General features: G+C 44.5%; 1 protein-coding gene across 2 annotated transcripts; it reads left to right on the forward strand.

Annotated features, from left to right (window-relative positions):
- Window positions 1–30,481: 30,481 nt before the first annotated feature.
- Window positions 30,482–52,919, forward strand: Fads1 (fatty acid desaturase 1). Of its 2 annotated transcripts, none has more exons than XM_046445576.2 (12): window positions 30,482–30,826; window positions 32,877–32,987; window positions 33,697–33,894; window positions 34,556–34,657; window positions 34,765–34,893; window positions 47,115–47,175; window positions 48,646–48,722; window positions 49,560–49,657; window positions 49,843–49,939; window positions 50,184–50,263; window positions 50,380–50,505; window positions 50,822–52,919. In XM_046445576.2, exons 1-12 carry the CDS (start codon window positions 30,620–30,622, stop codon window positions 50,871–50,873), a joined length of 1,338 nt encoding a protein of 445 aa, XP_046301532.1. In that variant the 5' UTR covers window positions 30,482–30,619; the 3' UTR covers window positions 50,874–52,919. The 2 variants fall into 2 exon arrangements, with proteins under 2 accessions (XP_046301532.1, XP_046301531.1); XM_046445575.2 differs by lacking the exon at window positions 30,482–30,826 and adding an exon at window positions 32,632–32,781.
- The last annotated feature ends 1,205 nt before the right edge of the window (window positions 52,920–54,124 follow it).

A 54,124-nucleotide genomic window follows, 5' to 3' on the forward strand; every position in this document is an offset into this window, starting at 1 on the left:
AGGGCTATAGTAGCCCCATTCCTTAGGAGTGTTTTTCTGGGGTCTCAATTGAATGTTCAGAGTAGTTAATGGGGTCCTTGATTCTAACTAATGGTAACTCCTATATCTCCCAGCACTACCAGACCCAGCGGCAATTATCTGCCAGGCTTGTGGAGTCTTGCCCTGCACATGGTTAAGTCTTCAGTATTTGGCTAAAGACTCCAGGAGATCCCGGTGCAGATTTCTGGAGCTCCATCTCTGCACACATTCCTTTCTAGGACACTGACCCACGATGCCTTGGCAGCTGCAAATGTTGATCTATGCTATGTTCTGCTTGGATTCCATCTCATTTTTTTTTAATTTTTTATTGTTGGTTGTTCAAAAACATTACATAGTTCTTGATATATCATATTTCACACTTTGATTCAAGTGGGTTATGAGCTCCCATTTTTACCCCATATACAGATTGCAGAATCACATCAGTTACACATCCATTGATTTACATATTGCCATACTAGTGTCTGTTGTGTTCTGCTGCCTTTCCTATCCTCTACTATCCCCCCTCCCCTCCCCTCCCCTCCCCTCTTCTCTCTCTGCCCCCTCTACTAACATTCATTTGTCCCCCTTGTATTATTTTTCCCTTTCCCCTCACTTCCTCTTGTATGTACTTTTGTATAACTCTGAGGGTCTCCTTCCATTTCCATGCAATTTCCCTTCTCTCTCCCTTTCCCTCCCACCTCTCATCCCTGTTTAATGTTAATCTTCTTCTCATGCTCTTCGACCCTACTCTGTTCTTAGTTACTCTCCTTATATCAAAGAAGACATTTGGCATTTGTTTTTTAGGGATTGGCTAGCTTCACTTAGCATAATCTGCTCTAATGCCATCCATTTCCCTGTAAATTCTATGATTTTGTCATTTTTTAATGCAGAGTAATACTCCATTGTGTATAAATGCCACATTTTTTTTATCCATTCATCTATTGAAGGGCATCTAGGTTGGTTCCACAGTCTTGCTATTGTGAACTGTGCTGCTATGAACATCGATGTAGCAGTGTCCCTGTAGCATGCTCTTTTTAGGTCTTTAGGGAATAGACCGAGAAGGGGAATAGCTGGGTCAAATGGTGGCTCCATTCCCATCTTTCCAAGAAATCTCCATACTGCTTTCCAAATTGGCTGCACCAATTTGCAGTCCCACCAGCAATGTACAAGTGTACCCTTTTCCCCACATCCTCGCCAGCACTTGTTGTTGTTTGACTTCATAATGGCTGCCAATCTAACTGGAGTGAGATGGTATCTTAGGGTGGTTTTGATTTGCATTTCTCTGACAGCTAGAGATGTTGAGCATTTTTTCATGTACTTGTTGATTGATTGTATGTTGTCCTCTGAGAAGTGTCTGTTCAGGTCCTTGGCCCATTTGTTGATTGGGTTGTTTGTTCTCTTATTGTCTAATTTTTTGAGTTCTTTGTATACTCTGGATATTAGGGCTCTATCTGAAGTGTGAGGAGTAAAGATTTGTTCCCAGGATGTACGCTCTCTATTTACCTCTCTTATTGTTTCTTTTGCTGAGAAAAAACTTTTTAGTTTGAGTAAGTCCCATTTGTTGATTCTAGTTATTAACTTTTGTGCTATGGGTGTCCTATTGAGGAATTTGGAGCCCGACCCCACAGTATGTAGATCGTAGCCAACTTTTTCTTCTATCAGACGGCGTGTCTCTGATTTGATATCAAGCTCCTTGATCCATTTTGAATTAACTTTTGTGCATGGTGAGAGAAAGGGATTCAGTTTCATTTTGTTGCATATGGATTTCCAGTTTTCCCAGCACCATTTGTTGAAGATGCTATCCTTCCTCCATTGCATGCTTTTAGCCCCTTTATCAAATATAAGATAGTTGTAGTTTTGTGGATTGGTTTCTGTGTCCTCTATTCTGTACCAGGATTCCATCTCATTAAACCATCAGAAAGTACACTCAAGCAAAAAGTCAGGGAGATAACGGGGTTCACTTTGCATATTTCCTTTCTGTTGGGGTTCACAACCTTGCACTGACTATTACACAGTGTTCAAAAACAGTTGCTTCATACATTTTGTCCAGTGTGTAATTGTTTATGGTGAGAGTGTCAGGAAATGGTTGAATTTCAAAAACCATGTTTATGTAATAACTTGTCTCCTAATTTGATGGACATCTAGATTGTTCTAAATGATGATATAGCACAATGGTTGTGTGCAGCTCTGGCTTGTATTCCCAGTTCTGCCACTTATTGGCTGTGGTTTTTGGAGGAAGTTACTGGCTATTCTCTCCACTTGCAGATGGGCATATAATAACAACCATATCCTAGAGTTGCTCTATGAAGTACATGAGATACTGTATGTAAAATGCTTAGAACTGTTCCTGGGACTCAAAAAATGTTAGTTATTATTATTCAATATTCTTAATTAGCATAAACAATAAAATAATGAGCATTCTGGAACATTTATTTGCATTTTGTATAAGTAATAGCTCTGGAATTCCTGGATCAATAGATATACGCCTTTCATAATTTGATAGCTATTGCCAAATGTTATTTTTTTGGCCCCAATAGATTTTAGCATACATATTTCACTGAAAATTCAAGGTTTTAATTCTTCATTGCAATTTTCAAACAGTTATTTTATGTTCACAGACAAGGTAAATTATTCAGTGGTTTTCCTAGATAGACACATTACACTGTGTGTGTGTGTGTGTGTGTAACTTCGATTTCCTTATAAAATAGTGCTAACATTGCCAAATTTCAGAGGGATTTTGTGAAGACTAAGTAAAACAACATAAAAATGACAGCTGACATGTATTGAGTGTGTAGTGTAAGCCAGGTATGGAGCGAGGCCATCTGCATGTCTCATCTTACTTAATTCTTACAAGGATCTTTCAACACAGACTGCTGTTATCCCTGCTTACAGAAAAGAACACTGAGGCACAGGGCACTCAGGCCCCTTGCCCAGTAAGCCATACCTGCCTGATTCTGTCACTTACTCTGCCTCTCAGTCAACTTGCCTGCTTCTCCGTTCACAGAGGGGAGAGCTCCAGCAGTCCCTGGCACTCCCGGACACTCCATAAATATTTATTTCTTCCTTATTATCCACTTTTCAAGAGCGCATTAACTTAGTCCCTGGAGAAATGTTTTTCTGCCTTCCATAAATTAATGGTGGTAGCCAAGTGCTTTGGAGAGTAGCTTTGTTTGCGTTCTGGGTCCGTGTGTGTGTGTGTGTGTGTGTGTGTGTGTGTGTGTAACTTCTACTAGTTCTCTGTCACCCGTGGCCTCTTCTACCACCCCTAGGTTTGGCACAAGGATGTGAAGTGTTTCTTTTGTCAGCACAGTTTGAGAGAAAAGCTGTGGGTGGATTAAAGGTGCTGGCCCCAGGTGAGTTCCTCTCACAGGTTCGGCAGAGATGAGTCAGAGAGAAGGGCGTCTGTAGGCAGGACAACCAGAACATCTTCTGAAAGCTCACGGAAATGCATCTTGCTCTTGAGTCTGGGAGCCATGTTATACAACATGTTCCTAGAGTCCAGTATTAGTAAGTATCCTTCTGTTATAAAATCTAAAAAGTAATGTTGGAATTCCTAACAGGTTTCAGAGATTTAGTCTGTGGTCAGGGTCTGAGGTGACTCCGTAGCTCTGGGTTCGAGGTGAGGCAGAACATCATGGCAGAAGGTGTGGCAGAGGAGAGCTCAGCTCATGGTAGCCAGGAAGCAGAGAGATAGAGGGAGGGACAGAGGGAGGGAAGGACAGAGAAAGGTACAGGGAGGGAGGGAGGGAAGGAAGGAGGGAGGGAAGGAGGGAGGGAGGCGACACACTACACTTCAATGGTGTACAGTGGATTTTCCAGTAATTTCTTTGGCAGATAAACTGGCAGAAAGAAATAACCAAGAGACACATTTTCAAACAGTAGACTTCTGCCCAGGATCTTCAATCCTGAATCTTTCCAGTATATCCCAGGAAGAAAAGACTATGTGCTTCCTTACGAAGTGGGGAAGTAGGAGTCTGATAGACAGTTTAAAACCTTCCCAAACAGATGATATTAGACTTCTTGGTAAAAAAAAAAAAAAAAAAAAGATAGAACTCATGCCATTAATTGGACAAGTACAATATTCAACCATATTTGTACCATGAAACTTGTGAAGCAGTTGAAGGGAAAAAATAGCATTTGTAACACTCATTTCCAGATATGAAATATTTTTACTACAAAAACATCTGTCTCTGTATAACAAAGTTGTAAATCATCTGGGGAAAAATTATTTCCTGTAACTCTACCTTGTATGGATGCTAATGCATCAATCATTTTTCTTCTACAAATGCTAGTTTGGTTCCAATATTAATAAATATAAACCTGTTTCAAAAAAAAAACAACTTCCATTTCCCCTTTCACCGTCCTCTCTGGAGCCCAGCTTACTTGTATTTCCAGCCACAGCTGACTTCAGAGTGTGTGGATAAGCTCGGGAAAACAGGAAAAGAGAACACGCTGCTTTGGGTTGTTTAAAAATTTTAGTTATAGAATACTTGTCTCTGTTCTTTTGACTCTAATAAGTATTTTAAAACTCATCAAATTTAAACATGCGCCTTATCTTTAGCTAATGGGTAAATGACTTGGCAAGGCAATGTTAGAGTCTGTAAACAAGTCAAAATAACACCTAGCATTTTGCCAGGGGAATGTTAGAGTTTATAAACAAGTCTGGATGGTGCCTGGCAAAATGCCAGAGGGAGTGGTTTGAGAAGTAACAAAAGTGAGCCATTAAGTGTGGAGATTCCTGATTGGTTGACTGATGTATCTAGTTTATGCTAATTAGATAAGCTGTGTGGAATGTATAAATACTGCTCCTGTCCTGCAATAAACGGCTTCCACTCCTGCTGTATCAACGTACACAAGTTGTTCGTCACCCCCCAGTTATTTTGCCCAGCCAGTCGGGCTGCGGCAAGGCAACAGCTGGAGAAGTGAGATATGAATCGTGCCTGACAGTAATATGTGGTTACCCTTATTTACCTAACAGGTATGAAAGACTCAGCCTGGGTGGCTAATCCCCAACGAGAGGCAGTGGTGGGCACATGTAAGCATGCTCGGCAGAAGCCAGGTGACTTTTGCACTTCCAAGGCAATTGATACGATCAAATTAGCCAGAGGCGTTTGAATCTATGATTAAGAGAATTGGAAAGAACCTTAGAGCTCCTCCGAGTGCTCGGCACTAGGTCAACACCTTTGAACACAAGTGTCCTAAGCTGGGGATAGATGGCCACGTGCTCTCTAAATGCATGCTCTAATCTGCCCTGCCATGATCTGTTTTTCCAGATGTTGCCATGTCTATAGCAAACCCCCAATTTTGCCGACACAAGAGGTGGAAATGTGACATTTTAAAAAATTATGGGACAGAGTTTGAGCATCCTTTTATGTATACTGGCCCCCTTGTTTGGGGGTCTTTCTTTTAAAACTCAATGCACACTGTCATTGGACTCACTGGTGGGAAGAGGACTCATTCAGCAAGAAAGAGGCCAGAAGGGAGCAGCTCCTCCTCTGTAGAATAGGGGAGGGCCGCAGTCTGGGGTCCTCGGCCACTTAGATACCCTCCAATGGGCAGAATCTGTTGGTGACCTTTTATAAAAGTTCTGATCTCTTTGGTTCTCAGAAAAGACAGGGTTTCACTTTTCCAGGGTCCCAGATTTTGCCTTTCTGGATTGGGACTATAGTTTTCGTGCAGTAAATAAGTTCATAATAAGTAAATAAGTAAATAAGGCCTTTAGCATATCGCCTGGGCCATCGGATCTGAAGTAAAACCAAGAGAGCCCTGGAGCAAAGACACCAATTGGAGTTTAAAAAGAACTGCGATTCAGAGAACCCAACCTGGTCAGAAAAACCAGACTGTTCCCAAGAACACAAAGACCGTACGGGGTGTTTAGAGGGAAGGGGAAGTGAAAAAGAAGAATTTCCAAGCAGTTAGCGCCTGTTGTTTGCCAAAGAAGGTGGCTGGTGCCGAGGCCATCAGAACGCTCGGTTACACAGGTTCAGGGGCCGGGGCTACCTTTAGGTGAGAAGTTCATGGTGTTTATGGCTTTTGGAGACCTAGTCTCGTTCAAAAGTTCACTCTTTTTCATTCTGGGTAGAGACGTGCACGAAGCCCTCCCAAGAATTACTCCGGACAGCACGGCAGGCGTCCCCGACTGTATGACTCCATTTTCCTCATGATGTTTCTCTTTCCCACTTTTTGATTTAGATCTTACCTTAGGGAGCATCACGGATCAGCACTTTGGTGGAAACCGCTGGGAGCTGAGGTTTTGGGGATCTCAGGAGTCGTGTCCCATGTAGAAAGTTATATCCCAAATGGAACCATGACCAAGAGCCGGAGTAAAGGAGCTAAAGGGCCCATTTGAGCCACAGAGGGAGTCGGTCTGGTCTAGTCAAACGTCATAAGAGGTGGCGGTGTAAAGTGTCACAGAAGGGGCCCACCGGAGTAGTTCCCTAGGCCACCATAATTAATGTGTGATCGGTAGCTCTGCAGCCACGGGAAAAACCAAGAAGGACCTGGGTGGAACAAATAAAGCAACAATCGATACTCTGATTACTAGGATAATTTGAAATCCGGACCTGGGTAGACTTTCAGGGAAGCTAGCTGAATAAATCAGAAAACATAAAGTCAAACCAACCAGGAAAACTGGTAGAAGGAATTCCTCTTAGAGATTTAGCTAACGGCAATATTTTAGAAGTCTCTGATTCTACCTGAGTAGGGGTATTTACACAGACACAAGAGGCTTGGCAGTACACATACTCCTCCTTGGGCTGGTAACAAATAATCAAGTTCCGAGTAATTACTGAGGACAGCACAGGGAATAGAAATCTAAAGACCTTTGTGGGCCCTAGTGGCTCTGGCAGGAGATCAGGCAATTCTGTTAACACCTAGAGAGAGATTATTATACATCATTCCAAACAGGGGCAGTTCCTGGCCATGATCTTAACATTCTGCCAAACCTTGCCCACCCGCTGCAGCTGACCCCTCTGGGTAACTCACATCCTTGAGTGTGCCCATCACTCTCTCCCCATAGTCGGAGGGATTTTCACAAGAATGGTTTTCTGTGGTGTAAAGGACATTTTGGGCCCTTGAAGGTGATTTAGTTTGGGGCTGGTAACCATTTACAAGGTTGTAAAAGGGGTAGATAGGTCCCTAGGAAGCATCATCTAGTAAGTCTCCAACCATCCACACCATCAAATGAATACCCATGGTTTCCCTTCCGGATAACATATAAAAACACAAACAGGGGAGCACAAGGGATCTCTGCCGGTGTGACTACTTATGGAGTCACTGGTGGGAACAGAGGGGACTACAGAGTCAAGCCAGGATTCAGAATTTGACACCATTCACCCAAAGGAGTGGCTGTAGGGTGGAGGGTTTGATTAAAACCCAGTGGTCTTGCATCCAGACTGTGTGCGGAGGTAAGTACTGAATCAGGAGCAGAGTGGCAGGCTTGAGGTGACCAGTAGCACAAGGCAGAGGGACTTCCTGTGGAATAGGATCAAGTTTGGTATGGGGTGAACCCAAAAAAGGGAGGAGCCACCTTTAAAAAGTGGTTTTATAGCCAGGTGCAGTGGAGCATGCCTATAATCCCAACAGCTAGGGAGGCTGAGGCAGGTGGATTGCAAGTTTGGGGCCAGCCTCAGCAACTTAGTGAGACTCTGTCTCAAAATAAAAAAAAATAAAAAAGACTGAGGATGCAGCTCAGTGGTAGAGTGCCCCGGGTTCAATCCACAGTACTGAGAAGAAAAAAAATGTAAAAATGTTTTACTCTAAAGGTGAGAGAAGTAGGGGCTGCCTGGTTTGTGATGAAAGTTTTCATATTGGCAAAAATCATAGCCTGGGATAATAATTGGGCTTAATGATCACCCAGATCCTTTTTTTTAGGTTGTTCATAACATTTCCAGCAATGAGACCGGTTCCCCACTTTGGCCAAGGGACTGAAAGACTTAGACCAAAGTGTTTTGATGCCAGGAAGCGTCCACATTGCAGAGACAATTAGTAAGAGGAAATACCTCTTGCAGCATTACCAAAACACCAGTTAATCATTCGAACAGACTTTAACAGGGCAAGAAGCATGAAGTAGTGGCATAAGTGTAAAACAACACGTGAAAATGTTTAGAGTGACTAGTGTTTTAGGGGTCTGCTGGTCTCCTGTGGGAAGCAGACTGGAACGCTGGGGCGTAGACCAGAGGGAAAACAGCCGAAAGAGGATTGGTTGCAGCTCAGGCAAGAATGACAGTGATTTCAAGATCTCTCATTGTACCCACACCTAGTCCCGTGTCTTGGGAAACACTGGCCACATAAACGGTCACCTGCTTTGACCCGGGCACCCCAAGTTGGTTTCTTTTTCTGGGAGTTGATTTGTCTTGGTCAGCTTAACCTTTAGGTCTCTAGATTTGGTTCTGACAGCCTTTCAGGAATGAAGGTCTTTTCAAAACGATAAACATGAATCCACAAGTCAATGCCGTGTAGTGTGGCACAGCACACTAGTGACACCTGGTAGGGTCCTTCCTATCTTGACTGCAAAGCCTCCTTAACGAAGGTGTATTTTCTAACAGGCAGAATCTCCAGATTGTAAGTCCCTTGCGGGTGGCTCTTCATCTCCCAGGGATGTGCTGTGCAAAGATTTTCCTGCTAAGCCTGTGTTTTTTAAGCCTGAGCTCATTCCTTATGGTAAGTTAGTCTGTTACCTTTAATTAAAGCTGGCTCATAAAACCTTTAATTGAGTCTCACTGGCTAGCCACTAACCATTTCCCAGGGAGACAGTTTATACTTTCTAAAGGTGGGGGGGATCTAACGTTGAACACCACAATGGCGGGTCCATGTGTCAAGCCGTTGGAAAGATTCCACCATTTTTGCAAACTGTATCTTAATTATCCCATTGATTCATTCCACCAGGACAGAGGGCTGAGTGTGGTAGGTGTCATTAAAATGGGGAAGAAAGGGCCAAACTTTATATATGGATTGGATAATTTGTTCTGTGAAATGAGTTCCTTGGTTGCTCTGTGGTGCAGAGGATTTGACTCTCCAGCTGGGGATGGTTCATTGCAATAATGTTATGATTTAGATAAGAGGTGTCCCCTAAAGGCTCATGGGTGAGACGTTGCAAGAGAGTTCAGAGATGAAGTCATTAGGTTAGGAGAGCTGTGACCTAATCAGGAGATTAATCTACTGATCGGGATTACCCGGGTTGTAACTACAGGCAGGTAGGATGCAGCTGCAGGAGGTGGATCACTGGGAGTGTGCCTTTGTGGCTTGTGCTTTTGTCACCGGTGACTGGAGCTCTCTCTGCTCCCAGATTGCCTGTGCTGAGCTGCCTTCCTCCTCACCTCAAGCCCAGAGCCACGGCCTCGGCCACCTATGGACTGAGACCTCTGAAACTGTGACAAACTCTTCCTCCTTTAAACTTTTCTTGTCAGGGTTTTTGGTCACAGTGACAAAAAACTGACTTAAACAAAGCAATATCCTACTTGGCACTGAGGCAATGGCTGTTGTCACAAGAAAACACTTCAACCCAGTGAGAAAATGTGCAAACAGTTACCAAACCTTTAGCCTTGGGATGACGGTAACTGGCTGAAATCCGAGTGCTATAACTCCAAATGTCTAGAAGGCACGGGAACGTGGCCCAGCGAGATACTGATTGATTTTCTAGGTCATGTTTTAGGCAAACCTGACATCTCTGATAAATCTGCGAATCAATCCCAATAATACACTTAAGAGGTGGGGCCTAGTGGGAGGTCTTCAGGTCATTAGAGACATGTTCTTGGCCAGGACATTGGGACCTCAGCCACCTCTTCTTCTCTCTCTTCTTCTCAGCCAGGAGGTGAACGGGCTTCCCCCACCAAGCACTCCTCACACAGGCTCAAAAGCCATGGGGCCAACCAACCATCGACTCAACTGTGATCCCAAATAAACCTTTTCTCGGGGCTGGGGCTGGGGCTCAGCGGTAGAGCATTCGCCTAGCATGTGAGAGGCCCTGGGTTCCATTCTCAGCACCACATAAAAATAAATAAATAAAGGTATGGCATCCAACTACAACTAAAAAATAAATATAAAAAAAAAATACAAGGATGATTTCCAAAATAAGCCTTTTCTCTTTTTAAGTTGATTATCTCAGGTGTTTTGTAACAGTAACAGAAAAAGGTATCTTATTTGGTCCACAAGTTGGTTTTAGGATCAAGGAAATATCCTTGTGATTGCCATTTTGACATCTCCTATTTAGTAGCCAACTGTTTGGCTTCAGATTTTTTTTTTTAATATTTATTTTTTAGTTGTAGTTGGATACAATATCTTTATCTTTTAATTTTTTTTTTAGTTGTAGATGAACACAATACCTTTATTTTATTTCTTTATTTTTATGTGGTGCTGAGGATTGAACTCAGGACCTCGAACGTGCTAGGCGAGCTCTGTACCGCTGAGCCCCAGCTTCAGATATTTCATCTTTCAGAGTTTTAGTGTAGATTATAGAGAAGGAAATGATATTGAGAGGGAAGGGATATAAGGAATCAAAAAAGAGTGGCTAATAATTAAATATTAGCCACAGCATCAGCCTTTATTTTTTTTTTCCTTATATGGTGCCACTGGGGACTGAACCTGGGTGCTCTATCACTGAACTACATCCCCAGCCCTTTTCTACTTTTTATTTTGTGATGGGGTCTTGCCAGGTTGCTGAGGCTGGCCTCAGACTTGCCATCTTCCTGCCTCAGCCTCCCAAAGTTCTGGGATCACAGGTGTGCGCCACTGTACTCAGCTCACAGCACCAGTGTTACGTTTGCCCTTCCTTTCTTTGGTAACCACTACTGAGTATCCAAAAATTTGGATGAGGGCTAATGATTCAGGTTTTCATATGGAATCTAACAATTCTGTGACATAAGTGATATTTATTTATTTTTTTGTTTTCTCACCTGAAGGAGCCAAAAATCCTGTTTTCGGAGCATGGCAAAAAAAAAAAGAATCATGTGCTAAAAAAAAATGTTCTTCTTCAAAAGCATAGCTGCTATGGGTATAAACGTTAGTTGTTTCCCCCTTTGATATGTCACAAGCTCTTATTAGAGCAAACGGTTCCGCCAGCTGGGCAGATGTGGCTAAAAGTATAGGGCCATGTTCCATGACCTCTATCAATGAGAAGATGACATATCCGCCATGTGTCTCTTCTGTCCTCCTTCAACTAAGTAAGACCTATCAGTCGCCAGGCATCATGGTGCATCCCTGTAATCCCAGCTACTTCGGAGGCTGAGGCAGGAGGACTGCAAGTTCAAGTCCAGCCTGGGCAACTTAATGGGACCACATCTCAAAATTTAAAATTAAATAGATAGACATAGACTGACAGACAGACATAGATGCCTCAGTACAAAGTGCCCTTCAGTTTGATCTCCAGTACCACAAAACAAGACTGGTAAACCTGACAGTTTCTGCATGTTTTTAAAGACTCTTTTTGTAGTTGTAGACAGACAGCATGCCTCTATTTTGTTAGTTTTATTTATTTATTTAGTGGCGCTAAGGATCGAACCCACACACTAGGCTACAGCCCCCAACCCAGGTTCTGCGTTTTCAAGGCATGAGTCTGCTGTCAGTCAAGGTTAAACAGTCATGGGAACTTGATCACTAGGGACAGGAAGCAGAGTGGCAGGAGTTGGAGAATTACAACAAGCAGCAGTCACATTAGAAGGTGATAGTAAGAGTCTTATTTGTGGACAGATGCCGAGTGTGGCCGGAGTTGAGAAGAGGTTCAGGGGGAGAGGTCCAGGTTCCAGGGGACCCTATAATTCTGTGACTGCTTGTAGTGGATTAGCAGCAGCTGCAACTGCGCTTACATCAGGAGGTGAGCCTTTAGCTACAGGCCTAACTGTGGGCTCTAAAAACCCTATCTGTCTCAAAACCCAGTAGGTCTATGGTAATCTCCGTGGGTTGCGCTTAGTACACCGAGGGCATTTCCATCTTGTTCATGGGAAAAACAAAGAAGAAGTTAAAGATAAGATCACAGAAACTGGTCTTGATTTGTTTAAAGGAAGTTTCCATTCCCTCTGCACATAGTCAGGGGTCAGGTCAGTCACCCCGAAGGAATGCACACAGAGCTGGTGCTACGGCAGTGACACTGGGAGTCCACTGTTGGCAATATCCTGCCAACCATAAAAATCCTCATAAACTGTCTTTTGTTTGCTGATGCCAGGAAAGAAAGGATCCCTTTTATTCTCTGAAGATCAAGCGAGAGACCATGTTCTGAAATCCAATGGTCTAAATATTTAACTTAGGGAAGCGAGAAATGAAATTTCTCCCTAGAGACCTCGTGGTTTAGTAGCTGATACCTTGGACAGTTGTAAATACCTCATGTGAGGATAAAGAACACAGAGGCCATCAACATATTGTGTAAGTGGAGTGGTAGGGGACGTCCTCGTCTCCAGTCTGCCTTTAGCTTCTGAGACAGATAAGTAGGGCTCTGTCTACACTAATGCATCATTGCGCAGGTGTACAGTTATTCTACCCCAGTGAAGGGGTATCACCTAGTTGGCAGGATCGACAAGCATACTTTAAGAAAGCACTACAAAGGTCAAAGGCTGTCAAGATCTTACCATCAGTTGGTATGACAGATATTAAAGTGTGAGTGTCAGGCATGACCACATGTCTAGAAATTACAATTTTATTAAGTCCCTTTAAATCCTTGACACATTGCTGCCCTTGAATATTGGGTTTGCCCACTGGTGGGATAGGAATATTATTGGGCTGGAACATAGGATGATCAGTCCTCGCTTAAGATAATCTTCAGTTGTGGGTTTAGTTCCTAGCAGAGTCAAAGCTTTTTGTTTTTATGTATCTATATTTTAGTTGGGGGAGTTGGATGAATGTCTCCAATATTAATGGAAATTTTCTGATCAGCAGACTAGAATGGATTCCAAGATTGTGTTGACATCATCTGTGTTTGAGGTCGGTTGTATTAAAAAAAAAAATATGGGGATTGAAATTTCAAATGGTACAGTGTCTAGAATTATCTAGGGTTAACTGTATTTCCGGATCTTGGAAGAAAGAGATTACGTGCCTTATGGGGTTCCAGGAAATCTCAACCTAATAAATGGGTAGAAGATACACTAAAAGAAACTGGTGATGGTACGGCACATATCTAGCATAAATAAATAAAAATCCCCAGTATAAAAAGAAGCTGGTGAGGGCCTTGATTGAACCCTAGCTAGGAGGCAACAGGGAGAGACTTATTGACGGTCATTGGCTGATTTGAAATCCTAACCATTTGTGGTTTATCATTACTCCAAAGAACAATAACCATAAGATTGGTCAGGTTAAAAACTGCTAGAGTTGCACCAGTATTGATGAATACCTTTGTGATCTCCTTTTTAATAAACATCTCGGCATCTCCCAGGGTATTAGGAAGAAGAGAGACAAAAGTTTCCCTGGGCTCCTTGGAGCACCTCTTTTGTTTAAGCTGAAAGAAATTTCCTTCAGGAAAATGTGCTTTGTCCTGTTGACGCAGCTTTTGGAGGCTACATTACGTCTCTCGAGCCACTGGCTTTCTTGTGGTGGTCGCAGGCTCCTCTGGGGGATTGAGTTTGGTGAAGCTTGAGTTGGAGTCTGTCAGATGCTGCATCTGATCCTTCACAGCCTGAGCAGCCTGAAGTGAAAGTCCAGCACTTGTGTGGCCTTCTTTTCAGCAGTGTCGATGAGCATTTCAGAGTTGTTCAAGTCAGGTGACCGGCTCCGGAGTATCCATGGCAGCCCCGTTAAGCTGACTTGGCTTCACTGAGGTGCAAAGTCTTACTCTGCCCCGCCCCCCCCCCCCCCAGCACAGGATGAACTGAGAAAGGAGGAGGCCTCAGAGTTTATCTTTTCCAGGCTACAGTATGGTTTCCAGACTCTTCGGGTCTATCACAGCCCTGGAAGACTGGTTCATCTGGTTTCTCGGTGCATTGCTAGATTTTCTTTCTTTCTTTTTTCTTTTTTTCTTTTTTTTTTTTTGCCCCAGTCAATAGCTTTGGGGAAGACCTCAGGGATCTATTTATGTAGCTCCTTTTATTAACTTGGTGGCTCCTGGCAAGGTAGTGGCCCTTCTCTTTGAAAAATCATATAAGGTGTGCCAGTCGGCTTTCCCACCCCTGTCTTGGCACGTCCCCCACCAACGAGCGTGCAGGATGGGACATCCAGGCGGGAGAGGTTTTAGTAACTCAGGTAAATTCCCTAGCACTGGCAACAGGATCCTCAGGGGGATCTGGGAAGTCGTTAGCCACTGCTCTGAGCTGTTTTTTCTCCAGGAAGAAGAGGATAGACAGGGAATCTCAGGCCCTCCTTCAATGGCTTAACTTGAAAAGGGGCTTGAATGACGGGAGTACTTTGAATCAACTTTAAAAGGGAAATTCAGACAAGGCTGGTTGAATAAGTAGGGGACAGGGTGGGGAGAGGTAGAGGGATCAGTGGGTTAGTGAGATGGTGGAACAGGGAGTGCAGACGGTTAAAGGAGCCTGCAAAGTGGATGCATTTTCCTTTACAGAGACCTCAGATGTACTTTCTAGATTAGACAGTCTTTGTGATAGCTTTGCATTATTTTCTTTTCGAAAAGCAACTTTGGATTCTTAGAGATGCCTCCAAATACCAAGTGAAATAGGAGTACTGTGTGATTTTTGATCCTTGTCCTTCCATTGGTGGAGAAAAACTAATTTGGTGATGTCAAACCAACTCCAGAGGGGCCACTGCAATTCAAGGCTACTTTGGACAGTCAGTCCATTCAGTCAAGAATTGATGGGACAGGGCTGGGGTTGTGGCTCAGCAGTGGAGTGCTTGCCTACCATGAGTTAGGCCCTGGGTTCAACCCTCAGCACTACATTAAAAATATATAAATAAAATAAAGGTATTGTATTCATCTAGAACTGAAAAAAAAAAAAAAAAAGGAATTGACAGGACAAGGGACTTAAAGTTTAGTATATGTAACCAGAAGGACTTCTGTGAACCTGTGAGTACTTACCAGAACAGAAGGAAAAACATAATTTGGGACAGATCCAGCATGGGGGTAGAGTGGGGGGAGGCCTCCCAAACCAAGGTGGGAGGTTCAGGAGTCCAGAGGACCAGAGGACTCATTCAAGATCTGGGGTCCTCAGGGAGAAAGTGAGACAAAGGCCCTAGCAGGTACTGTGTTCAAGTCCATGGTGGCCCCAGAGAGCCATGGAGGGTCACTTTGTTTCCCACTTCTGACACCATTTAATGTCAACCAGTCTGAAATAACACCCAGAGAGTAGTAGCAAAGAAGGCATTTATTGGGGGTTTTAAAAGAATGGCAATTCAGTTGGAAAAATCGGCCTATGTTCCAAAGCTCAGATTGTGCAGTTTTTAAAGAGAAAGTGAAGGGAAAAAAAGAAAAATTCCAGCCAGTGTGCACAAGTTCTCTGCCAAGGCAGGTGACAAGCACACACAGGCTCTCTGAACATGAGGCTCCTATGTGCCGGTTGCCACGGCTCTCTCTAGGTAAAAAGTTCATTTGTGGTCTTCACAGCTATTGTTTCAGGATGATCATGGCTTTTGCAGACTTAGCCAAGTCCAAAAGTCCACTCTTCTTTCTGGGTAGAAATGTGCAGGAATCCCCTTCCAGAAGGCACCCCACTCCATCTTAGGCACTGCTGGCTGAGGGACTCCACTTCCTGTGGGAGGTCTCACACTGGCTCCTGATGAGCACTCCACTACCAGTACCCTTGTCAACGTCAGCTGAAGGGACCCTGGCCTCTCAGCTTGGTTTCAAATAATAGAAAAGAAATCCTAACTGGTGTAAGGGGGGGAAAGAAATGCACTGGCTCAGGCAGCCAGGGAGGTCAGAAGTAAAGAACTGCAGGAGTGGAGCAGGCCTGGAGGTGACAACTCAGCACTGCCTACTTGACTCTACCCTTCTGTCCCTGGGATCTAATTCTCTTTTATGCAGAGCCGCCTCCTTCATGTGACAGAAGACAGGACTGACTGTGCCTGCTAAGTGCCTCTAGCAGGAAGGATGCTCCTTCAACCTGGCTTCATGGAACAAGGACAAGCTCAGGGCTCCAGATTGTACTTCTGACCCTTGGGCCAACCACTGTTGGGGGGATTAGTGGCTTTCTATTTGGCCAAGTCACAAACCCAGCATTAGACATGGCTTTGGAGAACAGGGTCTGTTCTTTCTTGTGGAAAGTCCCAAGTCAAAAAGCAATCACAGACAAGCCGCATAGTGACCGTTTAGTCCAAATGAGCTACTCTTACCCAGTCCTTTATAGTTTTTGAGATAGGGTCTTGCTAAGTTGCTGAGGCTGGCCTTGAACTTGTGATCCTCCTGCCTCAGCCTCCTGAGTTGCTGAGTTCCATCTCCAACTCTACAAAAAAAAAAGAAAAAGAAAAAAAAAACCAACAAAAACAAAGACCAATTCAGTTAACTTTACTAGTGCCTACTGTGTGCTGGGCATGGGTCTCCATGAGTCACCTAATTTCATGGAAACCCAGACACTGTGGCAATGGCTGTAGTCTCTAAAGGCCTTTAAAACAGGAATCACAGAGAAGAGGAGCAGGAAGGGCTGAACCCAACCAGTACCCTTCCTCTTATGCTTGTTGACTTTGTAAGGGACCCAGTCCACTGCACAACTACTATGTGGTTGATTCTTTGTCAAAACCTGAACACCCATCTCCTCCCGTGTTTTAGTTAGCATTTTAATCGCCATGACCAAGACACCAGATAAGAACAACTTAGCAGAGGAAAAGTCTTATTTGGGGCTCATGGTTCCAGAGGTCTCAGTCCATTCATGGCCAACTCCACTGCTCTGGCCCGGGGTGAGGCTGCGCTTCCCGGGGGGAAAGGCCCAGGGGAGGATGGCTGCCCAGTTCCTGGCTGGGGAAGGAAGCAGAGGGAGGGTGGGGGAGGGGCTGCAGGAAGATCAACCCTTGGGGCATACCCCAGAGACCCACCTCCTCCAGCCACACCCCACCGCCTACAGTGACCACCCAGTCATTCAGACCAGGATGGACTGCTTAGGTTACAGGTCTCATAATCTAATCATATTACCTCTGACTATTCCCGCATCAACAGCAGTTTTGGGGACACACCTCATATCCAAACCATAGCATTAGCTGATCCCAATGGCCGTTAGCAGCCATGCTACTTAAATATGGCCTGATTAGAATCAACCTTAGGGTCTTAATCCCATCTTACTCTGCTCACTGGGTAGCAAATTTAGCTAGAACAATTAGTATTCACAAGAGCCAACCTGGAATTAAGCACATGATTCAGACCCTGAATAAGGCTAGTTAATTTAGGATCAGCAGAGCCCAGGAGGTTTTAAAGGGTTTTTCTATTGGCCCCCACTCAGGCCTGGAAATGTTTTTTTTTTTTTTTTAAGTTTGCAATGATCATCCATGTAAGAGGGCAGGGACATGAGAGGGAATGGGACATTTACCTAAGGGCCTGCGTGCCTTCTGATCTGTATTTTTTTCTGGTTGAAACCATCAGTCAACAAATTTATGTGAGATTCCACACAGAACTCCAGACGAGGATACTTTGCTTTTACAGCTTTGCTTTGCGAAAGGATGGGTTCCAAGAAATGTGTCATCAGGCAATTCCATGGAATGTTCTGTGGTGTGGATACCTTTTGAGCGTACTTACGCAAACCTGGAGGATGCAGCCCACTGGACACCTAGCCTATAGCATATATGTATGGCAGGGCCTACTGCTCCCAGGGATGATGGACAGGCATGGAATTTAACCAAGCACAAGAGTAAATGATATCATCAAGACCCTCAGGTAAACACTGCTGCTGACACACCCCAGTGGCTGCTTTACAGGAAATGTTTTTTTTTTTTTATAAGTAGGAGTATATTCTAAAACAATGGTAAAAGGTAGAGCATAGTAAACACATCATACCAGTAACAAACTCATTTATTACCATCATCAGTGATTAGGTGCTGCACACGCCTGTATGTGGTATATTTTTATAGGACTGGCGGCACAGGTTTGTGTACACCAGCATCACTACAAACGCACCGGTAATGGTTGCACTACCACGTTACAACCTCGCCAGGTGATAGGAATTTTTCAGCTGATGACATCACTGTCATATAATCTTATGGGACCACTGTGGTCGGTTAGCAACCAAAACATTGCTATGCAGCACGTGACTGTATATTTGGTAGGGCTAAACACAATCCAGTCCTTGCCCCGGAAGATTACAACCTAGTTGTTGGGGAGGCAACCAAAATACATGACATTGACCTGGAACTCAGGAAAAGCAAAGAAACACAATGCAAATTCACAGCACACAAACTGCTTATATGCTGAAAGGCAGAAAGATGAAATTGTTTGCAACTGTCCTACTGATTTCTCAGTGGCTTGCCTGTCTGTCTTCCCCAGTGGCATGGCAAGGCCATGTCACAACATTTCCACTAATGTTGAATAAAACTCTTAGTGAATGGGGCTGGGTAGGTGGGGTTAATCAAGAAATCATTCCACAAGTAGTATCCTCCCCCACTACAAAAATAATACAATGCTTACTATAAAAATTTCAGAAAATATTAAAGAAAATATAAATGCTCTTGTTCCACCCATCCAGAAAAGTCACCATTATCATTTGCTTCTAGTTTTTTCTATTGAATTGTTATCTCTGAAGCCAAAATTTCATCATATCATTTTAATTTTTATTTCATTATTATTATTATCTTTTTAAGTTTCACACTGAGACAATGTCTCACTGAGTTGCCAGGCTGCCCTCAAACTGTGATCCTCCTGTCTTAGCCTCTCATGTTGCTGGGATTATAGGTATGTGCCACCAGGCCCAGCTCATGACATTATTTCAAATTTCTGTTTAATCCCCCATTGATGATCATTTAAGATGTTTCCAGTTTTTTTCTAACAGAAATACTACTACAGGAATACATTTTGTATATAAACACTTTCCGAAAAGAATCTCCATAAGCTATATCCCCAAATGTGGAATCACTGGGAATATTTTTAAGGTTCTAAATAAAGTTGCCAAATTATTTTTAACAAAAAAAGTGTCAATCACCAGTGTCTATTGATTGCACTTTCTAAATACGAGAAATGGCCTAAGCAAAGACTTCTCTTAACACCCATGGCTTCATTACATAGTTGCCATCAGTGAATCCTTTGGGTTCCGTTTTACACTGGGAATTATGTTCTACCCATCAATATAGTTCACATCCTCGTCATCTTAACTCATTCATCAATTCTGATTGTGATGACATCGTTTCAGTGAGCCTGGGATTTTCTTATGGTCAGAACTTGTTTTTAATTTTTGCCATTAAACTTGTTCTTTTTGCATCTTTGCACAGTCTGTCCGCTCCATCTTCCCAAGGGTGAGATCACTCGGTTGTCCTTCAGAGGAGCATCTGCTTTGCTAAGTTGCTGGGCAAGGTCTTTAAAACAGGAACCTTGGCTGGACGAGGGGCAACCTCGCAGACCTCATTCCCGAGCCGGGTGTAGTGGCCTGGCATCTAAACTGGAAGCTGGGACACCTGGTCCCCATGGGAACCTGGGGAGTCCCCTCCTCATTCTGAAACCTCGTTTTCGTATCTATAAAATGAGGGATTTGGGTTCACTGATTAAGGTACTTCTCTACTAGAAATCCAGTCTGATTTCTCCCAGTTGTTTGGCACCACCCTCTCCTGGGTACTCCCAGGGGCTCAGGCTCTGGCTCCGTGCTGGGGAGACTCAGGCTTCCTTTCCCTGGGTTGCAGGGTCCCATTAAGGTGTCCCAAACTAGTGAAATAGGAGAGAGTAGAGTTGAGGCTTCAGACTCCAGACCAGGTTCAAATTTGGGCTCTGTCATTAACAAGGTGTATTACAAAACCCTTGAACTCTCCCAGGCTTTTCTCCACCTGCAAGTGAGGTTACTAAACTGTTGCTAAATAGTTCCTGCCCCATTGCATTGTTAGGACAATTAAAAGAGTTAATTGTTTGTAAAACTGAAAGAACAGGGCTTGGCACACAATATGTGATTTATAAAGTGTTTGTTGAACAAATTAAGTAAAATTGGGGCTTGGGGTGTAGCTCAGTGGTAGAGTGCTTGCCTGTCATTTGCAAGGCACTGGGTTCAATCCCCAGCACTGAAGAAAAAAAAAAAATGAACATCTAAGCTCCGGACTCTTGAGGATTGCAACAGTTTGTCAACAGCACCCCCACCTTTGGGAGGTGTTATTCCTCTTCCTAAAACCCAGAGATCTGAGTCCCAAGTGTCTGCTTAAAAGTCTCCCAGGGTTGCCAGGCACCTCCAGGGTAGAGGAGGAAGACCTCAGTTTTGAAGCCCCGGGCTTTTCACATAGGCCATATAAAGGTCAGGAGATGCTGGGGTCATTATTTCAGGATCCACATTTATTTAAGAAATGAAACAAAACAAAAATAAAGACCAACAAAAAAGGCAAATAGGGTTCCACAAATTGTGAGGCCTTTTTAATGATCTATGGACCCCACCAGAGCATTCACAACCGTCCCAACCACCAAGCCCAGCAAACCATGATCAAGCGTTGGGCAAGAACACCAGACTGCAAACATCTCAGACCATCACTCCAGGCGCACGACACGGGGAACACCCTGGCAAGGCTGGGGGAGTTTTGATTGTTCAAGGGTCAGCTCTGGGGATTCTGGAGAAAATGTTCATAGCCTAAAGCAGATGACCATCCCCTTTCACCGGAAACACTGTCCTCATACTGGGGCCTCAAAATGGCCCCAGTATGACCTCAGCCACAGGGGACAGCCTTCCCCAATTCCCATTCTCAACAGCACCCCTACCTTTGGGGGTCTTCTCACTCCTCTTCCTAAAACCCGGAGATCTGAGTCCCAAGTGTCTACTTAACAGTCTCCTAGGGTTCCCAGACACCTCCAGGCTAGAGGCTACCTATTAAATTAAATTTGACCTAAATTGCTTCCATACATAGCAAATTGTAATAAAACTTAATAAGTAAACGAACTGCAACCTAGTTTGAGAGTACAGTCTTGTAACAAGGAACGAGTTAGATTAATCACAGCAGCTGAACTTTTGGGCATCACAGGCTTCAAACTGCTCAGACATGTCCAGATAGGGAACTGCTGGGCTGTAGCTGATCACGCTATTTCTGTACGTCACTTCCTTATTCTATCTATGAGTACCACCTGCCTACCTTTCTGGGTGGAGCTCTCTTGAGCTTACTGCTCTGGGGTGCTGTCTGATTCATGAATCGTTTCTTGGGTTTTTTGTTTTGTTTTGTTTTGCTTTGCTTCGCTTTAACAAACTGGCATCATAAGTGGAATCCAAAGTAGACCTTCAATGAACTCCCAGAGTACCAAGTGACCGAGTGAAGGGTCCCACCAAGGCCCATTGATCTTTTGAAGCAACTGGAGTCACCAGTGAGTTCTGTCAGGTATTGAAGCTCCACATATTTGTGTTTTAAACTCTATGATTTAAAAAAAAAAAATATATATATATATATATATATATATATATATATTTAGTTATAGGTAGATGCAATATCTTTATTTTTATGTAGTGCTGAGGATCAAACCCAGTGCCTCATGCATGCTAGGTAAGCGCTCTACCTCTGAGCCACAATCCCAGCTCCTGAACTTATGATTTTATTGGAGCAATTTTTACTAGACTGGGTCCAAGATCAGTTTGGATCTGATAATTATCAGATTGGATGCAGTAAGAGGTCTCAGATTAGTGCCTTTGTTTTGTTTGGGGTTTGTTTGTTTTGCTTTGCTAAGGATTTGAACCCAGCGCTGCTCTACCACCAAGCTACACCCCCAGATCTGTCTATTTATTTACTTATTTATTTGTTTGTTTATAGGCAGGGTCTCACTAAGTTACCAAGACTGGTCTCAAACTTGTGATTCTCCTTCCTCAGGAGAGTCTCTGGGATTCCTAGTGTGTGCCTCTGTACCCAGCTAGATCACTGCCTTTTGAAAATAGGTTCCCCCAAATCTAAGAAGTCTGGGACTCTAGGAGTCTGAGTCTCCACTTTCTAGGATACCAGCCAACTTTATGTAAGAAAATTATGGGCCCAGAATGTGTGTGTGTGTGTGTGTGTGTGTGTGTGTATTCAGAAAAATGGGTTAGGCTTACTAAGGACAACCTAGAATCAGAGTGGCCACAATGAGGAAGTTTTAACCTAGATAAAATTGTTCACTTGTGGAATACATTAGAAAAAAAGAACCAAAAGCCACAAAAGCAATGGAACTCATTCTTTAATTGGTGCTCAAAGGCAAAGAAAAGATTAATCTTGGTTCTTTGCAGAAAGCAAATAAAGTAATCTTAAAAGTCTTTTTTACAAATATGAGTCAGGAGATTCAGTCTTCTGGGCAGGAAATCTTGTTTCACTGGCTCAAAAAACAATTTGGATCCAGTGAGCCTGTAATCCTTGGTGAGTGATAAAGCTGTTGGTTTTATGGGTCAGCATTCTACAGAGTTACAGACGCACAACTTTTCTTACCTAAGTTTACTGGCCAGATGAACTCATGTTATCTCTATGTTACAAAATGTATCAATAAGAAAAGTAACTTAAGTTGATGGCTAGCTATTTAATGTCTTGTCTTCATAAGCAATTGAATCATAAATATTAAAAATAAAGAAGTTAAATAGTTATAAGATAAAATTCCCAAGTAAGAGGTTTTAACATTTATGATCAAGAATGGAAAGGGATGGCTGAGGAGAATCTACAACAATCTACAAACAAACAACAATTTAATTCTCAGGCTTGGCTAAAGCAAAAACAAAACAAAAAACCCAAAAAGAGTAGAAATAAATTTTGCCTCTTTACTACAGAGAAACTAAGGATATTTGGAACTGTTAGTGAATATGTTCTGTGCCACAGTGACATTTTTGTACTATGACAAAGCATAAGCTTCTAGAAATTGACTGATAGAGTTGCCAATTTACAGATTGCTGGTGTGATAGTTCACAATTACTGGCTGCCTGGGGGTCATTGGAAAATGAAGGTCCCTAAAGGGTTAAAAATTTTAGGATTGTCATATATAAATAAAAATAAAAATTTTTTTAGGATCACTAGAGAAAACTCTATGCATAAGTTTATGAGGAAGGCAAGATGTGCCTTTTTCTCTTCTTATATTTTTAAAGTCTACAGCACCCAGTATTCCCAGGAAGCCTCCCATCCAAACAAGTATTCACCAGGACCAACCATGCTTAGCCACCAAGAGCAGGCATGTTCAGGGTGGAAGACGCACATTTGGTAAGGAAAAGCTATAAGGTAAAGTTCTGTTCTACTAAGGGAAAAAAGAGTCATTTTTTTCCTTAATTAGAATAAGAAAAGGAAAATTATAGGACCAAAACAACACAAAAGGAATGCATGAGAATGTTGCACTATGAAAGATGAATCTTGTGAAAGGAATTTGTGTGTTGTGCTCAAGCTGGCTAAGATTAGAAGGGAATTATTTTTAAGATTTTCTAAAAATTGAGCATTAATACCAAAAGTACAAAACTAGAATTTGATTATCTGTCAAAGCAAAGATGTTTTACAGTATTAATTTGCACTTCATAGGAAATTGTGATTTTTTTCCCCTTCACCTTTCAAGTAATTGGCCTAGGAAATGAAGATTCTATATTTTACCAAGATAATTTTCTGTACTTAGTGTTGTCTTTATTAAGTTTTTGATCACATAAGAAGATTAAGGCCTGGGGATGTAGCACGCTTGCCTAGTATGCATAAGGCCCTGGGTTCAATGTCCAGAATCACCAAAAAAAAAAAAAAGAAAAAGAAAAAGAAAGAAAAAACTGACTCCAGTTTTTAAAAGTTAAGGTTTTTCTACATCTATAACTTTCTGAATTTATTTGGTTTTAATTATCACTTTGGTTAAATGACTATTGTTCATAAGGATCTATGACCATTTCTTGATCAAATGTTTTAAACTTTTGTTATTTTTGAAAAACTTCCCAAAATCAAATGCTAAATTAAGTCTTTTTCTTGAGATCAAATTTAGTTTGAGCTCAGTGCAGTGTTGCGTGCCTGTAATTCCAGCAACTTGGGAGGCCGAGGCATGAGGATTGCAGGTTCAAGGACAACCTAGCAGCTTAGTGAGGCAAGTTTTCAGGAACTTAGTGAAGCTCTGTCTCAAAATTTAAAAATTCAATTACATCATTGGATGGGTAAGAATTCCCAGAACTCTAATGACTAGCTCATAAAACTGCTGAAGCCCCCAAATCAAGAAACAGTTCTACTAATGCCCATGCCTTTATGTGTTCCCAGAGTCGACCTGAAACCCCAAAGGAAAAGAGGAAAGCTCTCCTTTAGTTCTAGATTTTGTTGCTACTTGCTTTCCTAACTCATAGAAATAGTACCCTGATCTTTCCAAGCAATAACCTAACCACTACCACAAATAGAAAACCTGTTTCAGTGACATCTGCAAAAGGCATATTATGCTTCCGACATTGTGCACTCAAGACCGGGAAATGACCTGTGCGAGTGTGAGTGATTGCTTGCATGGTGTCTCCAGATTAAATCCAGTAAGTGCCTTTTCCACTCCCTGCGGTGATGCACCTTACAGCACAGCATAAAGGGATCATGAAAAAGTAAATTTCCCACTAGACCTTGTTCAGGAGCTATGCTGACTTCCAGGTGAACACATTTAAATACCTCTGCTCAAATGCCATCTGATGGCTCTCCTTCTCAGCCCCCAATGTCCTACACCAGGTTCATGGAAAACTCTGTTTTGCCTCCTTATTGGTTCTGATCTCGCTATTTAGACAGGTTCAAGCCTGGCTTTTGAGCTATCTCCCTGTAAGTCCACATAATACCTCCTAATCAGAGGCCAAAGCAGTCAATAAACAAAATTACCAAAATATCCTTGAAAGAGATGAAGATAAATTAGTTTCCACTGAGAAAAAGTTTCCAATGGGGCTCAAGAAGGATTGCTCTTGATGATGGTGGGACATTGGTCATATAGAATTTAAAACTAATCAATAAAAGTGGGGAGAAGAATCTTGGATTTTGTATATTTTTCCCCCACTAATTGTGGGGGAAATCCAAATCAAAACCATAATGGGATATCACCTCACTGCAGTTCAAATGGTGATTATCAAAAAAATAAACGATAACAGGTACTGGCAAGGAAGTAGAGAAAAGAAGCTCTCACACACCACTGTAGATGGAAATGTAAATTAGTACAGCAGTTATGGAAATAGTATGAAGGTCCCTCAAAACATTAAAAATAGAAATATATATATATATATATATATATATCCATATATTTCACAAGAGATATATAGATATACATATATATATATAACCATATAGATGGCATACACTGTTTTACATATTTATATATATACATATATATATATATACATATATATATATATATATATATATATATATATATCATGTGTAAAGTATGATGTATAACTTGAGTTTTACAGATATTAGAAATTAAGATTGGAATAAAAGAACTTGTGTTTGCCCAGCTGTGACTATCGGGTGACCCACAAGCATTTGATGAATGGCCACCACTGAAAGTGGTAGAAATACACACACATTTGGTCTATGCTAATGGCTCAGCTCATTCACAACAATTGATGTAGTAGCAGTATTCCATTTATTAAAGAAGGAATCCAATAAGTAAACAGATCATTGGCAAAATGATTGGAAATATACAAAATTTCAAACAAATCAAGCCATTTGGCAATACAGATAATATTCGGCACCCATACCAAAGACTTATGAACAAAGCTGACTCTGCAAATCTGTGGGCTGGCTTATGCCATGGTGCAACCATTTGGGGTAAAACCCAACTAGGGCACTGTAAGGAGGGCACATCCCAGATCCATGCAGATCAAGGGTCAAAGGTTGGAGAACTGGGAAGGTAAATGCTAGGATCTCATCTAATGAGGAATTTGTTGGCAAAAGAAATATACAAATATACAAAATAGCAGGAGGAAGGAAAGTGAACTTCAGGTCCCACGCCTACAATGATTCCTCTGTAATGTGGACTATATAGTTGTAATATGTTAAGAAATCATTAGCATGGGCAAGACATTAACTAGAAAACATTAACTGAACAAAAAAATTATGGTCAGGGTAAAAAGGAAACACCCTAACACAATGCTCACCTCTGGGGATCCGTATGAATGGCATAGCTCTGTGGTCACACAAATGGACACATAACAGTTATAAAACAAATGGCAAAGACCTGTAGTCTGGAAAGAATTACAAAAAGCCTCACAAACACTTAGCGTTAGGGTGGCGCACGTATCAGCACATCAGAAGGATGATTCAGACACAACTAAATACAGCAACCAAGCAGATGCACTGACGCAGAGCATAAAGTCAGAGGACAAAACACCCAACTTAAAATTAACTAAGGATGCAGACAGAACTACACACAAACACTCCACCTCTAACACTTTGAAAAGGAGATGATGACCCATGGGAAATACCCAAGGTGCCAAGCATCAAAATAAAAAGCAGGAAGATGGACAATTAAGAAGGACCCATGTGCAAAAACTGCACAAGAGATATTAACTACACATGCATTGAAAGGACATATGGGTGCTCATGGACTGTACACATGGATGACAGGAACCAGACAGTGACCTGGCCTGAGATACAAAGGGCAAGACAAGGATGTGAAGATTGCAAAACCCTCACTGACAAAATTTAAATTCAGAATCCTAACAGACACATATAAGTAAACCATCTAACTTGATTAAGCAAATAGATTTTCAGGGCAAATACAACACCAGTATCCACAAACACGGGTGGACATTTATTCAGAATCAGGTTTAGTTTTAGCAGCAGCAAAACCATCAGCAGCTTTTATAACCAGAGTTTAATGCTATGGAATGTAGCCTAGGGACCCCCTAGGAGAATAGTGATCAGGAAACCCATTTCATAACAAGGACAGTATGGTGCCCAAGCAGTGAATGGATAGACAATGTACTACTAAAAAGAAAAAAACAATTATTTCCAGAATTCTCAGCTTTCCAACTGAAATTGCTTCAAGCATGTTTCAATCTAAATCAGAGAGAACACAGAGTTAAGGGAAGTCCACATTCTTATTTAAATATACCCATTGAAAATATGGGGAAAAAAAAGGGAATTAGAAAGACCTAATGTGCTACTTTATAGGGTGCATATTGAAATCAAGGACAGAAATATCTTCCCACAGGAAATTGTGGCAGTGGGAGACATGACTACCTATTGGACAACAGGACACAGGGGACATTACACTACAGAAAATCAACAGTCTCTGCCCCTATAACTAGATATATGAATGAACCAATCTGACTGGCCATTCAGACATATGCAATTGTCTTGACCACCGCAGCAGTAACAGCAGCACACTGGCAAAACCCAAACTGAATCCAATAGAAGGACAAACACCTGGAATGTGGAGTATGATCATGACATTTCCCATGTCCAGGCACTAACAGGCAAGTTTAGACAACATGCAATTGAGCTGTCCGCCCTGCCGCCTCTCATGCACATTCATTGTTATTATTCATTACTATTATTATTCATCTTTTTAAAAATCTTTATTTTATTTATTTATTTTTCTGTGGTGCTGAGAATCAAACCCAGTGCCTCATACTTGCTAGGCAAGCACTCTACTGCTGAGCCACAACCCCAGCCTTATTCATCTTTTTTTTTTTAATATGTATTTTTTAGTTGTGGATGAACTTTTATTTTATTTATTTATTTATATGCAGGCAAGCACTCTACCACTGTGCCACAACCCAGCCCCTTATTATTCCTCTTTTAATCATCTGTGCCACCATAACTACTACATCCTACTACTTATTTTGTCCACAAAGACAGTGTTATTGCCCAGATTCTGTTAGCACACCAGCACCTATGCTCTAACTCCACAGATACATACACACCCATGTACAGCACTGATACACTTCACCAGATGCAATTCACTAAAGCGACTGTTTGCATAATAGAAACACTAATAGATACCCAGTGCTGAACAAGCAAGCAACTGCCCAAGTCAAACAAAGATTATCTCAGGGGAAAGTTATATGCCCCACACTTTAATCCATGGTGATGATGGATTGGTTATGGCAAATAGATTATGAAGCACACAGTTTCTTTAAATCTACTGGACTATATACATGACCTGTCAAATATGATTTAAAACATCCAGAGATTTCCCATTAGACATAATTCAGCTTTCAGGTGGAACTCCTCATTGATAGTTTATGCACAGACATTCCATGATTGTAAACATCAAATTTCCGCTACAGGAGACCTGTTATACATATCAGGATAGAGTATTAACAGGGAATGGTGCAAAAATGGTCATCTGAGTTTCATTATATTTGAGTAGATTACCCCTACCATAGATTATTACCCCATTAATATAGCAACTGTACCTATATATGTTAGAAATTAGGAAATTTTGTGTGGATAATATGTCATAAATCAAACATTAAAGTACTATATTACAATCATACCTCAGGATCAAATGCTCATGTTATAAACTCAGAATGTATAAAGGTGACAACTGTAACTAATGTTACAATGAATACAAAACCTTACCTAGTTTCCCATACCCAATAAATGTTATATGGAGACTTTCCTGAATCATGGCATGGTAGAATACAAGAAATTCCATGATGACACATGGACAATGTCATCAAAACAAACCAGGAGGAACTCAGAAAAGCATCTGATGCCTTCCACAATTGGCCAATGTAAAAAATTCAACTGAACTCACACACACACACACACACACACACAAAATGTAGCTGCAGTACTAAATATTAACTCAATTACACTTCAAAAGATATTGAAGACATACATACCAAATGCATGTTCTTCCAAATAATCAGCAAATCCTTCAAAGCCCACATACCACGTACATGTTCATGGTCCAATTGGAACCCTCTGACCTGCATCAAGACTGGTTGGTATAACCTGACCAGCATAATATGGTCTCATCTAAAGAAACATTGTTCTTATTATTGGCAATAATATTTGGATTCTACTTGCTCAAAACCTGTGTCATCAGTCTCTGAGAACGATTTGATTCCTCTTATTCCAGAGATTTCAGGTTCATGCCCTCCGGATTCAGGGGGTAGATCGTGGAGTACAGACTGTGCCCTTTTCAGAGTTACTCCATGGTATATAGGACAGCAGTAACCTAAGTTACTCCGTCTTGACTTTTACTACAGTTTGAGTACAAGTGCCAAGATAGAATGACTCTATGCCTTGTTTGAATAAGTAAACAACCACCATGTCCTCAGCACAACTATAAAGCACAAACTGATAAGTAACATACGGGCCAACTTAGACAAACCTCTGATTTCGGGTCTACCAGACTTCAGCAGAGTGCAGTTTCCCCTTTCTGTGTTGACTCCCTATGAGCCCTTCCAAGCTGAAACCTTCCAAGCTGACACTCTAAAACTAAAACCACAACCCTCCAGACCCTCTGCCTTGACAACTCTGCAGAACGGGTTCATTAAAATCCTTACTTGACTGCCTACAGTAATTCTTTAACTGCCTTCAGTGTTAAAGAACACTCTCTCTGTGCTCTTGGTACAGCATCCTGAAACCCTGCAGTGGTGTGACTTGAGGGTTATAGATATTATAGATATTAGAAATTAACTCAAATATAACTCAAATATAATAGATATTAGAAATTAGGTTGGAATAAAAGAACTCGTGTTTGCCCAGCTTATGTCTATCAGATAACCCACAAGTATTTGGTGAACTGCCACCACTGAAAGTGATGTGGCCTGTGAATTTATTGTTATGTAATAAATTTTGACATTGTGGAAAGACACAAATGTGTTCGGTCTGTTAATGACATAGATCACTCAAGAGAGTTAATTAGCTAGATTCAACCATCCCACCATATATATATATATATATATATATATATATATATATATATATATATAAAATTCTTAAAACATCATGCTGTACATTATCAATTCACACGATTTCATCTGTCAACTTAAAAAAAAAGTGTGGGGGTGGGGTTGGGGAAATCGTCAAATTAAATTTGACCCAAAGCTGCCTCCAAAAGCATTTATGTATGTCACTTCCTTTTTCTGTCTATAATCGTTGCCTGCCCACCTCACTGGAAACTCTGTAATCGTTTGTTTGCCCAAATAAACTGCCAAATTAAATTTGTCTAAACTTGTTTTCCTTCTGCACAATCACACTCAGCCGGAGCTTCTGCAGGCCAAGCCTGGCCCGATCCTATTTGCCTTTGGGCTTCGGCCTCAGCGAGCTGAGACCCACCCAAGCACTCCCCGGAAACCGTTATTCTGTCCACGGTGTTCCCTAAGAGCCATCCCTGCAACTCCCCGCCAGAAACTCAGGAAGCAGAATTTAGCCGCGACCACTTTAAGGTACCCGCGAGGGGGCGCGTGTTCGCAGCGCCGGGAGCAGACAAGTCCCTCCAGGGGCGCCGCCCCTGCGGGCCAGCAGGAGGGCGGTGCTCGCGCCCCACGCCACGCGGCTCAGCCAATGGGAGCGCGCTTCGCCGGGCTCTGTGGTCCGCACCGCGGGTGCTGAAAACCCAGCACGCGGATTGTGGGCCCTGGGCGCGCGCCAGCGGACCGCTCCCCGAGCTCGCGAGGCCGGCGTGCACTGCCCAGAGTCCCAGAGCGCGCGCCCGACAGCCCCTGCCCAGCTGGCGCGCGGCATCGCCACGCCAACAATGGCCCCCGACCCGGTGGCAGCTGGGACTTCAGCTCAGGGATCCATCCCGCGCTACTTCACCTGGGAGGAGGTGGCGCAGCGCTCCGGGCGCGAGAAGGAGCGATGGCTGGTGATCGACCGGAAGGTGTACAATATCAGCGAGTTCACCCGCCGGCACCCGGGGGGCTCCCGGGTCATTAGCCACTACGCTGGGCAGGATGCCACGGTGAGCGCCGCCAGGCAGGGGCACGGGAGGGGGCGGGCCAGGGCCGTACGTAGAAGGAGCGGGAGACAGGAAGTTTGGCGCCTTGGTGGACCACCTACTAATTGGGAGGAAAGCCAGGAGGCGCCGGATGATCGAGTGTCCTGTGGACACGGGGGCAAGAGTAGGAGAGGGGCCGTAAAATGAGTCTGGGGGGTTGGGGCTGGAGGCCAGCAATGTGCACACACAAACAAAGGGCTGGCTGTTCCCCACGTGTATTCCATCCGCAGCCCCCGTCTGCCGTCTCCAGGCGTGGACAGTACCTAGAGCCGGGATAGGAGGAAGGAGGCAGCGAGAATACAAGGCCCGGGGACAGCGGTGCTGCCGAGGGCCCAGAGAGGAGGGGTCAGTGCAGGGAGGGAGTTACGTCCTGTCTCCAGGGCTAGGAGCTGGAGGCGCAGCCGCGTCGTACTTAGAGTGCCTGTCGGAAAGTATTGGGCTGCACTTCCAAGCACGAGAGGAATCCCTAAAGGATAGGGTTGAATCCCGAAGCCCGCTGCCTTGGGATCCCCTACGCTTTGCGGAAACGCGGGGAAGGGACTCACCGGCTAGAAGCGCGGGGAGGAAAGGGAGTGTTGTGCTGAGGTGGGGGCGCCAGCTTGGGCATACACTATGGAAGATTTCCAGAACTGTCTTTGAATACTGCCGGGGAGGTCACTTAGCCAAATATCAGGGGGTCTCTAGCTATTTGGCACATACGACTGCTGTCCTCCCTTGCCTTGCTTCAGGGTGGGTTTGCTCTGCAAAACCCAGATCCCATTGGTTGATTGGTTTGGTTTTTGTATTTTTGCGGTCCTAAGGATTGAACCCCCAGGGCCTTGCGTGTACGCTAGGCAAGTGCTTTACCTTTGAGCAACATCCCCAGCTCTTTGAGACAGGTGTGCACTATCATGCATGCCTAGCTCTACTGATTCTCTTTCTGGATTACAAAGAGCCTTTCATAGCCTCCCTGGGCTGGAGCAGGGGATGAGGAGTGATCACCGCTTGTGACGGGTTCATCATTGTTAACCCCTCCCTTCCCATTGGATCCGTTTCTAATCCCACACAGTGTGGTGTGACACCCTAAACCTATCACCCATCTTCATTCCCATCTTTGCCCTGATGTCCCAAAGCATGCCTCAGGTCACTAGAGTTCCAGCTAAGTCGCCTGGAGCTGCAGGGTGAAGACCTGCCCTCCCTCTGACAAGCTGCCTTAGGTGTGAGGCTAGAGCCTGTGCGGTTTGCGTTGCCTGTAGCGACCACTCACAAGCCTAGGTGGTTGTAGACAGTATGAGCCTAGGCCGTGCTTGCGGAGATGGAGCAAGTCCGACAACAGGCTGTGTGTGATTTGGGGCCTGGGACACCACAGCTGGGTTGGTGATTGGTCTGGATGTGTGGTGCCACCGGATTGTTGGCTCCGCCCCACCTCACTAGCCCCTTCTCGGCAAAGGGCCACCCCCCACCCCATCTGCTAATGTGAATCCTGTCTTAGAGGACTCCACTTAAATTAGGCATCTTGGGGAGGGGTTGGTAAGAGTTAAAGGAAGTTGGGAACCCTGCCCCTAACCATGGTGCACAGAAGGGGAGAAATGTGACAAGTTCCACAGTTCACACCGGGGACTCGGGCACTTTTTTCAGGAAGAAGCTGGCTCAGAAAGAGGGACCTTGTTCAAATTTCAAAGGAAGAGAAGTCTCAGCCCCACCCATCCCTTCTGCCTGTTTCTCACCTATGTCTAAATTCCTGGGCAAAAGCTGTTCCCAGGCACCAGGGCCAGCCCAGCCAGGTCTTTCTGGGTGACCCCTGAGCAGTGTTTCTCATTCCTTGGTGTGGTGCTCTTCTCATGGTAACCCACATGCTGAAGATGAGCTGTGGGCAGTTGGAAAGGCCTGAGCACACTCAGGACAGAGGCTGGAGGGAGGTGGTCCCTGCTTCAACTTGGGTAAGTCTTCCTGCCTGCAGAAGCTGGCTTTGGTGTGAGCTGTTCAGGGACTGGGGCTGACTGCTCACCTTGCTGTCTTCTCCCCACACATGCAGGATCCCTTTGTGGCATTCCACATCAACAAGGGCCTTGTGAGCAAGTATATGAACTCTCTCCTGATTGGAGAACTGGCTCCGGAGCAGCCCAGCTTTGAGCCCACCAAGAATGTGAGACCCGTTTGCTGTTTGGAGATTTGGTTGATGGGGAGGGAATGGAAACCTAGAGATAATAGGTGACAGTTTTCCAGTTTTCAGGAGGTTTGAGATTCCTGCCTCTCTTGTACAGTCACAGGGTCATGGGCCCAAAGGAACAGGACTTTGGAAACTGTGATTCTCCCAAGGGTGCCACCACCAATACTGCAATACTGCAGGCATCATCCTTGTGAGCAGCAGGAGATATATATATATATATATATATATATATATATATAACTTTTTTAATATATATATTTTTAATATGGATACAATATCTTTATTTATTTTTTTGTGGTGCTGAGGATCGAACCCAGGGCCTCACGTGTGCATGGCGGGCACACAACCCCAGCCCAGGAGACCTATATTTTGAACACTTACTCTGTGCCCAGCATAGACCCATAAAATCCTCATACATTTACATGTGAAAAAACTGATGCTCAGAAAGATTTGGCACCAAGGATCACACAGTAAATGGCAAACAGGGACCTACGTCAAGTCCTGTTTAACTCATAGGCATAGTCCCATTCTTAGCAGGTCCTCCTGTCACCATTCCCCATCATTGTGGTGTCTCTGCCTACGATTATGGACTTCCCACAGCTACTTCAGTGGGAGGTCCTTGGGCCCTTGTCTCCAGCAGTGTGGGTTGCAGCTGGGAAGAATTAACAGCCCCACTCTTCCACAGAAAGAGTTGACGAATGAGTTCCGGGAGCTGCGGGCTACCGTGGAGCGGATGGGACTCATGAAGTCCAGCCACCTTTTCTTCCTGCTATACCTGCTGCACATCCTCTTGCTGGATGTTGCTGCCTGGCTCATCCTTTGGGTCTTTGGGACGTCTTTTGTGACCTTCCTCCTCTCTGCAGTGCTACTCTGTATAGTTCAGGTAAGAGCCTTTGACTTGTCGAGTGCACAGCCATTCTTGGCCTCCCTGGGGAAAGCTTTATACACTTCAGAAGACCAAGAATCCTGCCTGCAGATCTGAAGATACCCAGGGTAGTAGATGCACAAAGAGAACATTCCATTTTCTGTGACTTTTATCTGCTCATTGGCCACATGCACATTATCATTTCTCTTAATGTCTCTAATCCTTCTTCCCATGGAATTTGTTCTCTGAAACTTCAAGTTCAGGTTCTATCACAGCCCAGTGTGCCAGGAACCAAGATCCTGGTTTCTCAACAAAGCTTGACTCCCTCCCCTCTACCAACATAGCCCAACATGCTAATAATGGTGGGTGCCCAGTTGTTGGCTGTCAGCACCCATGTGGCAAGCCTGCTTATCTCTGAGTCCTTTCTGTTTCCTGGATTGAGTCCATCCTAAGTCATGGAACTTCAGAGATGGGGAAACTGAAGAGCACAGAAGGCATTGTGATCTGCATCAACTCCCATGTGAATCAGTGGCAGAGCCAGAGTGAGACCCAGGTTTCCTAACTTCTTTCTTGATGTGCTCAGTTGGGAGCACTGTGGCCAGCACAGGCCTGGGTGAGTGAAGGAAGAGGGATAGGCTGGAACAGGCTGGCGGCTCTTGGCACTAACCTTCTCTCCTAGGCTCAGGCTGGCTGGCTACAGCATGACTTTGGTCATCTGTCAGTCTTTGGCACCTCTACATGGAATCACCTGCTACATCATTTTGTGATTGGCCACTTGAAGGTCAGTGGGACAGAGGGGGCTCTCTGAGACTCCAGTCTCTAAGGGGGTGTCTGAGTGGGGGAGAGGTGATACTAGGTTTTCATATTCACATCCCCGATTCTCTGTAGGGGGCCCCTGCCAGCTGGTGGAACCACATGCACTTCCAGCACCATGCCAAGCCCAATTGCTTCCGCAAAGACCCGGACATCAACATGCATCCCTTCTTCTTTGCCTTGGGGAAGGTCCTTTCTGTGGAGGTGAGCAGAGGTCTTAGTGAATGGTCTTGGGGAATGGAAAGCAGCCAGTACAGAGGGATTTGGGGGAAATACAGTGTTGTTGGTGTAGGCAAGACATCCATTGGGGACTGGGCTAGCTGGGGCCCTTGCATTTTAGAATTTCTGGGAAGCAGCAGGTAGTCAGCCAGGACTGGGCTGCCCAGGACAGAATCATCCACTCCTCCTACTGAGTTCAGTCAGCAAAGAGTTACTGTGTGAAAGTACCACAAGCTTCAGAGATCCAGAGGATGACCAGAAGATGACTGCAAGCCTCTGTTCATCCTTGAAGGTGATACATGGCACCTCCTAGGGGTATTTTGTGACACCCCTGCCCTAGAGTCAGGGTCATCACCCTGCACATACTGATTGTCTCTCTTACACTGGATATCCTGCACTGTCCCAGTTTTCCCCAGTCCAGGGATGGACTATCTACTCCTTTAATGCCTAGTACCTGAAACATCCATTCATTCAGTACATTTGGCTGCCAGTATCCTTGAACTCTGCATCTGAAGGTGCAAGCAACCACAGAAAAAATATTCAGAAAAGAAAATTGAATGGCTAGGAATGTAGCTCGGAGGTAGAGTGCTTGCTTAGCACGCACAAGGTCCTGGGTTCCATCTCCAGCACTACAGAAGAAAAAAAGAAACAGAAAAGAGAAAATGGTGTCCGTGACTTGAACATGTACACTTTTAAAAAAAAATCATTTCCTAAACAGAACAGTAAAACAGGTGTTTTTGTAGTATTTACATAGTATTAGGTATTATAAGTAATTTAGAGAATTTAGTTTCCCATGAGAGACTTGTTGGTGCATGCCTATAATCCCAGCAACTCAGAAGCTGAGGCAGGAGGATCAAAAGTTTGTGTCCAGCCTTGGCAATTTAGCAAGATCTCTCAAAAGAAAAAGGACTGGTGATGTAGTTCAATGGTAAAAAGCCCCTGGGTTCAATCCCCAGTACTTGGGGTAGGGGGTTATTTTTTTATTTTTATTTTTTTTTTTACTGAGAAGGGGCTGGGGGTGTAACTCACTGGTAGAGCATGCACAAAGCCCTGGGTTAAAAATAAATACCAAAGCCCATTTTGCCAGGCTCACAGGACTATAGTTATTTGCAAATGCCACTTTATATAAAGCACTTGAGCAACTGCAAATTTTGGTATCTGTGGGGGATCTTGGGGCCAACTCACTGTTGAAACCAAGGGGCAACTAATTGCCACCTTCTTGGTTCCAGCCTGACTTCCAGGGTGGGCCTGAGTCGTTATCTGAGGTGGGAGCAAGAATCCCAAGCTGTTGAAGGAAGAATGCCTGGGGCTGGAATTTTGGTGAACTCTCAGTGAGCATAAGCAGTAGAAGGTTCTGAATGGCCAGCAGAATTTTTGAAAAGTTAATTTAAAATCCTTTGTCCCCAGGTTCCATGCTACAGTCAGAGTTCTGCCAGGTCCCCTTCACGCACTTAATGACATTTCAGCTTGCCAGGGATTAAACTGTCACTGAATGTGTTTCAGTTCCAGGCAAGAGTTCAAGGTAGCTGGCTCTCCTTTCCCCTCTGGTCGTGAGAAGAACTCTGGGAGGACTTTGGTAGCACTGGCCATCCTATTGTGAGGCGCTCTTAACTGGAGGCCCATGTCCCTGCTGTCCCTAAGGTTCTTATTTTCCATGTCCATGGTTCCTTGGGCCTCCAGCACTGTGTTAGGATCAGCACTGTGCTGGTGACGAGCTTGCCCTGGCTCTGGTGGCTGCTTCGAGAGCAGTGTGGGTGCTAGGGTTTGGATCTTAAATGTCCCCAAAGGCTCCCTTGTTGAAGATTTGGTACCCAGCTCATGGCAGTACTGGGAACTAATGGAGACGCTAGGAAGTGGGGCCTAGTTGGAGAAAGGTCATTGAGGCCTGCCCTTGAAGGGTGTATTAAGACCCCAGCCCCTTCCCCTGTCTTGCTTCCTGGTTGTTGGTGGTGTATCATACCCTGCCTCCGTGATCTGCCTCACCAGAGACTGAAACTTCAGAAACCATGAGCCAAAAAAATCCTCTCTCTTTTAAGTTGTTGACCTTGGGATCTTGGTACAGTGACAGGAAGCTAACTTGGTGGTAGAGTTTTAGGAACAGCGCTGGGCTTATCTGCAGACATCCAAAACAGAGAATAACTTGGGAACCAAAATGAGCTTCCATTGTTTCCTTCCTTCTAGCCAGGAGGCTGAGGATGGGTCGCCTGTAGTGAATGCCTGTGCTGGGGCCACGTGGGGCTCGGTTCAGTCCCTTTGGGGATGGCTTAACTGAACAGTGAAGCCCTGGCTAATTCTGTGACATCTGCCCTAGGCCTCCTAACTCTCCTGGAGGATAAAGAGTAAGAAGGGACACTTTGCCCCTAACAGAACCCTTCTGACCTCTGAGAGGCTTAACATGGTGGGACAAAGTTTTGGGGACCATAATGGCATTTGATTCCCATCCAAAGAGAGCAATGGATGGGGCTCCTTTGCATTTCCCATCCACCCCACCAACCAATAAAGGTGACTCTTCCAGGTTTCCCTTTTCAGTTAATGTTGCTTGAGAGGGAACGTCCCTCACCACCACATCTAGTTTATCGGCAAACCTTGTTGACACTGCCTCCAAAATATATCCAAATTCCATCAAGTTTTCTGTATCCACTGCCATTCATTAGTTCATTTTCTATTGCTATAACAAAATGCCTGAGGCTAGGTACTTTATAAATAAATAAAGAGATTTATTTTACAATTTTAGATACTGAAAGTCTAAGATTGGGCTGCTTTATCATTTTGGCCTCTGGTAAGTGCCTCATGGCAGATACTGTCATGGTGGCAGGAGGGCCTGTGAGAGTAATCACATGGTAAGAAAAGCCAAAGACCAGGGAGAGGCCAATCTTGCTCTTTTTTAACAACCCAGTCTCAAGGGGGAACTAAATAGGGTCTCACAAGAATCACATTAGTCTCTTCTGAGGGTGAAACCCCAGTTATGTAGTGACATCCCATTAGGCACCTCTTAAAGGCCCCACTACCTCCCAACATCACCACATTGGGGACCAAGCCTCCAACACAGGAACCCTTAGAAAGCAAACCATGTCAGACCACATACCCATCAGGTCTATCTCTGGTCTGGATTAGCTTCAGCCTCCTCACTTGTGACTGTGCCCTATAATTCACTCTAGCCAGAGTAAGCCTTAGTTTTTTGGTGGTGTTGGGACAGAGTAAGCCTTTTAAAAGTACAAAGCAGATTGTGCACCTATCTTGACCTTACCAGAGCTTTCTGAGGTCCCACACGAGCTGACCTCTCCCTAGTTTCATGATCCTGAGCGTCCCAAGCCTTTGTGCTGGCTGTCCCTTCTTTCAGTGTTCTTGCCCTGAAGCTTTGCATTGCTAGCCCTTCTCATTCAGGGAAGACTTGAGAAAGCCTTTTGACCACCTTTGCCAGATCACTGCCTATTGTCCCTGTTTTTCTGTTTATAATCTGTAAATTTTTTAGAGATGTTTACCAATCTGTTACCAGCTTCTTCTCCTCGGGTTATAGCTCCATACAGGTAGGAACTTCATACTGGTGGCCTCTGCTCCCTGACAGTGACTGGCATAGCTAGGTACTCCAGTACTTACTGAGAAAATCTGTGAATGCAGACAGAATGCTTCGTCTAGCTGAAGTGCCTTGCACAGAGTAAGCTCAGTGAGTAGCCTGAGGATGCAGTGGGGGGACGCATGAGAAGACGAGCCAGACTTCTGCTTCTGCTGTGCCCTTGGGGTTGTCTAGTCACCAGAACTAATTGGGCAAGAAATGCAGGAGCTGTGGAGTGACAGCAGGGCAGACACCGGAGCCCTGGGCTTCCTGACTGAGCTGGAGCACAGCCTGTCCTTGTAGCAGCTAGGCTTGTTAAATAACCACCACCCGCAAGGGAGAACTTTGCCAGAACCTTCAAACTGCAGAGTTGTTCTTGGTATCCTTTCCACACATACTTGCCAAACCTTGTTTAACTTCCAAGGGTTCGGGATGGGATATAGCTCAGTTGGTAAAGTGCTTGCCTTGCATGCACAGGCCCTGGATTCAGATCTCTAGCACCAAAAAAACCCAACAATAACAACAAAAAACTTTCAAGTAATTTTATAAAGTTCATGTTGAAATCAAGCAACCAAAATATTTTGATGGGGGACTAGAGGCTGCACATAGAGGGAGTAGCTGCCTATGCAGGAGTTTTCCATGGAGACGCAGATGTCCAAAGAGTACCAGGTGGGAGACAGGAAAGGCAATGATGGGGCCTGAACAAATTCATGACAAAGACGTCTTTGGATGAATCTTAGAAGTCCTGAGGTCTGACAGAACCTGCATTACACACATCCTCATGGGGCACAGGCCATTGAGCTGTGGGTCATGTCACCACACACTGCAGGCTGCAGCCAAGGCCTCACTCCAGCTGCTGGAGGTAAAGCTGGGCCGCAGTCTGGCTGGGCACAATCAGGAGCCACTTGTCAAAAGAAACTAACTTTATTTTTAGAACCACACACGACAAACAAAATAGTCTCTCAGGAAAAACCCTCAGAGCCTCAACTGCCACCACCGGCTTTCCCCAAGCCTCTCTCTCCCACACAAGCTTCTCTCCACCTCCCACAATCCTCCTGCTCTTGAGGCCGATTGGCTGGGTCACGTGGGCGGAGCCAAAAAAGTCCCCCAATGAGCAGCTCCGTGGTCTGAAAGGGCAGGGAAACAGTCCAATGAGCATCACCGCAGAGGAGCCAATCAGCTAGATGTTGCTGGGGCCGAGGAGCCAATCAGCTAGATGTTGCTGGGGCCGCTGTGAGCCAATCATCAGCCAGCAGCTGGAAGTTTGCTGGGGCCCCTTTGGCTGTGGCTCTCAACATCTCCCCCTCTCTGTTTAAACAACAAGCATGTGGCTTAGGGACCGTGCCTGTTAGGCAGTCCAATTCAACATATGGTCCTTACCCGTCATCGGATGAACTGACCTCTAGGCGTCAGCCTCCTGTCTTAGGTTGGTACCACTGCAATTGGATCATACCCGTCACTGACTACCGGTCCAGCATACAGCCATACTTGTGGATAGGCCTTTGCACCTGTGGGGGGGTGAGGTTCTTTGCCTCACCTCTGTTGGCCCCCAAATTTTAGACCATCACTAGTAGAGGAGGATGCAAAATGCCATGACATTAAGCCAATTGAGGGCTTCTTTGAAAAATTGTACCACCGGTGACACCATCAGCAAAAATACTCCAGCACTACCACAATTCCCTGTACCAACAGATAGTTCACAATGCATACAGGTGAGCTCACAATGTGTCCAGGCAAGTTCTGCAAGCAGTTCAGTGATGGCTATTGTAGAAGCTGTAGATTGGTTTTATCTTTGACTTCACCAGCACTGGGATGAAGATAGGAATTCTGGCAATAATGGCTAAAGAAAAAATTATGTAACATTCCAGAAGGCACTAAAAGAAAACAATTTTCTTAACAATTTACATTGTCTTCACCGGCACTGGGATGAAGATAGGAATTCTGGCAATAATGGCTAAAGAAAAAATTATGTAACACTACAGAAGGCACTAAAAGAAAACAATTTTCTTAACAATTTACATTATCTTTAAGAGAATTATTAAATATAATGAAAAGGAAAGGTAAAAGTAAACAAACAGATCTGTTAACCTTCTTTTTTGTTTACATATTAAAACAATCCTCAACAGTTGTTTACCCAATTTAAATTAAACCATATAAATCACGTGAAAAAAAAATATTTGGATCCATTTTATCATGAGCGCTCATCATATATGATATATGGACATACGTACATTCAAACATATAACACAAAACACAAGTGTGCACACATAATATAATACATACAACACATAACATTATAGTAAAGGCCTTATAACTTTTTACAGGTGAAATCTCCATTGCAATGCTTAAAAACTCTATAGTCAAAAAATAGAACTGATCAGCAAAACATTAACCTAGGTCTGTATGAGCTCAAAAAACAAAATAGAACTTCATGATATGGCAAAGGGCAATAATAAAATAGATATTGAAAAAAGCATCCTGGTTCTGTTGCAGATGTAAGAATAGCCAAACTGGAGTTTTGGATATCAGTTGTTATGGATTTGAGCCAAATCATCTTCTTTTTGGTCTGTAGAAATCGCTTTAGTTAATCTTTCTGGAATCCAAATCGGCTGCTGTTCTCCCTGTGGAAACACATAAACACACCCCCGATCTCCAGACAATCACTGGGTCAGGACCTTGGTTAATCTCTCTGGAATCCAAATCGGCTGCTGTTCTCCCTGTGGAAACACACAAACAGACCCCCGACTCCAGACAATTACTGGGTCAGGACCTTTCCATTGTCCTGTTAGAATATCCTTCCAAAGTACCTTGGGCTTATGTACATTTTTTGGACACATATGCCTTTCCGCAGCACTAAGTCCTGATGAATCCAAATTTAAAAAGTTTAGAGTAAAAAGGGTTATTTTAAGTTTATCTTTGGGGAATATATACCCCTTCCCAATTCCTTCTTTTTGCTTTAATAAGTACATTTTAATAGTTTGATGAGCTCTTTCAACTATGCCTTGTCCCTGTGGATTGTATGGGATTCCTGTTATATGAGTAATGCCAAATGTTGAGCAAAATTGTTTAAAAGAGGTAGAAGTATAACCAGGGGCATTATCTGTTTTTAACTGTTTTGGAACACCCACAGTGGCAAAATTTTGTAAGCAATGAGCTATAACATCTTTAGTTTTTTCTCCGGCATGAAGGGAGCCCATCAAAAATCCAGAAGAAGTATCAACTGTAACATGCAAATATTTTAATTTTCCAAATTCTGGCAAGTGTGTGACGTCCATCTGCCAAATATGGTTAGGTATCAATCCTCTAGGATTGACTCCAAGATTAACTTGTGGTAAAAAGGTCACACAATTTTGACATTGTTTTATTATTTGTCTAGCTTGTTCCTTAGTTATTTTAAAACGCTTTTGTAAAGTATTAGCATTGACATGGAACTTTTTATGAAAATTTATAGCTTCTTCTAGTGTAGAGAAAATATGTATGTCATGTGTAGTTTTATCTGCTAAATCATTGCCCAAACTAAGGGCTCCAGGCAATCCTGTATGTGCCCTGATATGTCCTATAAAGAATGGATCTTTTCTGTCCCAGATTAGACTTTGTATAGTGGAAAGCAAAGAGAAAACAGTAGAAGAAGGGGAAATCCTACCAGCATCTTCAAGAGATACTATAGCATTAACTACATACTGAGTATCAGAAAATAAATTAAATACAGAATCTTTAAACATCACAAAAGCTTGTAAAACTGCATTAAGCTCTACCTTTTGAGCTGATTGTTTGGGTACTAACAATGTAAAAGTTTGATCAGGGGTAACTCCTGCTGCTGTACCATTATTTGACCCATCAGTGAATATATTTGGAGCATTCATGATAGGTGTTTTTCTTGTCATTTTTGGAAAAATTACAGGATGCAATGACCAAAAAGACAATAAAGGATTAGATGGTAAGTGGTTATCAAATGAAACATTAGATTTACACATGATTATTGCCCAAGTATTTAACTCATTAGCTAACTCATCAATTTGATTCATAGTATATGGAGTAATAATTTTATTGGGAGAAATTCCAAACACTCCCTTTGCTGCTTTTATTCCTTTGAGTATTAATTGTCCTACAGCCTCAGGATACCTAGTAAGAATAGTGTTAGGAGAATAAGATAAATGTATCCATAATAATGGACCTTCTTGCCAAAATACTCCTGTAGGAATATTTTTTGTTGGTAGTACAATAAATAATAAAGGCAAACTTATATCAATTCTATCCAAATGCATATTTTCCATATATGTTTCAATGATTTTTAATGCCTTTCTTGCTTCAGGCGTTAACATTCGGGGTGAATTTGGATCTGATGGACCTTTTAGGATATCAAATAAAGGTCCCAACTCTCCTGTTGGTATACCTAAATAAGGCCTTATCCAATTTATGTCTCCTAATAACTTTTGAAAGTCATTAAGTGATTTGAGTTGATCTACTCGTATTTGAATTTTTGGTGGACGGACCATGGTTGAGGATAATAGAACTCCTAAATAATTAATTGGAAAATTTAATTGTACTTTATCTATTGCTATCTCTAGATTATAATTTTTTAATAAGTTTGTAAGTGTGGCATAACATTCTAGCAATGTGTTTTTATCTTTGTGTGCTAATAATACATCATCCATATAGTGAAATATTTATAGTTCAGGATTTTGATTTCTAAGTGGCTGGATTACTTTGTTAACATAAATTTGACACATAGTTGGGCTGTTAGCCATCCCTTGAGGGAGTACTTTCCATTCATATCTCTGATCAGGACCTTCATGATTCAGTGCAGGGATAGTAAATGCAAAACGTGGACTATCCTCAGGATGAATTGGAATTGAAAAAAAAAAATCTTTAATATCTATAACTAAAACATACCAGGTTTTTGGCAAAGCAGACAACTGAGGAATCCCTGATTGAGCAGGTCCCATAATAACCATCTCATTATTAATGGCTCTTAAATCTTGCAATAATCTCCATTTACCAGATTTCTTTTTGATGACAAAAATGGGAGTATTATGGGAGATACAGAAGGTTGTATATGTCCTTCTGCTAATTGTTGTTTGACCAGGTCATGGGCTGCTTGTATCTTTTCTTTAGTCAGGGGCCACTGAGGAACCCATACTGGTCTTTCTGATTTCCAAGTAATTTTTATTGTCTCAGTGGCCCTTTCTGAAAATCCAACCCATGTCTGTCTGTTCCTTGATCTATTTGTATTGGTGCTGCTATACCTTGTTCTTGTTTTTCTAATCTTTTTCCTTTCCTAAAACCTTGTCTAGTCATAATAGTGGGTGCATTTTGGTTGATGTTATTTGTTAATGTCAAACCTAATTGATCTAGGACATCTCGTCCCCATAAATTTACGGGAAGATGATCCAATACATATGGCTGTATAGTTCCTTCACATCCTTCAGGATCCTTCCAATCTAATACCATTGCACTTCTATGGGGATTAGTCGCCACTCCTAGGCCTCGAAGCGTTTGAGTGGCTTGTTGTAATGGCCAATGTTTTGGCCATTCTTGACGAGAGATGATGCTAAGGTCTGCACCTGTATCCAGTAGCCCATTAAATTCATGTCCTTGAATATTTAGTTTTAGCATGGGGCGAGAATCTAAATTTAAAGAAAGCATAGCCCAATCTACACCTGTGGAGCCTAATCCCTTGGAACCTCTTTCTACAGTACGACTGGAAAATTTATCATGTAGGCTGGGTATTATTAGTAACTGTGCTATTCTATCTCCTGGTGAAATTACTGATATACCCTTTGGAGAACTGGCTATAATTTTTATTTCACCTTCATAATCGGGATCAATTACCCCAGGACTTATCATAAGTCCTTTTAGAGTAGAAGAGCTGCGTCCCAATAATAAGCCTACTGTTCCTTTGGGAAGAGGTCCTTTCACCCCTGTGGGAATGATTTGAACTCCCATCTCTGGAGTTAGTACTGCTCTGGCGGAGGCGCAGATGTCCAACCCTGCGCTCCCTCTGGTTTGTCTGATGAGGGATCTGATGGACAATGTGTCCTGGGCACTACCCTGATGGGGTTGCTGGGTTCCTCCAGTGCTCCGTATATTTGTGGTTTTGGGCCCCGGAGCATTGGGCCCCCCTGTCCATTTTTTGGCAATGGAGCCCAATGCCTTTCTCCACGATATCGTGGATAAACACCTGGTCCTTGTTCGTTTTTTGATAATGGAGTACCCTCTATGGTGGTTTGAGAACGGCATTCATTAGCCCAATGTCTCCCTCTACGGCATCGTGGGCAAATACCTGGTATTCTACTCCTTTGATACCTAGTTTTGTTAAACCCTCCTCCAATGGGGCAATTCCTTTTAAAATGTCCTGTTTGTTCACAATTGTAGCATGTTCTTGGCCTGGCATCTAAAGCCTGTTTTACTGCAGCTGCCACAATTTGCCCTTGTTCATTAATGTCTCTGGCATCTAAAGCCTGTTTTACTGCAGCTGCCACGACTTGCTCTTGTTCATTAATGTCTCTACATAATTTAATATATGTGTTTAAATCTTCATGTTTCCATGGTCTAATGATATCTCTGCACCAACGATTCGCTTGCTCATAAGCCAGGTGTTTTAGTAATGGCATTGCTTGTTCTGTATTCCCAAAAACTCTGGTAGCTGTTTGAATAAGCCTATCTACAAATTCAGCATAAGGTTCATTAGCTCCTTGTATTACCTTAGATAATTGACCTTGTAAACCTCCATGTCCTTGTAAAGTCTTCCATGCCTTAATTGCATCTGCAGCAATTTGTGCGTATACGCCAGGATCATATGCAATTTGTTGCTGCTGATCCTCATAAGGTCCCTTTCCTAACAACATATCTAGATTTCTCTGAGGATAGCCAGCTGCTGCATTTCGCCTAGCCGTCTCCTTGCAAAATTCCTCATTGGAATACCTTCTATAACAGGTATTGTCCTCCATTTAGCACAGCTTTACACATATTAGCCCAATCTGCTGGCGTCATGTTCAAGTTAATGGATTCGACCAAGCTTACAGTGAAGGGTGCTTGAGGACCATAGGTTGTTACAGCCTCTTTTAGCTGCTTCACTGTTTTGAAATTTAAAACTTGGTAAAATCGCTGCCCTCCTGCCTCAAATACAGGGCATGTTAATATTTGAGACCTTGTCTCAGGATCCCAACTATCAACTGCGGGGGTTGGGGGCCTCCCAGCATATGGAGGTGGCGCTGTTGGTTGGACACTTTCGCCCTCTGGTGATAGAAAGGTGTTAGTAGCAGTCTCCTGTAGAGGTGGTGCTGTTGGTTGGACACTTACACCCTCTGGTGATAGAAAGGTGTTAGTAGCAGTCTCCTGTTGTAACTTTCCCCCTGATGGCTTTTTCTGTTTTACACTTTCTTTCTCTGTCTGACTAGCTTGAGAGGCCTTCTCTTTTACTTGAATCATTATGTCTTCTCCTTCCTCTACCATTGTCTGAACTGAAGGCTTTGGACTAAGCAAACAAGATACGAATGTCCACAATGGCAATGTGCCAACTGGCAGAGTCCCTGGGCTTTTCTTTTCTACTCTTTTTAAATCTTCACCATGATGGTTCCATTGTGATATATTTAACAACTCCTCCTTAAAAAGCCATGGGCTACATTTCTGTATTGTATCAACGTATGCCCTGACTGCTCTTGATTTTACTGGGATGCCTCCTTCCTCTAACAATTTACTTAACACTCTTTCAGTTTGTTTTTTACTAATTTCTGATCCCATATTTCTACTATAATACAACCCAACAAGATGACGCCAAACAAAACCGAGACAGAATGAAATAAAAAGGGAACAACAAAAAGTCATTATAGCCTTTCTATCCTCCTGACATGTGCATCCGTCCTTTCTCCCTATCTGTTCCTCAGACGTAAATAGTTTTTCCTCAGATGTGAGCGGTTTTTCTTCCGTCTCACTCATCTCCAGGGACAGGCAACTTAAAACAAAAGTGAAGCAAAATAAAAGAGGAATCTTAAAATGGCTACCCATCCTCTCGCCCTGCCCTCAGGGGCGAGCAGTTTCACTTACCCTCAGTCGCTCCCCGTGCGAGCCACCAAATGCCGCAGTCTGGCTGGGCACAATCAGGAGCCACTTGTCAAAAGAAACTAACTTTATTTTTAGAACCACACACGACAAACAAAATAGTCTCTCAGGAAAAACCCTCAGAGCCTCAACTGCCACCACCGGCTTTCCCCAAGCCTCTCTCTCCCACACAAGCTTCTCTCCACCTCCCACAATCCTCCTGCTCTTGAGGCCGATTGGCTGGGTCACGTGGGCGGAGCCAAAAAAGTCCCCCAATGAGCAGCTCCGTGGTCTGAAAGGGCAGGGAAACAGTCCAATGAGCATCACCGCAGAGGAGCCAATCAGCTAGATGTTGCTGGGGCCGAGGAGCCAATCAGCTAGATGTTGCTGGGGCCGCTGTGAGCCAATCATCAGCCAGCAGCTGGAAGTTTGCTGGCAGCTGGAAGTTTGCTGGGGCCCCTTTGGCTGTGGCTCTCAACACCTGGGGCCTTCCAGTAGCACCAAGAGGCTGATGACCCATGCGGTGGGTTCAGCTTTTGAGCAGGGAAGGGAGGGGACTGGGTGGCTGGTCTGTAACTGGTTACTGCTAAATTATGGTCACTTTTCATTACAGCTTGGGAAACAAAAGAAAAAGTATATGCCATACAACCACCAGCACAAATACTTCTTCCTGAGTGAGTGTCTTCACCCACCACGGGGAGCTGCCTTGGGTGGGGGGCTGCTGTGGGGTGTGAGGAGGAAACAGCTCTCGATGATGGCATTAAAGTATTAAAGTTAAGGAAAGGGGCTGGGGATACAGCTCCGCTGGTAGAGTGCTTGCCTTACATGCACAAGGCTCCAAGTTTAATCCCCAGCACCACCACCCAAAAAAAAAAAAAAAAAAAAAGAATACAATCCAGGAAAGGGGCTGGAGCAAGTACCCACCCTGCCCCTGTCACTCCCTGCCTGGAACTGTTGCCCTTCCACTGAGCAGAGTCAGCAGGCTAACAATATTTGACTAGAGGTCATTTGTGTTGGGGGCAAATTAGCTCTTTCCATGAGGACACCTAGTGGTTAGTTTCAGCCCTCCGGATGAGCTTTAAACCTTACCTTAAACCTTGTCAGAGACCCAGGTCAAGATGATCTGGTGGGGCCCTGTCTGACCCATAGGGGACCAAATGTCCTCATAGTTGTGGGAGGATGGGACCCGAGGAGGACTGTGAGCTGAGCAAAGATGCTGTGGCTGCATACTCTCTAGAGCTGCTGCATCCATCTTGTTTGGAAGTCTGTTCCAGATGGCCCCAAATAATGAGCCTTAAAACTCCTTTGAATTTTCAGAATTTTAAAGGGAGGGAGGGCAGGGATCAGTGTGAAGGCATTTATCCTGATTGCCTGTTAGCAACTGTCCCTAGCAGAGAAAGGAGGGTGCAGCGGACTTGTGGGAGAAGGAATTTCAAAATCCAAGGCACATCAAGGAGTCCTGGATGGGCATGCGACGCATGGGTTAGAGCAGCATCAGATGCTGCAGGGAGGGGACATGGGAAGGGAATGGGGCAGTGCGTAGAATGGGAACCACTTCTGCAACTGCCAGTTTTCTTTCAAAAGTAGCTCCTTGCCTCTGCCTGTAGTTGACCTCCAGGGCTTCAGATCAGGGCAGCACAACCCAGGTCGCTAGTCCAAGGAAGTGAACCTCAGCCTATGAAGGGTCAGAGGATCACATGCGTGTGCACACACACACATTTTCCTGTCCCTGCCCCTTCCCTTGACGTGCACAGTGGAGCAACCAAGAACTTGGCAGATGACTATGGGTGCAGAGCTTGGCCAAGCAGCACAGGGGCACTGGGGGTATTAGCAGTGCCCTTTAAAAGGTGTGGGAGCACAGCATGCTCTGGGCCTGGGTTTTGAGTTTTAACCCTGGAAAAAGATGGCCCTCCTACCCCTCCCCTTCCCTGGCCTCCTTTTGGGAGTGGCTTTCTCCAGGTGGGCATTCGTGCCTACCTTCCTTCAGTGCCTGCTGGTGTGGGGCCAGCTGAGGAGTGCTAAGGCAGCTGGAGGAGCAACCTGAGGGGACGGGCAGGGGCAGCCCCGTGCTGGGGACCATTTCTTAATAAACCCTCTGTGGCTGTCCCACGGCTCACACCTCCTTCCTGTCTTTTTCCTCCCAGTCGGGCCCCCAGCCTTGCTGCCACTGTACTTCCAGTGGTACATTTTCTATTTTGTTATCCAGCGGAAGAAGTGGGTGGTAAGTATCCACGGCCAAGAGTCCCATGTCCTGTGTTCTCCAGCACCTGGTGGGGGAAAGGGGTTCTCCAGGGGGAATAAACTCCAGGCCCAACTTAGAACAAAATAACAGGACAAGGTATGATGCTCCCTGTCCCTAGACAGAGGAAGGGATCTGGGCGCACTCAGCAGGACCCCGCCTCCTGGGCCTGGCTTCATGCAGCCAGTGTGCCCCCAGTCCCCTGTGCTGGGGGAGGCGATGGGAGCCAGTCCTTCCTCTCAGGGAACCTTCAGTGAGGCAGGGTATGATTGATACCAGGAAAGAAGTACAGGCAGAAGCAGCTCTGGGCACTCCACAAGGCCTGCCTGTGTCTGCTTTGTAAAGTCACCTTTCTAGCTGGCCTCCACGGATGGGTGGAGTTGGCAGACAGAGGTGAGGCAGGGGATGAAGACCAGAGCACAGAAGCTGGGAGGTAGGGGTGAGTTTGGCCAGGCGTAGCGGAGGACTCCGGCACCAGGGAGGAGTACTGGGCTTGGTTCACTGCGCAGAAAAGGGCAGGAGCTTTGACCAGGGCACTGGGGTGCACAGAACCCTGGTCTTGGAAATTCATTTGGCAGCATTTAGGTAGGTTGGGAGGTGCTAGAGGCAGGGAGACTCGTGGGGCCCTGAGAAGGGACAGGCTAGGAGGGCTGGGAGTGCTACCAGCACTGGTACTAATTGTGTAGGGTGGGGCCACTGAGAGGAAAAGCTGAGGACGGCCAGGTTCCCCGGGTGGCTGAGGCCGCAGCAGGCGGAGGAGGGGAGCGGGGAGGGGGCCAGAGCGGCCGTGGCAGCGCTGCTCTGCCATTCACACTGCAGGACCTGGCTTGGATGGTCACCTTCTACACCCGCATCTTCCTCTCGTACGTGCCGTTGCTGGGGCTGAAAGGCTTCCTGGGCCTTTTCTTCATCGTCAGGTAGTGTGGCGGGGTGTAGGGACTGGCACAGGGAAGCACAAATGCTGGGTCTGGGGACCGCGCTGGGGGTCTCGGGCAGCAGGAGCTCTCTCAGGAGTTGACCCGGGACAGTGCACAAGCTGGCACTGTGACTGAGGAAGAGGAAGACTGCGCTCTGCTGACTGACTGTGTGCCACATCCAACAGGTTCCTGGAGAGCAACTGGTTTGTGTGGGTCACACAGATGAACCACATCCCCATGCACATTGATCACGACCGGAACATGGACTGGGTGTCCACCCAGGTAAGGGACCATCATCTGGAAGACCCAGGCATAACACAACTAATGAAAAGGGTGGAGGGAAGATGGTAACAGCAAAAAATAAGTCCCCCAAGGTACCCCCACTCATTCGCTTGAGGCTTCTCTCCTGCCGTAATGTGAAGGGAGGGACCAGGGACAGTCTAACCTGCCCTCTTTAGCTAGCCTGACCTGGGGCGGGGTGGGCTGGCCTTTTGGCTCTAGACATGCTCCCGACCTCCTCCTCCAGCTCCAGGCAACATGCAATGTCCACAAGTCTGCCTTCAACGACTGGTTCAGCGGGCACCTCAACTTCCAGATCGAGCACCAGTGAGTCAGGAGCCCCAGGAAGCAGGGCGGGAAGGACCTGGGGTGGGGGTGGGGGGCGACGACGACAGGAAGGGCAGAAGCCACTGACTTCACTGACTTTCCCACTCTCCCTGAAGCCTTTTCCCCACGATGCCCCGGCACAACTACCACAAAGTGGCACCCCTGGTGCAGTCGCTGTGTGCCAAGCACGGTATAGAGTACCAGTCCAAGCCCCTGCTCTCAGCCTTTGCCGACATTGTCTAGTGAGTATCTGAGCCCTGGGGGTTGGCTGTTGGGAGGGGAGGGCAGGGCAGTGGGAATGGTGGTGCCCTGTGGGGTGGCGAGCAATGGGAACATTTCCCTGTCACCTGGGATAGAGGAGGTCACCACGGCACAGGCAGGGCACTGTGTGGCCAGGTCAGGCCCTTATTCTCACTGGAGTTCCCCTCAGCGCTGTGCCCAGGCCAGCTTCCTCAGAAGCAGAAGGGCGGAAAGACCTGTCTGTAAGACCTGCCCCTCCATCTCTGCTTGGCTCACTGGCCCATCTCCCTCACCGTCCACTCTTGTGTCACCCTGCAGCTCACTGAAGGAGTCTGGGCAGCTCTGGCTGGATGCCTACCTTCACCAGTAAGGACAGCGCCTCCCTGCTCCATCTGCAAGAGGAGAGGGTGACTCTGGAGCCAAAGCAGAGGGGAGCTCAAGGGACGATGCCACTACATTCCAACGTTCAGAGCGGGGAGGGTTAGGGGACATAAAAGTCAGGCTCCAACTTTCCCCTTTACCTTCCAGATACACATCTAATCCCCTAAGAAGGGTGTGGGGACAAGCAAGTCCCCAGAAGGGGAGGAGCTGTTGGAGCCAGTATGTGAATCAGTTCTTGTTTCATTTTTCTACTTTGGCAGATGAACATTGGAGAACACTGGGTGAGCCCACATCAGGCAGCAGCACACTCCCTGGTCCACTTGTCAGTGATGTCGCTTGCTAACCTCTGGGAGGGAGCAGCTGACCACTTTGAGAAAGATCTAGAAGGGAAGCATTCATGCACAGAATCCTGGGGCTTAGCACAAACTGCCTGCCGTGGAGTTCAGCTTCCACATCTGCCCTTGCTGTTGGGAGAGACTGTTTTCCAGTTTCAAAAGCAGCCAAGGCCAAGATTGTGGCTTTAGTGACATTTGGCCTTGAAGGATCTTGGGGCCACTGGTTTTGGTCCCATGTTCTATTCAAGGTCCAGAGGGAACATTAAGTAGAGTTGCTGGCCATCAAAAATCACTTCTTTTTGACTCACTTCCAACCCTCCCACCCCAAGGAAAAAACAGAACTCCCAAGACTAGGGGCTTGCTTCTTGTCAGCCAGCAAGCAAAGGCCTGACTTCCTTCTCCCTAGAAATAAATGGGGCTCCCAGCGGCTTCCCTTTGTTTCGCTACTTGTAGTTCCAAGTTTAATAGCAATTGGTGAGCCCAAGTGATTATGAAGTTTCAGTCATGAAGAGTCTAAGGGCTTTAAGTAGAAACAGATTTTCTATACCCTAAATTATGTAACAGCATTTTCTAGGAGTAATGGGTTACACTAATCACTTCACAGTTCTAAATCCAAAATAGGAAAGTTGGAAATACACAATTTTGTGGTCATCATTGCTGTAGCTAGGCACTTCCTCCACCCTTATTCATCTGGAGACCAGATAGGGATTGAGGAATACCTCTTAGGAAGCCCATCAGTCTAACGCTGATATGCCATTTTTTGATCTTCTGGTTTGTGAGACAGTTTAACTCATGTTTCCAGAGAACAAACAGGAACACGCTCAAGAAGTCTTGCCGAAGGCCTGTCGCCAGCACTCACACCCTCTTCCTCCCCAAGCCTGTGGCCAGTCAGGCCCTCGTTCTCTCTGAAGTTCCCCTCAGTGCTGAGGCTTGGTCTAGATCCCACAGTCCAGCCAGGACATAATTTCTTTAGCTCTTCAACAGCATCTACCTAAAGTGTATGGAACATTTGGACACTGGGAGAAGAGAATCTCAAACAGGCAGCTGAGATGAGGGTGGCGAGGTTGGCAGGGCTACTTAGGTTTGTCAGGTGCTGGGGACAGCGGGTCACAGGGGTTCAGGCCTTTTCCTTTGGGCCCTGAGAGCCTGGTTTAAATCCTGGGCAGGAAAATCAGAAGCAGAATGGAAGAGTTGGCTTTCACTGGCTCCCTCACTCCAGAATAGGTGCTGATCCCTCCCCCTTGAGGTATGGGTGTGATATCACCAGCCTATCTAGCCAACTGGCTTTGGGCCCAGTCTGAGCAAATACCAGTGAACTTTATTATGCCAAGACCAGGTCCTCAAAGCACCTGTACCACCATGGCCTTTTCTCAGCCCATACCATTGTGGCCTCACGGGGACACAGGGTGATAAAAGATACAATGTTATAGTATTAAAGCAAGTGACCTCAAACCCCACTGACAGACGAGAAAACAGGCTTACAGAGGAAAGGTTGCCTCTGGTCACAGATCATGGCAGAATATGTGAACTCACTTTTTCAAACTCCAACTCATGTTTATCTTTTTGTTATTTTTATCGTTCTACTACCAGGCTGGAGGCATTTTCTTTAATTGGGCTCAGTGTCGGTATCTTTTTGTATACCAACGTTAGCACAGTAACTGATGAAGTAAAACTGAAAAATAAAGTTGATTTTGACCAAATGAAGGCTATTCATTATAACCCACAGTACTTGTCTATGTGTGTGCACAGGATTCTCTGGTGACGGTGCACCTGTGTCCTCTTAACTTTTGGAACATGAGTCACTGCAGACTCCCTCTGTATAATCCTCTAGGGAACAGGAAGGAGCATCAGGACTCTCCAGGTAATAAGCAGGCAGGGTGGTCCATGGCAAGGAAAAGCAAAGCCAATTCTTTCCCATATGCGGAGGCCCTGCCCGGTTGTCTACATCACTTCCTCCTCATGAGACAATGTCTCCACCCTACTGTCCTCTAGTTTTCCATTTTGACTCATTTAACCCTTCACTTTGTTTTAGTGCCTACATCTTTGCAAGCACAATACCTCAGACCTAGACAGCAGGGCAATATCTGCACCCTTCATCCTACTGAAACAGTTCTAAGCAAAAACGTCTGCAGACGAAAGATTTTTCCCTGTAGCGTGCCCATGCAAAATTAGATTTATGAACTTCTAGAAAAGACCAAGCAACAAATTTAAAAAAACAAGCACAAGCCAGGTGTGGTGGTGCATGGCATGGTAAATAGCTAGAAGGGAGGATCAAAAGTTGAGGTCAGGCTCAACAATTTAGCAAGACCTGTCTCAAAAAAATTTTAAAAAGGATAGGATATAGTTCAGTGGTAAAGTGCCCCTGGGTTCCATCTCCAATATCAAACAAGGAAAGCCTACCACCATGTATTTGACCTCCACAGGAAATAGCCCATAGTAGAAATGCTGCAGAGATGATCAGTCCTAAGAAGCTTTAGCACCTCTAGGCCCCAACAGCGTGACTGCAAGTTTTGAATCAAATTACCTGACTTAAAGTGGAGCTCCAGTAAGTCATGGCTTGGTTCAATCTGGGAAAATGAGTTTCATTCATCAAATACTGGAGTAGAGCAGGGAACAAAACTAAGTTCCCTGTCCTCACAAGTTTCTACATCAGTGGTTTTCAGAGAGTTCCCTTGTTATGGAGCCATTGCTGGGGACACTGTCTCTTACCTGTTTCAATCAGAGCTCTTATATCCTGAGATTTCACTTAAGATTTTGCTTGTAATATAGCTTGTTCCATTAGAAATTTGAAAAACAACAGTATTTAGTCTCTACCTGTCTAACCTGTCAAATATTTTCAATTTAAATTTCAGTTATTTATATGTTCTTGTTAACTTCAAATGGCCTTGATAGGAATGCTAAAAAG

The sequence above is a fragment of the Marmota monax genome, unplaced genomic scaffold, assembly GCF_021218885.2.
Source record: "Marmota monax isolate L192 unplaced genomic scaffold, Marmota_monax_Labrador192_F-V1.1 WCK01_AAM20220418_F8-fsc00038, whole genome shotgun sequence".
Taxonomy (NCBI): Eukaryota; Metazoa; Chordata; class Mammalia; order Rodentia; family Sciuridae; genus Marmota; species Marmota monax.

Bases quoted from the DNA above. Each gene is read 5' to 3' on its own strand.
- Fads1 (XM_046445576.2), top strand. From the start codon at position 30,620: ATGGCCCCCGACCCGGTGGCAGCTGGGACTTCAGCTCAGGGATCCATC. The intron at 30,827-32,876 runs GTGAGCGCCGCC...CCACACATGCAG, and splicing joins ACGCTGGGCAGGATGCCACG to GATCCCTTTGTGGCATTCCA. The intron at 34,894-47,114 runs GTGAGCAGAGGT...TTTTCATTACAG, and splicing joins GGAAGGTCCTTTCTGTGGAG to CTTGGGAAACAAAAGAAAAA.